The sequence below is a fragment of the Arachis hypogaea genome, chromosome 14, assembly GCF_003086295.3.
Source record: "Arachis hypogaea cultivar Tifrunner chromosome 14, arahy.Tifrunner.gnm2.J5K5, whole genome shotgun sequence".
Classification (NCBI taxonomy): domain Eukaryota; kingdom Viridiplantae; phylum Streptophyta; class Magnoliopsida; order Fabales; family Fabaceae; genus Arachis; species Arachis hypogaea.
In genome coordinates this window covers 116,359,734-116,431,822 of record NC_092049.1, presented here as the reverse complement: position 1 = coordinate 116,431,822, position 72,089 = coordinate 116,359,734, and the positions used below count along the sequence as shown (strand labels likewise).

Here is a 72,089-nt window from a genome sequence, read left to right as displayed (position 1 = left end):
ACTAGACATTACCATTCGAACTAATGTGTAATGCTAGTGACCATGCCATTGGTGCAGTATTGGGATAGAGGCATAGCAAGCTTCTGCATGTCATTTATTACACTAGCCGTGTTTTAAATGATGCACAGAAAAATTACACAACCACAGAAAAAGAGTTCTTGCAGTGGTTTATGCCATTGACAAGTTTAGATCATACTTAGTAGGATCAAAAGTGATTGTGTACACTGACCATGCTACTCTTAAATATCTACTTATAAAGCAGAATTCAAAACCCAGGCTCATAAGATGGGTGTTGCTTCTGCAAGAGTTTGATATAGAAATAAGAGAAAGAAAAGGGACAGAGAACCAAGTGGCTGATCATCTGTCCCGGATAGAACCAGTAGAAGGGGCGTCCTCCCCCTCTATTGAGATCTCTGAAACCTTTTAGGATGAGCAATTGTTTGCCATTCAGGAAACACCATGGTTTGTAGACATTGTAAACTATAAAGCTGTAAGATTCATACCCAAACAGTACAGCAGGCAGCAAATAAAGAAATTGATTTCTGATGCAAAGTACTACTTATGGGATGAACCATATCTCTTTAAGAGAGGTGCAGACGGAATAATTCGTAGATGTGTGCCCAAGGAAGAGGCACAGAAGATCTTGTGGTATTGCCATGGATCACAATATGGAGGCCATTTCGGGGGTGAGCGAACAGCCACCAAGGTTCTCCAATGTGGCTTCTACTGGCCTACTCTCTATAGAGACTCCCGAAAATTCGTACGTAACTGTGACAGTTGCCAGAGAGCTGATAATCTGCCTCATGGTTACGCCATGCCTCAACAAGGGATCTTGGAGGTTGAGTTGTTTGATGTATGGGGTATTGACTTCATGGGCCTTTTCCGCCATCATACTCAAACACGTATATTCTGGTGGCAGTAGACTATGTATCTAAATGGGTAGAGGCAATTGCAACACCCACTAATGATACTAAGACAGTGCTGAAGTTCCTCTAGAAATATATCTTCAGCAGGTTTGGTGTCCCTAGAGTACTAATCAGTGATGGGGGCACTCATTTTTGCAATAAACAGCTTTACTCTGCTATGGTCCGATATGGAATTAGCCACAAAGTAGCAACTCCATATCATCCACAGACAAATAGGTAGGCTGAAGTCTCTAATAGAGAACTAAAAAGAATCCTGGAATGGACTGTGATTGCCCGTAGAAGGGATTGGGCAAAAAGCTTGGATGATGCTCTGTGGGCATACAGAACAGCATTCAAGACTCCTATAGGAACCTCTCCATACCAGCTTGTGTATGGCAAGGCTTGTCATCTGTCTGTGGAACTGGAGCATAAGGCCTATTGAGCAACCAGATTCCTAAATTTTGATGCCAAATTAGCTGGAGAGAAAAGATTGCTCCAGCTGAATGAGCTAGAGGAATTCAGACTCAATGCTTTCGAAAATGCTAAGATTTACAAAGAGAAAGCAAAACGGTGGCATGATAAGAAACTGTCATCCAGAGTCTTTGAACCAGGACAAAAGGTTCTGCTGTTTAACTTTAGGCTCAGATTATTTCCCGGAAAACTGAAATCCCGGTGGAGAAGACCATATGTGATTACGAGTGTGTCACCATATGGCCATGTGGAGCTTCAAGACATCGATTCTAATAAGAAGTTCATTGTTAATGGACAGAGAGTCAAGCATTATCTTGAAGGCAATGTTGAGCAAGAATGCTCAAGGCTGAGACTAGATTAAAAGCTCAATAAGGTCCAGCTAAAGACAATAAAGAAGCGCTTGCTGGGAGGCAACCCAGCCATTAGCAAGGTTTATTTGTTATTCAAATAATAATTATATGAGTTTGATATAAATTATCTTCAAGATTAATTCTCAATTACAGGAGTTTACAGAGTTACAGAAGGACTCAGAGGATTCACAGAGAAAAGGAGCTCACTGGCACAAAAACGCCAGTAAAGATACCTTTCTAGGCGTTAAACGCCAGAATGGGTACCATTTTGGGCGTTTAACGCCAAAATTGCAGCATCCTGGGCGTTTAGAAAAACGCCCAGCGACAAAGGATCTATGGCATTTAACGCCAGCAAGAAGCAACAGCTGGGCGTTAAACGCCCAAAAGAAGTATCAGCTGGGCGTTAAACGCCCAAAACAAGCAGCAATTGGGCGTTTAACGCCAGGAATGTGGAGGGGAGTAAGTTTTGTTTCCAACTCATTTTTTTTCAAATTTTCATGACTTCATCCATAATTTCTTACGTAAACATGTTACAAATTTTCATTTTTCAACTACAATTTCAAAAAAAAAAAATAAATAATGATAATAAATTTTATATTAATACTAAAAGTTCTCCTTATTCTTTCTTTAATTTCTTCTCAAATCTTTTTTTCAACTCATATTATCTTTTCAAATTCAAATTTATCTTTTTCAAATCTCTCTCATATCTTTTCAATTTTAAAATTGCATCTTTTGAATATCATATTTATCTTTTACAACTCACATCTTCTATCATATCTTTTACAACTCATATCTTCTATCAAATCTTTTACAAATCATATCTTCTATCATATCTTTTTTAAAATTTTCGTGCCCACCCCCTCCCTTTTAAATTGCCATTCGGCCACCCCTTCTCCTCCACCATTCGAATTTGGCTCTCCTTCTATTCCTCTCCTTTTCTTTCTTTTGCTTGAGGACAAGCAAACCTCTAAGTTTGGTGTGTTTTTCCGTGATCACCAAGCCAAGACTCACTAAGATCATGGCCCCCAACGAAAAACAAACCACTTCATGAGGGAAGAAAGAGAATAATCCAAAACCACTTTGGAATCAAGAGAGGTTCTTAACAAAAGAACATGCAGACCATTACTACAAAATAATGGGTTTAAGATCAGTGATCCCGGAAGTTAAATTCGATCTGAAAGAAGACGAATATCCGGAGATCCAAGAGCAAATTCAAAAAAGGGACTGGGAAATCCTAGCTAATCCTGAGACAAAGGTGGGAAGAAACATGGTTCAGGAATTCTACTCAAATCTGTGGCAAACAGATAAGCAGAGAAGGACTGGAACCGCCTTCTACACCTTTCGAACCATGGTCAGAGGGAAGGCTATTTACTTCCACCTTGACAAAATAAGAGAGGTCTTCAAGCTGCAACAACTACAAGATGACCCGGACTCCTTTAATAGGAGAATGGTGAGATCAGATAAGCGCTTAGACCAAGTTCTAGAGGACATATGCATCCCTGGAACCAAGTGGACAACCAACACAAAGGGTGTCACAAATCAACTCAAGAGAGGAGATCTCAAACCAGTCGCTAGGGGCTGGCTGGACTTCATTGGGCGTTCCAAACTGCCCACCAGTAACCACTCTGAGGTCACACTCAAAAGATCAATAATGATCCATTGTATTATGCAGGGAAACGAAGTGGAGATTCATCATCTGATTTCTTTGGAGCTCTACACAATTGCAAACAAGAACTCCAAAGAAGCCAAATTGGCTTACCCAGGCTTAATTTCTCTACTATGTAAAGATGCTGGGGTGAAGATGGGAGTGGATGAGTATATCTCAATCAAGCACCCAATCACCAAAAAGTCAATGGAAGGACAACAAGTGCAAGATAACTCCATCAAAAGGATGGCACAGGAGTTCCTCCCAGAAATCCCTCAGATTGACTACTGGACCCGCCTAGAAGCATCTGTCACCAAGCTGCAAGAAGCTATGGATCAACTGAAAGAAGAACAGCAAGTTCAAAATTGCATGCTCTGCAAACTGCTGAAGGAACAAGAGAAGCAAGGGCATGAGCTACAGGAGCTGAAGCGCCAAAAGCTGTCTCTTGAAGGGCCAGACACCCTACAGATTAAAAGAGCATCCATCTCCTAAAATAAAGGTTGTTGAGTCCTAATCTTAACTCTGTGATAACTTTTGCTATTAGAGATCTACCTTAGGAGTCACATGAATAATAGTAATTAGTATCTTTATTTTTATTTTTATATTTTTTTATTGTCTCCAAGTAAGCTATAATTTATTTTTCTCATCATCATTAAACATGAATAAAATAGCAGATTTTTTAGAATAAGGAGGCAGTTTTATTTTCGAGTTCTTAATAAGAAAAATTCGCATTATTTATATGTGGTGGCAATACTTTTTGTCTTATGAATGAATGCTTGAACAGTGCATAATTTTTTATAGTGAAGTTTATGAATGTTAAATTTGTTGGCTCTTGAAAGAATAATAAAAAAGGAGAAATGTTATTGATAATCTGAAAAATCATAAAATTGATTCTTGAAGCAAGAAAAAGCAGTGAATACAAAGTATTAAAAAAAAGCAAGCAGAAAAAGCCAATAACCCTTTAAACCAAAAGGCAAGGGTTATAAGGATCCAAGGCTTTGAGCATCAGTGGATAGGAGGGCCCAAAGGAATAAAATCCTGGCCTAAGCGGCGAAACCAAGCTGTCCCTAACCATGTGCTTGTGGCGTGAAGGTGTCTTGAGAAAAACTTGAGACTGAGCGGTTAAAGTCGTGGTCCAAAGCAAAAAGAGTGTGCTTAATAACTCTGGACATCTCTAACTAGGGACTTTAGTAAAACTAAGTCACAATCTGAAAAGGTTCACCCAGTTATGTGTCTGTGGCATTTATGTATCCGGTGGTAATACTGGAAAACAAAGTGCTTAGGGCCACGGCCAAGACTCATAAAGTAGCTGTGTTCAAGAATCAACATACTAAACTAGGAGAATCAATAACACTATCTGAATTCTGAGTTCCTATAGATGGCAATCATCCTGAACTTCAAAGGATAAATTGAGGTGCCAAAACTGTTCAGAAGCAAAAAGCTACTATTCCCGCTCATCTAATGAGAATTTGAGCTTCATATAAAACTCTGAGATGTTATTGCCTCTTGATTTTCTTTCTATTCTGTTTTATTTGTCTAGTTGCTTGAGGACAAGCAACAGTTTAAGTTTGGTGTCGTGATGAGCGGATATTTTATACGTTTTTTGGGGGTATTTTCATATAATTTTTAGTAGGATTTAGCTACTTTTTAGTATATTTTTATTAGTTTTTATGCAAAAATCACATTTCTAGATTTTACTATGAGTTTGTATGTTTTTCTATGATTTCAGGTATTTTCTGGCTGAAATTGAGGGACCTGAGAAAAAATCTGATTCAGAGGCTGAAAAAGGACTGCAGATGCTGTTGAATTCTGACCTCCCTGCACTCGAAATAGCCTTTCTGGAGCTACAGAAATCCAATTGGCGCGCTCTTAATTGCGTTGGAAATTAGAAATCCAGGGCTTTCCAGCAATATATAATAGTTCATACTTTGCCTGAGTTTTAACGACGCAAACTGGCGTTTAAACGCCAACTTCTTGCCCTATTCTGAAGTTAAACGCCAGAAACAGGTTACAAACCAGAGCTAAACGCCACAAACAGGCTGCAACCTGGAGTTTAACTCCAAGAGAAGCCTCTACACGTGTAAAGCTTAATACTCAGCCCAAGCACACACCAAGTGGGCCCCGGAAGTGGATTTCTACACTATCTATCTTAGTTTACTCATTCTCTGTAAACCTAGGTCACTAGTTTAGTATAAAAACTACTTTTAGAGACTTACTATGTACCGGATGACATTTCACATCTGAATTTTGTATCTTCTACCGCATGAGTCTCTAAACTCCATGGTTGGGGGTGAGGAGCTCTGCTGTGTCTCGATGGATTAATGCAATTACTTCTGTTTTCTATTCAATCACGATTGTTTCTATTCTAGGATACTCGCTCGTACTTAACCGTGATGAATGTGATGATCCGTGACACTCATCACCATTCTCAACCTATGAACGCGTGCCTGACAACCACTTCCGTTCTACCTTAGATTGAGTGTGTATCTCTTTGGTTCCTGGTTCACGAGTTTGATTGCCTCTCCTGACAACAGAGCATTTAAATCTGTGGGATCAGAGTCTTTGTGGTATAGACTAGAATTATTGGCGGCCATTCCTGAGATCCGGAAAGTCTAAACCTTGTCTGTGATATTCCGAGTAGGATATGGGATGGGATGACTGTGACGAGCTTCAAACTCACAAGTCTTGGGCGTAGTGACAAACGCAAAAGGATCAATGGATCCTATTCCAACATGAGTGAGAACCGACAGATGATTAGCCGTGCGGTGACAGCGCATTTGGACCATTTTCACTGAGAGGACAGATGGTAGCCATTGACAACGGTGATCCACCAACGTACAGCTTGCCGTGGAAGGAGCCTTGCGTGCGTGAAGAAGAAGACAGTAGGAAAGTAGAGATTCAGAAGACAGAGCATATCCAAAACCTCAACTTGTTCTCCATTACTGCATAAGAAGTATTATTTATTTTATGTTATTTACTCTTCATAAACCCAATCATTTTTATTACTAATTTCCTGACTAAGAATTACAAAATAACCATAGCTTGCTTCAAGCCGACAATTCTGGGGATCGACCCTTACTCACGTAAGGTATTACTTGGACGACCCAGTGCACTTGCTGGTTAGTTGTGCAGAATTGCAAAAGTGTGATTGTGATTTTGTGCACCATATGCCTAATTATTGGTTATGGTATCCAAGGGGTGGGTTGGTAAAAGGTGCAAAGAAATAAATGGTAAGAAAATAAAGCAACAACTAAGGAAACAAATAATAAAGAGAGACATTCATGACAAAGATTGAGAATGTAGGCTTTCTATCCTAGTCATACAATGATTAACAAGAATTTAACCTATTTCGTCATCTTCAACATCGAGAGAACGTACAATGTTATCTCCTCATCGGAAGAAAGTCAAATAAGCCTAACTAATCTCAATCCAAAAGTTCTAATCAACTCACTAATTGAATTAGCAAGAGATTAGTGTCAATGGAAACAATATTAGCTAACAACCCTAGATCACCAACATGAGTTGGGTATTCATGACTCAAGATTGCCTAATTCGTCTTTCCAAGCCAAGAATACTAAAAAATCTACTCTAAAGCCCAACCAAACATTTTGTCAAACACTTGGTGGGTATAAAAGGAAAGCATGGTAAATTGCAAGGGAAGATAAAATCTACCAACTACTAATTGCAACGAAGCAACAAGAATAACTCAAATCAACAACAAAAGAACATCAATCATCAAATTGCATTAAATGAAGATCCAAATCCAACATGAGCATTCATAAAACTAAGAGAGGCATAAAAGCAAAATTAAAACTACAAAATAAGAGAATGAAAGTGTAGAAACAAGAAATCATAGAGGAAACAAGAAGAAAATAAGAAATCAAACCTAGATCTAAGATGCAAAATAGCCTAAGAACCCTAATTCTAGAGAGAATATGGAGCTTCTCTCTCAAGAAAACTAAACTACATGATGCTATCATACAACTAAGTGCTCCCCCCTTTGCTCAATCCTCAATTCTGCATGAAATAGCCTCAGAAACGAGTTGGATTTGGGCCTGGGAAGCTCAGAAATCGCCCCCAGCAAATTCATTTTAAGTGGGTCACGTGCTTGACGTCACGCGTGCGCGTGGGAGACGCGTGCGCATCGATGGCAAAAATCCCCCTCACGCGTGTGCGTGGATGATGCGTGCACGTGGCTTGCAAATCTCTTCTCACGCGTATGCGTGGATGACGCATGCGCGTGGCCCTTAATTCTCCAAATGCTCATTTCTTCATTCAATCTCCAATTTGAATGCTTTTCTCTTCACTCCTTCCATTCAATACTTGCCTTATGAATCTAAAATCACTCAACAAAACATATCAAGGCATCGAATGGAATTAAAGGTGAATTAAAATTAGCTATTTAAGGGCCTAAAAAGCATGTTTTCACTCAGGAGAATTACAAAATCATGCTATTTCATTGAATAAATGTGAGAAAAGGTGATCAAATCCCCCAAAATAAGCATAAGATAAACCACATTGGAGTTTATTAGGAGTGTGCCAACGGATCTTCGTGATTCAACCTAATCTTTCTTTTCTTTTGAAACCTGCATTGAAACTCTATCCGGAGTTCTTCTTAAATGACTTGATCATCTTTCCAGTTTTACTCCTTACGAACATGAATTTTGATTCTTCCAGGATGAGCTTGAGCTTGTCTTGGTATAAACACGTAATCCTTGAATCTTGAGAGCTCATTATGAACAGAGTTGCTATTATTCGCAAAATGTATTCTTCAAAGTCAGCTGAGATTTTCGTGAATCTGTACGCTCTGTTCTTTCTACCAAAAGTTCTTGATTTGAACTATTTTCTTGAGATGCACCTTAGTTCTTCTTGTGCATTCCATTATTTCAGTACAATTCTATTTGACCATATACAGGATTTTCTTTCTGATTTTTCACGAATGTCGTTCGTATTATTCATTCATCTTTTGAGCTTAATGTCTTTTTGAAAATCAACTTGAGCCTATATTAATACCGCGTAGGAATCCTAGCTGTAACCATCGAGACATTGATTCTTTAGAGCAAGGCTTTTGGACGCAGAAGGTGGAACATGTAAGTGTGCGCCATCAAGAGGAGTTTTGCAGCTTTAAATTCTTGCCGACCGTAATGCCTATGAGTAAGTTAACGCGCTAGAATGCACCGTCTGTATGGATTCCTGAATGAGAAGAGAGCTTTCGAATCTCGAGAGAAGAATTAACCTCAATGCCAGTAGTCATAATACCCGAACTTAATTAACTACTCTGAATCATTGTGATGCATTATCAAAGGGGTTTAAGATGTGCCCGAATACAACATCGTGAAGTGATGACAGACACCTGAGCAGAAAGTCTCTGAGTATTGCTTGGATGACCAAAGAGAAAGAACTGTTGAGTAAGTTAAGGTCTTGAATTGGGTGTTGAGAAACTGGATGGAGGTGTCAAATTGAACCAATTACAAATTACAAGATATCATAAGGTCGAGAACTTAAGGAGCTACTAAGGGTATTGAAGCCTATTGAATTAAGAAGATACCAAGAGAGAATTTTGTATCTAAATCGGAAGTTGAAACAAGAAACTATTGTCCAAAGCTCACAAGAGAGGGTTTTCGAAATTTTCCTGAGATTATTAAAATGTACCACAAATCAAAGAAGATATTTTTGAGTGGCCAGAAATGAAGAACGACGTGGTGATGCATGTGATTGCGTGTTTGACGCATGAGAAAGTAAAGAGTGACCACCAGAAGTCATCCGGGATGCTGCAACCATTGAACGTTCTACACCAAAAGTAAGAGTAGTTATCAATTTCGTAATGGATTGCCGAGGTCTAGGACAGAAGGTGAGGCTTCCCGCTGCACTAAATGCCTTTGTATTGTTCGGAAACTGGAGCATCAAACATCTTAGTATTAGTTCCTGAAATTGATAGCCGAGACAACGGAGAAAAGCTACGCAAAATCGAGTTAAGATTCTCACTACGAAAAGCTGACAGAAGAGTTATGCGGACCTGAAGAGAAATTTTTCAAGTTTAAAGAGGGAAGTCCTGTATTCGTGAAGTTCACTTCAACAAGCCGAAAACAAGGAGTAAATCAAGACTAAGGGGTTGAAGCCGAAGTGTTTTAGGACCGGAATTAATGGCAACGGCGAACTATTTCAAATTCTGAAGAGAATTAGGCCAGTGGCGTATCGGGTAACTCTATCTCCACATCTTTTGAACCAGTACGACGTATTTTACGTCTCAGTTTCAAAAGTACACTTCGGATGCCAATCACGTATTAGGACCTAAACCAGTACAACTGAGGGAGGATCTAACGCTTCAAGTAACCTCGGTTGGAATTTATAATATGATACCATTGCTAAGAAGCTACGCAGGGGACGAGTTATGTTAGCAGAAGATGCTGAGAGTGGAGTGGTGCACGAAACTGGCTCCGCACGTTTCACACAGATAGACCGGCAAGTATACTGGGTCGTCCAAATAATACCTCAGGTGAGTGAGGGTCGATCCCACAAGGATTGTTGGTTTGAGCAAGCAATGGTTACCTTGCAGGTCTTAGTTAGGCAGATAGAAAATATAGTTTGTCATGAAAAATGCATAAAAACAGATAAATAAATAAAAACATTACTAGATATGTGTGGAATCAATGGTATGAGAACGGTTGAGGCTTCGGAGATACTTTGTCTTTCTGGATTAACTTTTCTTATGGTCTACTTCAATAACTTTCTGATTCATTCAATGGCAGTCGTAAGTGATTAACTCATGTCCTCTCATCAAGTTAACCTCCTCCACTGTAGTAATCCACCATGTTGCAAGTGACTCATGTCCTCTCATCAAGCCACCTTTAGGTTTCTCACTGTAGTAGAAGATGAAGCTCTAAGCAATGCATTCCCCTTTGTGATCCTACTCAAGGTGCCATAAACAAGGCAGATCTTCTGGATTAGGGAACACTGCTTCTCAGACTCTAGCCTTAGCGCCACAGAGACCTCACTTACCCACGGTCAACGGGATTTCATGTCACAAATCCAAAGTTGCCCAGGTACTCTATTGGAATCTGCAATGCAATCTCTAGCTTTGGTTCAACGCTATCCGGGTCAGGACTCGCACGGAACCCATGTAGAACAAGGGTGATTGTCACGGGTCACCCTCAATTCATAAGATGAAGAACGAGGTTGCATATGAGAATAGAATCAGACATATTGAAATAGAACAGTAATATTATTAATCCATAAACTCAGCAGATCTCCTAACCTTAACCTTAGGAGGTTAGTGACTCCTACTGTACAAAGAACAATGTAATTAAAAAATAAGATATGCTGGAGAGATCCTAAACATGCTTGATCTTCTCCTATATATACTAATCTGCTAACTAGGAATTACAGAAATAAGATAACTAGACTTAGAGGTGCGAATATCCACTTTTCGGGCCCATTTGGTGAGTGTTTGGGCTGAGCTTGGGGTGTCTCCATGAACTAGTACCCTTTAGGGCATTGAACGCTAGCTTGGGACTCCCATTTAGGTGTTGGATGCCAGCTACCCCCTTTTGGGCGTTGGACGCCAGGAATGGGCTGGTGGCTGGCGTTGAACGCTAGTTTTGGGCCTTTATTTCTAAAGCAAAGTAGGGACTATCATATATTTCCTGAAAGCCTTGGATGTTAGCTTTCCATAGCCGTTAAGAGCACGCCATTTGGACTTCTTTATCTCTAGAAATGCTCCTTCGCGTGCATGGAGGTCAGAATCCAGCAACATCTGCAGTCCTTTCTCAGTCTCTGACTCAGACTTTGCTAAAACTCCTTAATTTCAGTCAAAAAATACCTGAAATCAACGTAAATTACACAAACTCAAAGTAGAAACAAAAAATGTGAATTTAGCACTAAAACCTATGAAAATAGAATAAAACTTAAATAAAACATAATAAAAACTATGTGAAAATGATGCCAAAAAGCGTATAAAATATCCGCTCATCAGAACACCAAACTTAAACTGTTGCTTGTTTCCAAGCAACCAAAAACAAAGTAGGATAAAAAGAAGAGAGAGATACAATAAATCTCAGAGTTCTCAATGAAGCTCAGTTTCAATTAGATGAGCGAGACTAGTAGCTTTTTGCTTCTGAATAGTTTTGGCATCTCACTATCCTTTGAAGCTCAGAATGATTGGCATCTTTAGGAACTCAGAATCCAGATGATACTATTGATTCTCCTAGTTTAGTTCTTTTTAATTCTTGAACACAGCTTCTTTAGAGTCTTGGCCGTGACCCTAAGCGCTTTGTTTTCCAGTATTACCACCGGATACATAAATGCTACAGACACTTAACTGGGTGAACCCAATTGGATTGTGATTTAGCTTTGCTAGAATCCCCAAGCACACTCTTTTGCTTTGGATCACGACTTTAATTGCTCAGTCTCAAGCTTTTCATTTGACACCTTCACACCACAAGCATATAGTTAGGTGAATTAGCTCTTTTGAACTTTTAGGCCAAGATTTTGTTTCTTTTAGGCCCTCCTAACCATTGATGCTCAAAGCCTTGGACCCTTGCTCTTGCCTTTTGGTTTAAAGAGCTATTGGCTTTTTTCTTTTTTTTTTTCTTTTGCTTTTTTTTCACATAAATTTTTTTTGCTTTTATTGCTTTTTGCTGCTTTTTCTTGCTTCAAGAATCAAATTTTGGATTTTTCAGATTATCAATAATACTTCACTTTTATCATCATTCTTTCAAGAGCCAACATTCTTAACTCCAACATCAAATATGCACCGTTTATTCATGCATTCAGAAAACAAAGCAATGCCACCATATCAAATAATTGAACTATTCTTAATATATAACTCGAAATTCAAGTATCTTACTTTTCTTTTTCAAGTAAAATTTCTTTTAAGCAAGGTGATAGATGTATGGAATATTTCATAGCTTTAAGACATAAAGATGATCATGCACTAGAAACAGACAATAAGATAAAATGCATGGAAAACAAAAAAAATAACATAGGCAATAGGGGATTAAAGGAACGAATCCACCTTAGTGATGGCAGCTACTACTCCTTCTGGAGGATCCAATGGAGTGCTTGATTTCTTCTATGTCACACCCCTACCTTTGTTGCTCTTCCCTCATGGCTCTTTGATATTATCTCATGGCCCTTTGGTCTTCTCTTATTTCATATAGGATGATGGAATGCTCTTGATGTCCCATCCTCAGTTGGTTCATGTTGGAGCTTAATTCTCCTAGAGAATTATGCAATTGTTCCCAGTAGCCTTGGGGAGAAAAATGCATCCCTTGAGGCATCTCAGGGATTTCTTGTTGAGGCAGCTTCACATACTCTTACTGTGGTCCATGTGCTGACTCTCTAGTTTGTTCCATCCTTCTTTTAGTGATAGGCTTGTCCTCCTCAATGGGGATGTATCTTTCTATGACAATTCTAGCTGAATTGCATAAATGACAGATAAGGTGGGGGAATGCCAACCTTGCTAAGGTGGAAGGCTTTTTAGCTTTCTTGTACAACTCTTGAGGTATTACCTCATGTACCTCGACCTCACTTCCAATCATGATGCAATAAATTATGATGGCTTTGTCAATGGTCACTTCTGACCAATTACTAGTAAGGATGATAGAGCGTTGGATGAATTCCAACCATTGTCTAGCTACGGGCTTGAGGTCAAGCCTTCTCAGTTGGATATGCTTGCTTTAAGCATCCCTCTTCCACTGAGCTCCTTTCACACAAATGTCCGAAAGGACTTGGTCCAGCCTCTAATCAAAGTTGATCCTCCTAGTGTAAGGATATTGGTCTCCTTGCATCACTAGGAAATGGAGCGCCAACCTTACACTTTCCGGGCTGAAATCCAAGAGTCGCCCTCGGACCATGGTGCTCCAATTTTTGGGATGTGGGTTCATACTAGTGTCATGGTTTTTAGTGACCCATGCATTTGCGTAGAACTCTTGCACTATCAAGATCCCAATTTCTGGGATAAGATTGTTTAGGACTTTCCAACCTCTCCTCTGGATTTCTCTTCGGATCTTTGGATACTCATTCTTTTTGAGCCTAAAGGGGACTTCAGGAATCACCATCTTCTTTTCCACTACTTCATAGAAGTGGTCTTGATGAGCTTTGGTGATGAATCTTTCCATCTCCCAAGATTTGGAGGTGGAAGCAACTGCTTTCCCTTTCCTCTTTCTAGAGGGTTCTCTGACTTTGGGTGCCATAAGTGTAAGGCTTTTGCAATACCAAACTTAAAAGCTTTGCTCATCCTCGAGCAAAATACAAAGAAAAGAGTAGAAGAAGAAAAGAATTGGTAGAGAGAGGAGGAGAGCAGGATTCGGCCTAATGGGGCTTTAGTGTATAAATGGTGTGTGTATGAAGGGTAGGAAGAAGGGGTATTTATAGGAGTGGGATAGGTTGGAGTTTGAATGAATGGGTGGGAATTGGGTGGGAAATTTTGAATTGGGTGGGGGTTGGTGGGAGTTATGATGGTTTTAGGAGGAGATATGGATGTGATTGGGTGAGGGTTTATGGGGAAGAGTGTGTGAGAAGAGTGAAAGTAAAAGAGAGAAGAAGGTGGGATAGTGGAGATTCTGTGGGACCTACTAATCTTGAGGAGCTAGGGAATTTGAGTCCCCTGCCCCCTTGTGGGCGTTCCTGCTCCTGGATGGCGTTCAACGCCAGCCTGATGCTCCTATTGGTCGTTGAACGCCCAATCTAGCCCCCTTGGCTGGCGTTCAATGCCAGCAAGGTCTCTGCTCCAAGGTGTTCTGTTTTCAGTTCTGGCTGTTTCTGTTTCTGTTCTAACTACTGCACATGATCACAAACTTAAATAAATATGAAAATTAAACTGATATAATTGAAATAAACTTAATGAAAAATAGAAATAACTTTAATTATGGTTGGGTTGCCTCCTAACAAGCACTTCTTTAACGTCACTAGCTTGACGATTAGTTCCTTACAGAGATGGATAGGGGCTTAGAATTTCGCCCCTTACAGTGAACTTCTTGCATGTGCTCTCATGGATAAGTTCCACATGTTCTAGACACAGGATCCTATTCACAGTGTGCAGAATGACTGAATTGTCAGTGAAGACAACTCTCATGCCAAGTGAGAGGCCTTCAGTGGGGATCTTTTTGTCCTTCCAACCCTTAGCTACTTTCTTCTTAGTACCAGTGTTTTTAGTGCTTGATAATGGCTGCCCAACACCAAACTTAGAGTTGGTGTCTGGGGGCTCTGTATAGCTCTGCACTGAGAGAAAGGGTTGGAACACTAAGTGTTGCACAACTGTCTCTTTTATCAGAGGGAGAGTTGGGGTTAGGCATCTTGAACAAGATGTGGTCCTCCCATAACTGTAAAATCAGTTCTGCCTTTGCTACATCATAATGGCATTGGCAGTGGCTAGGAAGGGTCTTCCAAGGATGATGGATTCATCCTCTTCCTCCACATTATCCAAGATTATAAAATCTACAGGGATGTAAAGGTTCTCAACCTTTACTAAGACATCCTCTACCAGACCATATGCCTTCTTCATTGACTTGTCTGCTATCTCTAGAGAGATTCTTGCTGCTTGTACCTCAAAGATTCCTAGCCTCTCTATTACAGAGAGAGGCATGAGGTTTATACTTGATCCTAGGTCACATAGAGCCTTCTCAAGGGTAATGGTGCCTATGGTGCAAGGAATCAGGAAGCGTTTGGGATCTAGCAGCTTCTGAGGCAGCTTCTACTGAACCAAGGCATTGAGTTCCTTGGTGAGCACTGGAAGTTCTTCCTCTAATAGTTCTGTGCCAAACAACTTGGCATTCAGTTTCATAAAGACTCCCAGGTACCGAGCAACTTGTTCTTCCCTAGTTTCCTTTTCCTCGTCATAGGAGGAGTGATCCTCATAATCCATGATTTCCAATAGGGCATTCAAGGGAACCTCTATGGTCTCCTCATGAGCCTTAGCTGCCTTCAATTCTTCAATAGGGAAGCCTTCAGAGGGCGTTGAATGCTCAGCTGCCCTATTACTGGCATTCAACGCCAGCTTTTGTACCGCTTTGGGCATTGAACGCCCAGTAAGGCCTTCTTTACTGGCGTTCAACACCAGTGATGGTGCTTCTGTGGGCATTGAACGCCTAGTACAGTCTTCCTTACTGGCGTTCAACTCCAATGCATCCCCTTCAGATTTGGCCTCAGCTTCTACAGTGATGGCCTTGCACTCTTCTCTTGTATTAACCTCAGTGTTACTTGGAAGAGTATTAGGAGGAGTCTCAAGGATCCTCTTGCTCAGCTGACCAACTTGTACCTCCAGATCTTTGATGGAGGACCTAGTTTCTGTTATGAAACTATGAGTGGTCTTAGAGAGTTCAGAGACTATGATTGCTAAGTCAGAAAGGCTCTACTTAGAAGTCTCCATGTTTTGCTGAGAAGGTGGGAATGGTGGTATATTGTTGAACGTTTTCTGTGTTCTTCCACCTTGGTTATTGTTGAAGTCTTGCTGAGGGTTCTATTGATCCTTCCATGAGAAATTAGGATGATTTCTTCATGAAGGATTGAAGGTGTTTCTATAGGGTTCTCCCATGAAATTTACCTCCTCCATTGAAGGTTCATCTGGATCATAAGCATCTCCTTCATAGGAGGTGTCTTGAGTGCTGCCAGCTGCAGCTTGCATTCCAGTCAAATGCTGAGAGATTATATTGACCTGTTGGGTTAAGATTTTGTTCTGAGCCAATATGGCATTTAGAGTGTCAACCTCTAGAACTCCTTTCTTTTGAACTACCCCATTGTTCACAGGGTTTCTCTCAGAAGTATACATGAATTGGTTGTTTACAACCATTTCAATGAGTTCCTGTGCCTCTGTAGGCGTTTTCTTCAGGTGGAGTGATCCACCAGTAGAATGGTCCAATGACATCTTGGACATCTCAGATAGACCATCATAGAAGATTCCTAGGATAGACCATTCTGAGAGCATGTCAGGAGGACACCTCCTGATCAATTGCTTGTATCTTTCTCAAGCTTCATAGAGGGATTCACCCTCTTTTTGTCTGAAGGTTTGAACTTCCACCCTGAGCTTGCTCATCTTTTGAGGTGGAAAGAACTTGGCCAAGAAAGCATTGACCAACTTTTTTCAAGATTCTAGGCTTTCCTTAGGTTGAGAATCCAACAATATCCTAGCTCTGTCTCTAACAGCAAAAGAAAAAAGCATAAGCCTGTAGACCTCAAGATCCACTCCATTAGTCTTAACAGTGTCACAAATTTGTAAGAATTTAGATAGGAACTGATGTGGATCTTCCAGTGGATGTCCATGGAACTTGCAATTCTGTTGCATTAGAGAGACTAACTGAGACTTTAGCTCAAAGTTATTTGCTCTAATGGCAGGTATGGAGATACTTCTTCCATAGAAGTCAGAAGTGGATGCAGTGAAGTCACCAAGAACCTTCCTTGCATCTCCTTCATTATTCTGTTCGACTGCAATATCTATATTTTCATCTTCTTGTTCGAATACCTCTGTGAGGTTTTCTCTGGAGTGTTGTGCTTTAGCTTGTTGTAAACGCTTCCTATGGGTCCTCTCAGGTTCAGGATCAAGATCAAAGAGAGATTCTTTATCCTTGTTCCTGCTCATAAACAAGAAGAAAGAATACAAGAAGAGAGAAAGAAAAGGATTCTCTATGTCAGAGTATAGAGGTCCTTTGTTAGAGAGAGAGATAGATCAAAAAGAAAAGAAAAAAAATATTTCCTTTAATAATGATAGTTTTTGAAAATTAATAGAGAGAGAAGTGAAGATATTTTCGAAAATAGAGAGGAAAAAGAAGAGAAAATTTTCGAAAAAGAAGAGAGAGAAAGTAGTTAGGAAATTTTGAAAAAGAAGAAAGAGAATGGAAAATAAAAAGAGAATAAGATAAAACATGTAACTAATTAAGAAAGATTTGAAAATAAAATAAGATAAAAGATTTGAAAAAGATTTGACTTTAAAATTTTAAAATTAAAATTGGAAAGAAAAAATCAACAAGATAATATAAGAATTGAAATTATTTGAAAAAGATTTGATTTTGAATTTTGAAAAAGATTTTATTTTAAATTTTGAATTTTGAAATTTAAAATTTGAAATTTTGAAATTGGGTTTTTAAAATTTGAATTTGAAATAAAATAAGATAGAATTTTTGAAATTTAAAGAAAGATAAAAAGATAAGATAAAGATTTCAAAAAATTTTGTATTTTAAAATATAAAAGAAAGATAAGATAGGAAAGAATGAAATTAAAAAAAAAGATATGATAAGATTTGAAAAGTTAAGATTTTGACTTTACTAACAAGAAAACACTAAACTTTAAAAATTTTTAAATTAAATAAGAAAAGAAAGTAAGATTTTCGAAATTTTTGAGTAAAGATAGAAAAGGTATTTATATTTTTTTATTTTTTGAATTAATGAAGAAAGAGAAAAACAACCAAAAGACACCAAACTTAAAATTTTTAGATCTAAAGACACTAATTTTCGAAAATTAAAGAGAAAAACACCAAAGGACACCAAACTTAAATCTTTTAAGATCAAAACAAGAAAAAAAACAAGAGCCACTTAAATACCAAAGAAGAACACTTAAGACAATTTCGAAAATTCTAAAGAAGAGATAAACACACAAGGGACACCAAACTTAAAAATTGACATACATTAGACTCAAACAAAAGACACTATTTTTGAAATTTTTTTGAAAAGGAAGCAAGAAACTTCGAAATTTTAACAAGAACAAGAACAAAAGACTCAAACAAAAGACAATGATTAATAAAGAAAAGAGAAGATTTTGAAAACCACTTGATTTTTTTTTTTGAAAAACAAAACAAAAGACTCAAACAAAATAGTAAAAAGTACCTAATCTAAGCAACAAGATAATTTGGTAGTTTGTCAAAACCAAACAATCCCTGGCAACGACGCCAAAAACTTGGTGCACAAAACTGGCTCTGCACGTTTTGCACAGATAGACCGGCAAGTATATCGGGTCATCTAAGTAATACCTCAGATGAGTGAGGATCGATCCCACGAGGATTGTTGGTTTGAGTAAGCAATGGTTACCTTGCAGATCTTAGTTAGGCGGATAGAAAATATAGTTTGTCACGAAGAACGCATAAAAATAGATAAATAAATAAAAAACATTACTAGATAGGTGTGGAATCAATGGTATGAGAACAGTTGAGGCTTCGGAGATACTTTATCTTTCCGGATTAACTTTTCTTACTATCTACTTCAATAACTTTCTGATTCATTCAATGGCAGTCGTAAGTGATTAACTCATGTCCTCTCATCAAGTTAACCTCCTCCACTGTAGCAATCCACCATGTTGCAAGTGACTCATGTCCTCTCATCAAGCCACCTTTAGGTTTCTCACTGTAGTAGAAGATAAAGCTCTAAGCAATGCATTCCCCTTTGTGATCCTACTCAAGGTGCCACAAACAAGGAAGATCTTCTGGATCAGGGAACACTGCTTCTCAGACTCTAGCCTTAGCGCCACAGAGACCTCACTTACCCACGGTCAACAGGATTTCATGTCACAGATCCAAAGTTGCCCAGGTACTCTATTGGAATCTGCAATGCAATCTCTAGCTTTGGTTCAACGCTATCCGGGTCAGAACTCGCACGGAACCCATGTAGAACAAGGGTGATTGTCACGGGTCACCCTCAATTCATAAGATGAAGAACGAGGTTGCATAAGAGAATAGAATCAGACATATTGAAATAGAATGGTAATATTATTAATCCATGGAACTCAGCAGAGCTCCTAACCGTAACCTTAGGAGGTTAGTGACTCCTATTGTACAAAAAACAATGTAATTCGAAAATAAGATATGCTGGAGAGATCCTAAACATGGTTGATCTTCTCCTATATATACTAATCTGCTAACTAAGAATTACAGAAGTAAGACAACTAGACTTAGAGGTGCGAAAATCCACTTTTCGGACCCACTTGGTGAGTGTTTGGGCTGAGCTTGGGGTGTCTCCATGAGCTAGTACATCTTACGGGCGTTGAACGCTGGCTTGGGACTCCCTTTTAGGCGTTGGACACCAGCTACCCCCTTTTAGGCATTGGACGCCAGGAATGGGGCTGGTGGCTGGTGTTGAATGCCAATTTTGGGCCTTCATTTCCAAAGCCAAGTATGGACTATTATATATTTCTAGAACGCCCTGAATGTTAGCTTAACATATCCATTAAGAGCACGCTACTCGGACTTCTGTAGCTCCAGAAATTCTCCTTCGAGTGCATAAAGGTCAGAATCTGGCAACATCTGCAGTCCTTTTTCTGTCTCTAAATCAAACTTTGCCAAAACTCCTTAATTTTAGTTAGAAAATACCTGAAATCATCATAAAACACACAAACTCAAAGTAGAAACAAAAAATGTGAATTTAACACTAAAACCTATGAAAATAGAATAAAACTTAAACAAAACATAATAAAAACTATATGAAAATGATGCCAAAAAGCGTATAAAATATCCGCTCATCATGGAGCTGGAATTGGGAAATATACTTGGGAACTCGAACCAGATATGTAGAAGGACTACTGACACCTCTTTTCAGATAACTAAATCTGAATTTTGAGGGCAAAATTCTTAATTAGGTGGGTAGGATGTAAATCCCGCAAAATTAGCAAATAATTAATCAATAAATTAAATTTTTAATAAAAGAAATTTGAAATATTAATTTTATAGTAAAATAAGATAGATCTAATTAAAACGAAAATTTTGACACTAAATTTAAAGAATTTAACCCAAGATTGGATTGAACAGGTCGAACTGTAGCCGAACCGGGCCCGTGGGCCCAACCAATTCACTTACTTAAGTGAGCTTCAGCCCACTTCTCTCCCTTCTTCATGTATAGGATGCTGAAGCTCAGCACAAGGGAGAATAAGGTAACAAAATTCACAAAACCCTTGATTTTCATTCAAATCTATGTAACTTTTGATCCAGAGCTTCGATCCCCGTGCCGTTTGCGGCCACGCAACCGCAACGTCGAGCTCTACAAAACCCAGTCACTAATTAAGTAAGAAAATCACTTATGTGTTCCAATTTCTTCCTTTCCAATTTCAAAAATTATGAGCAATTATGTTGAAAATTATTCAATTCCGGTGTTTAGGTTCGAATTAGCTTGAGGAGAATGTTTAATCTTGCTTATTTGGTGCTTGGGAAAGGTGAGAATCCCAGAACTCTAGCTAATTCTTTGAATTTGTGTTTTGGGTATTAAGCTTTGGATATATATGTATATATATGTGTGTGTGTGGTAATGTGAATTTTAGGTATATATAAATATTGGAGTTGATTTGTGGGCATTAGAGGCTTGGGAAGCTGGATTGTGGTGAGGAAGGCTTGTGAGTTTGCCTTGTGGGTTGCCTTGGGAAATACTTGAAAATCGGCCAAGGTATGGTTTAGGTTTCTGGTATTTAATATGTAAGGTTTTTTGAAAACTTGGGCTAGATGACCATAGGATAGGTTGGAACATATGAGTATGTTTAATGCATAGCGCCCTTGATGATGATTGTGACATGAACTGAATATTTGCTGCATGATTATTGTTTATGATGATGCTAGGTTGTTAGGTGATGAGTTGATGATGATGATATGAATAAATAGGAATGGATGGTGGTATATAGGTGATTTTGTTAACATTATTGCGAAATTTATACATATGGTTGTTTAAAATTGAAGAACGGTTGTATATGGTAATATGTGATGGATGTGATATGGTAGTTGATGTTGGGGTGCTAAACATATGTATAGTTAGGTTGGATTTGAGTTTGGTTTTTAATGGAAATTGAGGTTTGAGGTTTTTGTATAAAATGGGTTTTTGGCCAAACATCGATGAGCTATAACTTGGCTTCTAGACCCCCAAATTATTTCAAACTTATTTCAATTAAAAATTGGGTCCGTGAAATTTATTCCGTTCAAAGAACGGATGAAAAATATTTTAAAACAAAAATGTTATGCGCATCGGAAGTTCGGAGGGCGAAGCTGAAATTCTGCAGACTTAGCCATTTCTGGCCAAACTGCAGTGTATCGTATGGATACCCTTCATTCGCGAAGGGTCGATTCTGCCCCACGTACATGCGTACGCGGACAAGGCTATGCGTATGCGAAATGGGCTAAAATGCACTCCCACACGTACGCGTGACCCCTGTTTTCAGCAAATGAGATTTTATGTTTTAAAGCATAATTTTGGATCCTATAAACCTCTATTTTCATTTCTTTGACCCTAGATTTTGTTAGTAAGCCTAGTAATGAGATGAAGCTAGGAATAGGCAGTAACTTGGACATGAAGAAAGTTTTGTGAATTGATAATTTAGGTATGAGAAAGAAGGGCGCCTATGTATATGATATATATATATATATATATATATATATATATATATATATATATATATATATATATATATATATATTTTTGAATGATGAAACTGGCTAAAGAAAAGAATGAATGTTGCATCTGAGTACTCTTTCTCGAAAGTGCAACCCCAGAAGATGGTGAAAGGTGGGGATCCGCTTCTTTGTTCCTCATGGTATTGTAAAATCGTCCCCAACGAGATGGTCGGAGGTTAGGATCCCCTCCTTTATTCCTCATGGGCATATGAGAACGTACCTCCTGGGTAGCCGCAAGGGTTGTGGTTTCACCCCCACTTGCTCCAGTTTGGTTAGTATAAAGGCTCCCCGGGTAGCCGCAAGGGTTGTGGTTTCGCCTCACTTGCTCCGGGTTATAATGAGTTATGTATAAAAGTGCAATTATATGATGAGTAAGTAATGAATGATTATGAAATGTTAATGAATGAATATGGAATGATTATCTGAGATACGAGTTTTTCTGGGTAAAGTACCATGGCTTACCACCACGTGTTCCAGGTTGAGACTCGATACTCTATTGACCCTACGTTGTAAGGGTGACCGGGAACTTATAAATTCCTGGGAAGGTTAAACCCCCATTGAGTATGTTATATATATATATATGAATTATGAATGAGAAGAGAAAAAGCTATGCATAGTCTCATGAGGATGTGCGACAGGGGACAGTTCAGGGTTTAGCAGCCGGACTTGTTGGGTTTGCTTGATAACCGACAGATGAGACTCATAAGGCATAGGACAGGCATGCATCATATGCATATTGTTTGAATTTCTTGCTTGTGCATTGATTGGGATTGCCTAAGTGATTATAACATGCTATTGTTATATTTTCTATTTGCATTACTTGTATACTACCTGTATTTGCCATTGCCTACTTGTTTGTCTTTATAATTTCACTGGAGATGGAGGAACGGAAGAAAGGCAGAGAGATTCAGCATTCTAGTTCAGTTTTAGTTAGATTTAAGGAATTAGTTTAGTTTAGAAAGCCTTAGAGAACCACCCTGATTCATGGTTTCTGTTTTAGTTCTTTAAGGTTTATAATCTAAGTGTTGGCGTTCTAGGATTGCCTCTGGCATTTCCAGGACCTTATATCTTATGTGCGTGGTACCTTTACCATGTTGAGAACCCCTGGTTCTCATTCCATACAATGTGGTGTTTGTCAGATGCAGGTCGAGAGGCACCTCGCTAGGCGTCTGGAGTTCTCCAGCAGCGAAATGGGCTTTTTGGGATTATACTTTTGTTCCGCTTTGTTATATATATATGTATAGATTCTCTCTGTGTATATATGTTTTACTGTTGCACCTCATAAAGGTTTATGGAGAACTAGGGTTTCTTTTATGTATGTTGGGTTATGGATTATATATATATATATATATATATATGTATGTAACTATTCTCTGGCCAGCGTAGCTTCGTAGGTTGAGTTTTTTCTTACGCAAGTTACGTTATTTCTGATCGTTGCGCTTTTATATTTTGTGATTTTTGCTTTACCTTTTCTCCAAGGCTCCTAGTACACTACCTTCTTTCAATTATTATATGTATATATTTTATTATAGAGGTCGTAGCGCCTCGCCACCTCTGTTTTACATCCTTGGTGTAAAGCTCTGTGTGGTAAGGTGTTACATTCCACGCTTTTAAAGTATGCCAAAAAGTGGACATAACACCACACTTTCAGAAAAATGCCCATTGTTTTGGTTTTGGCTACGCTTCAAAAGAATGCCAATAGAAAAAGATATGGCTACACTTAATAAGCGTGGCTGTTGATAACTACAAGAAGATATGGCTGTGCTAGAAAAGTGTGCCAATAGAGTACATTGAGTTCTGTACAAATTATGCTGTATTATTGACTTACACAATAATTATATATCATATTTTAAAAATATTTTTGCTAAAACTTTATAGAATAAATGAAATTTACAATAATATTTAAGTAAAAATCTAATAATAATCTCTTAAAATTAAACTCAATATCTTACCAGTGCGCACCCTTCCTTATCCTACACCTCCACGGCATTTGTTAGCAGCGCGCACAACGCAACTCCACCTCCTCCAAAACGGTGTCGTCCGGCTCTAGCTCCCCTTGCAGCTCTGAAATTTCCACATCACCAGAAGGTTTGAGGTTTACAGCGACAAAAGAGAGCGTCGGCGAGGGAGCGTCGACGGAGGATTTGCAAGAGAGAGTGAGCGCCAAGGAGGGAGGCCTTGCCAGAGCGAATCACCACCGAAGGAGGATTAGGGTTTACAACGTTGGAGCACAAACGAAGGGAGCGCTGGAGGAGCGAGCGTCGACAGAGGCCTTGCTAGAGAGAGTCACAGCCGAAGGAAGGTTAAGGGTTTAATGCGTACAGAGGAGACTGATGAGTGAAAATTTTATACCCTTTTTAGCATTATTTCTTTAGTGTTTTTAGTATATTTTGTTAAGTTTTATTATGTTTTAGTAGGTTTTAGTGCGAAATTCACATTTGGGATGCTACTTTGAGTTTTTGTAGGTTTCTTATGATTTTAGGTGATTTTTGGGTGAATTTGGCAAGTTTTGGCAAAGTCTGATTCACAGGCGAAGAAAGGATAGCAGATGCTGTCAGATCCTGACCTCCATGCATTCATACAAGCATTTCTGGTGCTACAGAAGTCCAATTGACGCACTCTTAATGGCGTTGGAAAGCTAACTTTCAGAGCTTTCCAGAGTTTTGGAGAAGACTGCCCAAAACGGGCGTTGAACGCCCAACTTCACCCCTTTTGGCATTCAACGGCCCAAAAGGACTAAAACCAGCGTTGAACGCCCAAACCTGGTGTTCACCGCCACCAAGGGAGCACAACGGAGCGTGGACACCATCCTAATGGGCGTTCAACGCCCATTCCTCAATTTGGACGCCAAGCTCAGCCCAAAACACTCACCAAAGTGGGCCCAAAAGTGGATTTTTGCACCCTTAGCTCAGTTTATCATATTTTCGTAAATTTTAATTTTTAGATTAGTATATATAGAATAAGGATCAACCTTGTTCAGAGACTTTTGACAATTTACACGTTTTTCATATTATTTCTGTACATTATGAGCGGCTAAAACCTCCTAGATTAAGGATAGGAGCTCTGCTCATTCCTATGGATTAATATTATTACTTTTCTACTTTAATATATGTTTGATTCTATCCTATGATGCATTTTTGATCTTCATCCTTATGGATATGGGGTTTAACTGGCGTATGATCCCTCATTCTACATGAGTTCTTACGAGTCCTTGGCGGGATAGTATTGAGCTGCAACTTGAGAATGCATCACAGATTCCAATAGAGTATCTGGGCTAATTGGGATATGTGACATAAACTCTCGTTAGTCATGGGTAATTGAGGTTTCTGTGGCGCTAAGGCTAGAATCATAGAGCTTCATTCTTCGATCCGGAAGATCCGACCTTGTCTGTGGCGTTTTGAGTAGGATCATCAATTGGGGCAAGCAATAATGAGTCAATTAGCTTCCCGGCGCTCAAATATACAAGGATCAGCCACAGCTCCATGTGGACAGTCTAGTGAAGAGCGTAGCATGAAGGAGATACCAGAAGCCCCAGTGAACAAGACAGAGAATGAATTCGTACTAGAACAAGTAGAAGAAGCTGTCATTGTTCAAGAAGAAGAAGAAGAAGTGGTTGAAGACTTAGGAGATGCAGAACCTCCATGGGAAAGTCAAGACATCGAGCCTCCTTCAAAGAAAATTGAAATTGATGCTGAGGAGGGTGTACAACCTCCAAGGCATATCACAGTTGAAGACTTGGAAGAGGTTGATCAAGAGATAGAGATTCAAGAAGAAGAAGCACAACCTCCCATGCCCTTGGAAAGCAATGAAGAAGAGATTGAATTGGAAGAGAGCTACCAAGAGAAAGAGGTTGAAATTGAAGAAGCTTGCAAAGAGGTGGTAGTTATCCGAAAAGAGCACAAGGGAGTGGAACTTGCAATTTCATTAAAAATACCTCCCCTTAAGTTGCCATCATCCTTCACAACATTTAAGTGGGTAAAATTCATATCCCTTAGCTTTCTAATCCCACTTGAATATGGGCTACTGGAGACGGATGGTCAACTTAGAGCTCTTTGTGACATTAAGAGTAAGAGGAAGATGGCCAGTGGTAAGAATTGTCCTGCAAGGTTCATCATGGTTGGAAGCTTTGAGTTTAAGAGTAAAGGTTGGTATAGAGCTCAACTGAATGGGTCTAGGAAGTTGTTTGGCCGCTTACGTGAGAATTCAGACTGCTTGCCACCCGGATGGAACAATATTGCTCAACCAAAAGACGGGTGCAAAGGCAAGGTCTGGGACCCCGGAATCTATTCTACCAATCACCACTCTTAGGGCCTTGTCACTTGCTTCAACTTACTTGAAGGCTTTCTGCGCCTAGTTTGGGATCCCGGAGGACACTGGAATCACAAACATTGGTGGAGATTCCTGGATGAGTTCAAGCACAAGCCACCATAACAGGAAACTCACCAAATGTCCAACTTAAGGACTTTAACTAAAAGTGCTAGGTGGGAGACAACCCACCATGGTATGATCTTTCCTTTTTTCAATTATAATTTTATTTAGTTTTGTTTAATTTTGAATTTTATTTTATTTCATTGAACCTGGAGTTTTGCATAACATTCATATTAATATTGCACTCTGCATATTGTATAAAAAAAAAAAACAAAAACACGCATGCGACGCGGCAGCGTCGCTGACGCGTCCGCGTCACTAGTGCGTTGGGGAGAAAAGAATTGAAAAGAGAGTCACGGGAAAGCGTGGCTGGAGGCGCGCCTTTAGCATAATTTGACCCCACGCGACCGTGTCGCTCACGCGACCGCGTCATGTGGAACTTTGGCCTCCCACGCGACCGCGTCACCCACGCGGCCGCGTGCCCTGTAAATCGACGTAAAAAGGGTGTCTGGCCGAAAGTTGAGCTGGAATTGGGCTAGACTCGTGCTAGCAGCACAAGCCCACTCACGCGATCGTGTGCCCCACGCGTCCGCGTCATATTGGAAATCAGGCCATTCACGCGATCGCGTCACCCACGCGACCGTGTCACACTAAGATTTGGCAAAATGAGTTTTGAACAGAGAGTTGTGCGAGCGCGAGGCTGCCCTCGCACCAGTAGCACAAAACATGTCATGCGACCGCGTCGATTAACTTAAAAGCGCAAGTCATGCGGCCGCGTGCCCCACGCGTCCGCGTCGCTCGCGCCGCACAGCTTATCTTAATTTGCCAAATATTTTATCTTGTCTTCCCCCAATCCTAATTTTTCCCTCCCTCCTTTCTTACTCACTTCTTTCCCTTCTCATTCTTCTTATCTTTCATTTTATTTATTTGCATATTTCATTCATTACATTTTAATTTTGTGCATATTTTTATTTTCTTTTCTGAATTTTTTATTTTTTCCATTGGTGTTAAAAATTTTTCTTATTCAACTGTTGCTTCTTTTCTTGAATTTATTTTGATAACTTGTTTTACACTGTGGGATGATATTAGTTATCTGCCAATGCCAATTTTTTATGATACTTGCACTCTATTTGCATTGACATGAGCTTATACTGTCTTCCATTACCCACACTCTCCTCCCCTATGTTACAAATTTTGTACCACTGGCATGCCTTGGCTTCTATTGTTTTCTCACATACATGTTGAAGCTTCCATGTAAATGAGACCATTATCATTTGGCATTAACCCACCCATACTTCATTTATTTTCTTATCTTTATTTCTGGATTACCTTTTCTTCCCTTTTTCTTTCAGGATGGCCACCCGAAAGGGAACCGGAAGACGTTTACATGGGGAGACAGACAAGTCCATCTGCAAAATCTTGAAGAAAAGCAGCAGTTGTAACAACCCGTCTACCTGCACAGCTCAGCATGCACCGAGGACGGTGCAATCTTTAAGTGTGGGGAGGTCGATACCGATCTCCATGGGTTAGTACTTTCTTGTCTCAACGCCAATGTTTAATTTTCTTTGTAGATTAGTTGTTGCATTTGCATATTTGTTTGATTTTTGCATATTTTACCACTTGGTTAAAGTAATATTTTCTTTTTCAAGAAACCTTTTAGAGCATTTCACTAATTTGAATAAAATTTAATGTTACACTTGTTTGAAGAAATATTATTTTGGAACATGGTTTAGAGTTCGAACACACAAAACCTGTGAGATTTTGAGCCTATTTGAATTGGTTGCATTTTATCAACCAAAATTTTGTTTTAGTGTGTATTTTTCTCTCTAAAATTGTGATCTTTGTCTTGCTTAATTCTATATTTCCATTTATTTGATGTATGCATGCACTTACATGATTGAGACCATTGTTTGATTTTAACTCACTTATCCCAAAATTAACCTACCTTTTACATCACCCTTGTTAGCCCCCTTGAGCCTTTTAATCCCCTCTTGTTTTATAACCACATTACTAGCCTTAAGCAAAAAAACAAAATAAAAATCCCAAGTTGAATCCTTGGTTAGCTTAAGATAGATATTGTGTATAATTTAAGTGTGGGAAATTTTATGGGAACATGGAATGATATGAAAAAAAAAGTAGGGAATTAAATTGAATAAGTTATTTGAAAATTTGGGAAGCATGCTCATGTGAAATCAAAATAATTAAATTACCATGTGCATTGAAAAAAAAAATATATATATATATATATATATATTAAGTAATTAAATAAGGGGATACAAAAAAAAAAGAAGAAAAATAATATTACCCCAAATGCAAAATAAAAAGAATCAATGCACATGGGACAAAATTCAAAAATAAATTTGATACATGAGCATGTAATACAAAAAGTGGGAAAATTATGGGAAGCTAAGTATAATTTTAAAATTTTTATAGAGTATGTATATGTTAGGTGAGATCTTAGACTACTCAAGGATTCACTTTACTAGCTCACTTAGCCTTATATATACCCTTACCTTCACCTTAGCCCCATTACAACCCTTAAAAGACCTCTTGATATGTGTATCTGTGCATTAAATTTATGTTGATTGTTAGATGAAGAGCAAGCGTTAGAAAATAAGGTTAGCAGAGAATTGAGAGAATCGAACCTTAAACACATGAATGATTAGAGTGATATACACTACTAGTGAGGGTTCGATGCTTGATTCTTTGTTCCCAGCTTTCATGAGCTATTTTCTTCTACAAGTCTATTTGTACTTCATTTTTTATGATTTGAATTAGTGAAATCCAGTTCATATTTATTCTTGGAGATTTATTTACTTTTAACCAAGTAGGTAGAAACATTTCGCATGTAGTTGCATTCATAGGTTGCATTTCATGCATTCTACCATTCCTCTTCATTCCTTTATAGTTTCTCTTGAGCTTAGCATGAGGACATGCTATTGTTTAAGTGTGGGGAGGTTGATAAACCACTATTTTATGGTTTATCTTGTGCTCAATTGAGTGGATTTTATCAACTCTTTACCCACTTATTCATACTATTTGCATGTTTTACATTTTCCTTCCTAATTATGTGCTTTGATTGAAAACATGCTTCTTTGGACTTATATTTACTTATTATTAATCCTCTCTTATCACCATTAGATGCCTTGATATATGTGTTAAGTGTTTTCAGAGATTACAGGGCAGGAATGGCTCAGAGGATGGAAAGGAAGCATGCAAAAGTGGAAGGAATACAAGAAGTTGGAGAAACTGCTAAACTGTCCAGCCTGACCTCTTCGCACTCAAACGGCTATAACTTTAGCTACAGAGGTCCAAATGACGCGGTTCTAGTTGCGTTGGAAAGCTAACGTCCGGGGCTTCGATTTGATATATAATTTGCCATAGTTGCCTCGACGCCAGGCGACGCGAACGCGTGGGTCACGCGGACGCGTGACCTGGCAGGAACGCAACCCGCGTGGCCGCGTGAGCCATGCGGCCGCGTCACTTTTCCGCGACCTGTACGTACCAGAATATGCTGGGGGCAATTTCTGGGCTGTTTTTGACCTAGTTTGCGGCCCAGAAAATACAGATTAGAGGCTATAAAGTGGGGGAATACATCCATTCATCAGGAGGCTCTCATAATTCACTTTTCATGTTTTAGATGTAGTTTTAGAGAGAGAGGTTCTCTCCTCTCTTTCTCTTAGGATTAGGATTTAGGACTTCTCTTAGTTTTTAAGAGTGACTCTCGATCCAGGTTCAATGTTACTTTGATTTATGTTTTTCTTCCATTTGAGATACTCTAATGCTTTTATTTTATTACTTTAATTATTATTTATCTTTCTTTTATTTATGTTACTGTTGCTCCCATCTGAAGGTATTTTTATTCCAGTAGATTTACTTTTTTCCTTTTGGTTTTGGTTAAGAAATCAGTAACTCAGGAAGTTATCCAACTCAACAGCATAATTGTTAATTGTTATCTTGCCAATTGAATTGAACTTCAATAATCCCAATCTTTTCTTAGGAATTAACTCGGATTTGAAGATCAAACTAGTTAGTCACTTGACCTTCCTCTGCTTTAAGTAAGGGTTAACTAAGTGAAATTAAGATTTAATTTTTATTATCATTGATAAGGATAATTCGGTATGGACTTTCAATTTCTTATACCTTGCCAAGAGTTTATTTTATAATTATTTATTTATTTTATCCTTCTTATCATTCAACACACTGCTTCCTTACTTTCAAAAACCCCAAAACATACCTTTGCATAACCAATAATAAGAACACCTCCCTGCAATTCCTTGAGAAGACGACCCGAGGTTTAAATACTTGGTTATCAATTTAAAAGGGGTTTGTTACTTGTGACAACCAAAACGTTTGTATGAAAGGACTTTTGAAGGTTTAGAAACTATACTTGCAACGAGGATTTATCCGCAAATTTCTAGACCACGCAAAAGTTCTCTCATCAGCGTTTCTACAACAGCTAGTCTTTTCTATTCGCCTAACTAAGATCTGCAAGATAACCATTACTTGCTCAATCCAACAATCCTCGTGGGATCGACCCTCACTTACCTGAGGTATTACTTGGACGACCCGGTGCACTTGCCAGTTCAGCTGTGGGAAATTCAATTTTCTCGCACCAGAGACGGTGGGAGCGCCGGAAGAGGGAGCGCCGACGGAGCCATTGCGACAAAGGAGAAAGGGCGAGCACCGGTGATGTGAGTGTTTGTTAGGGTTCTTTGAAGATTTTCAGGCCATTGTTCCAAAGGAGAGTGTGTTTCAAAGAAAAGAAAGGGTAGGGCTCTTTGTTGTGTGTATGTAAGTCTGATCTCATCGTTTCAAATATTGGAAACCTATTTTTTTTTTGAAACCTTGTGGCCACGCTTTTGAAGCGTGCCGAAAGAGTTAAAGGAAACCAGCACGCTTCAAAAACGCCACGATAACAAAACTTTTTCATCACACTTCAAAAGTGTGTCTGTTGTTCTCTATTGCTATGCTTTTGAAGCGTAGCAAAAAAACCGTGGTCAAATCGTGAAGCAATTGCCACCCTCATAAAAGTATGGTCGTTGACTTTTTCGACCACGCTTTTAAAACGAACAAAAAAAATCTGTGATCAAATCTCTAAGCAATCACCACACTTATAAAAACGTGACTGTTGACTCCTACCGGCCACGCTTGGCAAGAAAAAAGCATGGCGAAATGGATTTTTTCTTATAGTGTTTATATAATATATTCACTTATTAATAAACATTGGCATACCTATTTGTTCATATTTTTATATGAATATAATAATCATATATAACCACAATAATAAGTAACAAAATATTTTATTTTATAAATTATATATAATAAAAAATATTTTTAAGAAAAAAAACGCTTTTTATTTTTGGTGCTATGATTCAAGTGGTGTTTTTTAATAATATGGATATTTAATGATTTTTTTGGTGTGGATACCACAAATTTGAGAGTCAAATTTATTGTTTTAATTTTTTTCTTTTAAAAAATATAAATTTAGAGTCAGATATGTGATTTATAATTTTTTTTCCACAAAATTTTTCTACCAATTTGTTTATCCTTTAAAAAAAAAATTCATCAGACACAAATTTAAAACTCAGATTTCTTTATTACTCCAAATTGAACCTTAAGTTTTGTTTCCAAAACAAAACTTAGCCTTCAATTTGTGAATTCCAATTAAAAAAATTTATCTCCATATTCATAAAAAATACATCATTTTTTTATAATTGAGTGTAATACATTCTAAATTTCCATAACTAAAAAAATTAGCCACACAATATACACAGCAAAACTATTAAACTACTCTCATATTTTATGGCCACTAAAGCTATCATTGACTCCATCAGTGTGTTACCATTGACTCTACCAATAAGTGTTCGTACGACGGGTAGGGTCTATTATACCCTAACTTCCATTCAGTTTCCTTGAATGTAACACTATTTTTGACTATTCTGTTTAACAAGTGATATTTAATGCGTGTTAGTAGAACTAACTGGTAAGAACATTGTACTCAAATCAAAAGGATTTTCGCAGTACTCATCATCACATTAATTCTTCCCTTTTGGTACAAAAATGGAAACTGGGATTATCTCAGTTATCAACACTAATTATTGCAAACCTCATCCTATTACTATAAAGATCGAAACTGACAAGGGGGTCGCATACATCAACAACGAAGTCATCTTTCGTATTAAGGAATCTTTCTCACTTAAGGGCCGTCGTGTCATATACGATGTTTCTGGAAACCATGTTTCGACTCTATCAAAAAAGGTTTCAAAATTTCTATACATCACGTAATCCTTTAATTCATCAGCTATATATATTTTCTATCTTTTAGAAATGTAATACTTACATTTTATTACTTCTAAAATAATATTTATTAGTTATTGAATATATTTGTGCAGATAATATCGATGCATGATCGATGGGAGGTTTTCAAAGGCCGTAGCATAGATTCCAGTGATTTGTTGTTTACAGTGAAGCGATCAACGTTTTTTATCCCAGAAAAGAAGAATATTGACTTCAATGTGTATCTGGCTAAAAATATCAAAGGTGTGTGGGACTTTAAGGTTTGCGCTGGTGCTGAGAAAAAGTCTTGTGATATTAGTGCTCATGGATCTTCTTCCCTTCTTGCCAAGGTTGGTGAATTCATTACCCAAAAATCGTTGAGAACTTATCAAAATATTTTTCTGGAAAATATCAATGAATAAAAAAATAACAGCCACGATTTTTTTATCAAAAATATTATTTATTCATTTCATTAATTGAAAAATGAATACATTGTGGTCCAAAATAGGACAAGTGGCGGATAAGAGGATGAGTTTCTTCCGTAATCCCAAAACATAGAACATAGGCTCAGTAATCACTATTTTAGTATTTTCATTTTATTTGGAGAAAGCATCAGGGCAGTTTTGTAATTTGTAGTTATTAATCAATTATTATTAATATTTTTATTGATGTAAAATTTTATTTATAATATGAGATTATTCGTTTTTTTCTTTTGCTATTTAAATATTGATCAAATTTTAATAAAAAAACTCACTCTAAATTTTTTCTTTTATTTATTCATACAACCTAATCACGGTAGCTATTATTTAACGTGGTTAGCAGAGAATTCGTCTCTCTCTCTCTATATATATATATATATAATTTTATATTTTAATAAAATCATTTATTATTATATTAATAAATATTTTATAATAAAATAATAAATTTTATTATAATAAAATAAATAATATAAAAAATTAATTTTTAATAATCAAGCATAGTCAATTATTTTTTAATGATAAAATTGTTTTTTAATTTTTTTAAAAAATTTATAATTTATAATTTATAATATAAAATAAAATTAATTTGAAAAAATTAATTAATACTAACTAAAAAATTATTCTCTATTCAAATTCAGTGACTAATTTTTTCTATTTATATATAAAGTTTTTTTAGTGAATATATATATATATATATATATATATATATATATAATTGTTGTTAATTCGGTGTTAGTTAAACTGATGTGATATAAATTTGTATCAAGAATAGAGAGAATTAGAAATAATCAGAGAGAATAGAAGAGAAATTCATAGAATTAGGACAAAAAAAAAAAGTAGAGTTTCTAATTATATCATACATATCTCACATTATTATATCATATTCCTATCTATAGTATAATTCTCAAATTAGATTATAGACCCAATACTAATCTTATTATTACCCTACCTTTCAAAACAACATTGTCTTCAAGGTTAGGAAAAATATAACTCCTAATTAAATATATAAAAATGTATTACAATTAATAATAAAAAAAATAATTAATTCTAAAATAATATTTTCTATTTTATTCTTATTCTACTGCAAAAAGAATAAAATAAAATAACCGCCAAGATCTCATTGAAAAACTTTTTGTTCAATCCAAAACCAACAAAATATAATTGCGTAGAAATCTAAAAATAGACCATAAGAACTGAAATTCTTATAATTGGACTTGAAGTCATTGTACCATTCATCACCTTCTGATTTTAGGCTTTAGAAGTTAAAATTTGGCCCAATGAAATACCAAAGCAAATTGCCCTAATTCCTTCTCCTTCCAGACTTTTCCTACATCTTCATTGACTCCCCTTCCTCCCATGGAAAAAAACCGCCGCTGCAGCTCCAACCAGCGTACCGCCAGCTGTCGCGAGCTCACATGGGGTAACCAGCGATCTGCGCCGCATTTGGTCCCCTCTGGCGCACTTGGCACTGCCTTACCCAGAGCTGCAGCCGCCGCCGCCACTGCGTCCAACCCGCAACCACCCCTCCATGGCGCACTTCGGTCGCCACTACTTCCGGCCATCCCTGCGCCTGAAACAACCCCATCACTTAGGTACTGCTTCTTCTCTGGTGCGATCCCATTCTCGCGCTCGCAAGGGAACACTGCCGCCATGAGTGGTGGTGGCGTCACCACGATTGGGCAGACGCGACGGCGATCTCTTCCACTCCGTCCCGACTCTCTGGAACCAGTCGCAAGGCCGCATCGTGAGAGACCGTTGACAAATCGCGCCCTGCATTCCTCGCATCTCCGTTGTAGAGGTACCGTGATGGTTGTTTAGATTGGTAACTTCGTCGTCATCCACCGTCGCTGCTCCGTCAACCCCGGCCTTCGTGAGTGTCCGCTCTCCCTTTGCAACGGCGCCGAGGCCTCGGAGTAAAAATGTAGCCTCGCCGGTGCTGGCTGTTGGTGCCAGGCCAACCGCTGCATCTGGAAACGCGTAAGGTGGCTTTGGTTGTGGTCGATTCACCCCCTCCACCTCTGTGTGATCTAGAATTAGAGGTATTTGAATTGAATTTGAAATTCTGCTTGATTTGAAATTACTGTTGATTCTTGTTCTTGTTCTGGTTGGAATTCAAATTTGAAATCTGATTGTTCTTCATTGGCCAAATCGGTTGCTTCTTCTTCTTTTTCTGCATCGATGATATTTGAATTAGGCAAGAATTTTGTTGTTGCTGAAATTGTGTTATTGCTTTGTAATTACAAATTGACAATGAGAACTGCTGAATTGTTGCTTGATTTAGATTTTCTGTTGATTTTGCTTGTTGTGGTTGAAATTTTGATTAATCTACAATATTTGTTGATTCTATTGGTTAAAAATTAAAATTGAAATCTGATTTTGCTGCCTCCTCTGTGTGTGCTGCATTGCTTTCGAACTCTGGAATTTTTATTCCTGCATTCTGGAAATCTGCATCTGGTTTGTCTAAAATTGTTAGATCTGGTGTGTCTATATAGCTGAATCTGGTTCTGGATAATCTGATTCTAGAGTCTGAAATTGCAGAACTAGAAGTGCTGAGATATTTGCCGCTGGATTTGTTGAATTCTTGTGGAGCAGGTGCAAATATATTATATATTTCTAATTATACCATCAAAATGTGTTACATGTCACTTTCTCATTGTAATTAGAATCAAATCTTTTCTTCCAAAATTAAGGAATTCTCCTCTCTTCCTTACTAATTTTACAACCAAAATGTGCCACATGTCAATCCCGCATTGTAATTAAAATTAAATCTTTTCTTCCAAAATTAAAGAATTATTCCCTCCTCTATACTAATTTTACAACCAAAATGTGCCACATGTCACTCCCTCATTGCATTTGAAATCAAATCTTTTCCTCCAAAATTAAAGAGTTCTCCCATTCTCCATCTTCCTTTCTCCATGTCTCTCGTTCATTCAACCACTTTATCTATTTTATATATCATTATTAATATCAATGACTAATTACTAATTTGACAATCAAAATGTATAACATCACATTCTTTAATTGCATTAAAATTAAAATTAAAATATTAAAATTAAAATATTAAAATTGAAATTAAAATATACCTATATTATGTATCATATATTACTATCTAATTTAATAATCAAATGTGTCACATGACACTTTCTTCTTAAAATTGAGCAAAAATATTTTTTTTTCCAAAATTAATAAACTCCCTTCCTAAATTCTCTCATCTACCTCCCTCTATTTTTCTATTTCTCTCTACCATTTTTACTCTATATATTATTTACATTTTATATTCGAAATTTGATAAATCAAAATATGTCATCCGGTATTTTTTTATTATAATTAAAATAAAAAAAATTTCTTCCAAAATTAACAAACTCTCACTCTCATTTTTCATCTTTACCTTTCTCTCTCTTTTCTCTCATTCTCTATTTTTTCACCTTTCTATTATATAGAAAACAAAATTGACAAAATAATATAATTCAAATAAAAAATATTATTATTATTATTATATACATATTTTTTTAATTTTTTATTTAGTTTTAAATTCTCAACACTTATCTTTTTAATCTATATTTTCATTTCTCTTCTTTCAAATATTTATTACATATAATTTAGAGAGAATACTAATATTATAATTAAAAGTTAGAATCAAGATCATATTGTTTTAAAAAAAATTAGTTTTGAGTTGAGTTTATAACTATCCATATAATTTTTTTATGCTAATATCTAATTATATTTATATATATATAGAGAGAGAGAAAATATTACTTTTAAATAATACAACAACAACAACAATAAAAGCCTTGTCCCACTAAGTGGGGTTGGCTACATGAATCAAACGACGCCATTGTGCTCTGTCATGTATCATGTCTACAGAGAGACCGTTTACATGTAGGTCTCGTTTGACCACCTCATGGATGGTCTTCTTAAGTCTTCCTCTGCCTTTCGCCCTTTGTTCCTCTGACTTATTATTACTTTTAAATAATAAGTATAAAAATTAATTATTTCTACTTGTGCAATAGACTTAATACCTAATTAAATGTAAAAGTATACATGTTAAATTGTTTCAAATTTTAGATAACAAGTATTGAAATTAATTATTAATAAAAAAAATAGACTTTTTCATATAAAAATAATAACAAAATTTTATTACTTGATTTTTTATCAATAGATACATTGGTCATCTTATTACTAAAAAATAGACTTAACACCTATGATTTTTTTTTTTGTAAAATTAGTTTGATTTTATAAATCTTTTGTGTCATGCATAATCTATACTGTCAGAACAAAGTGAACTGTAGTTTTAAAAAATGTATATTCCCGTAATGTTATTATGGGTAAAAATACTAGTGTGGTTCTAATTTGGCCTAAAATGTTGTACAAATTCTGGCACACGTTTCTTTAATTTCTTTAAGTATCTGATACAGAAAACCCAATGAATTGAAAAAAATGTAGTGTGGTATTAGTATATGGTATGTGTATCAGTAAGCCATTCACAATATAGAAGTATGAGTATGAAGAAATTCAGAAATAACTAGTACAGAATGAATAATGGGGCACAAGCAGAAACGAGATGGTGCAAAGCCTTAAGCCTTAGGAAGCAGCCATTATCCAGTAACCTGAGACAAGAATAACATGTGTGCGGAGAATTTGAGAAGAAATAACAAAGGGGAAGAATGGGAGAAAGAGAATATATAGTTCCCAAGAAGGGAGATTTCATACCACAATTCACTAATGATCACAATCCTCCAACGACTTGCTATTTGTTTTCTCCCTGGTGCTCTTTCTGCTGCCCGAAATAGGTGGACCAGCTGCCACCTGTCCATGGTTTGTTACAACCCTTCCTTCCAACACTACCTGACTTTTGTTTATGTACTCATCGCTTTTGTTTATGTACTCCTCGTTTGCTATATTCGTATCATTACCCTCTCCATCAACAACAATCTTGTCCTCAAGGTTGAATTCAAGAAACAACTTGTGAAAGTGATGAACATTTTCCTATGTTGTCTATGTCAAGCTGCCCTGTCCCCACTGCACCTGACATTGTGGCACTAGTCTGTCACCCCACATAATAGAATGTGTAGAAAGTATAATAGAAGGCTCTAACACTGGCTCCACATTAGTAGTAGTCAATGGAAGAGGAAAGTACTGGGAAGTACCCTCTCCCCGAAGTCGTTTGAGAGCTAAAACATGGAAGACATTATGGATACGCGCTTTCGGAGGTAACTCCACCCTATAGGCCACGTCACTGAGTTTCTTACTGATTGGAAAAGGACCAAAATAACGCAACCCCAGCTTCTGATGCTTATGTAGTCCCACGGAGTGCTGGCGATACGGCTGTAACTTCACTAGCACCAAATCGCCCTCTTGAAATTCAATTTGCCGGCGATGTTTATCAGTAACATGTTTCATATACTGCTGGGAGCATTCCAAAGTAAACTTTAGCTGATCGAGTAAGTGATCATGGTCCTGAAGCCACTCTTGCAAAGAAGAATTATCAGTACTAGAGAATTCATAACGAGCCAAAGTAGGAGGGTCTCTGCCATAAAGAGCTTTGAAGGGAGTCATCTTGATACTGCTATGCCACGAGGAATTATGCCAAAACTCATCCCACGGCAAAAACTCCAGCCAGCGCTTAGTGTTCTCGAAACAAAAACAACGTAAATACATCTCCAAGGTTCGATTACAAACTTCACTCTGGCCATCGGTTTGGGGATGATAAGCTGACCACAATGCTAATTTAGTACCTTGGATGCGAAAGAGGTGCTGCCAAAATTTGCTGATAAATACCGGATCCCTATCCGATACAATAGATTTTGGGAAACCATACAACTTAACTACATTGTTGATAAAAGTTTCTGCAATTGTCCTGTTATTAAAATCTTGTTTCAAGGGAAGAAAATGGGCGTACTTAGTCAAATGGTCGACAACCACCATGATAACTGAATAGCAGGATGAAACTAGCAGAGACACAATGAAATCCATTGCAATATCTTTCCATACCTGTGAAGGGATGGGTAATGGCTTGAGCAAACCAGCTGGTGCCTTGTTTTCTACCTTGACTTGTTGACAAATGTAGCAAGATAAGACATATTGCCTGATATCCTTTTGCATATGAGGCCAATAGAAAATAGAACAATTGTGTTCCACAGTCTTAGCGATTCCCGCATGACTACCAATCACACTATAGTGGTATTCATGGAGGATTTGCCTAATTAAACTACTTTTGGAAGGTACCACTAATCGGTTCTTCCACAACAAGAGGCCATTTTGACAAGAGTAATTCAAATCCTCAACCAAATTGGAGTTGCACTTTGCCAATAATACTCGGAGATCCTTATCCGCCACCAATTCTGCACGAAGTTAGTCTAGCCACTCTGCTCTTGGCGCAGACCAAGCTCTAAGAAGCTGCGAGAGAGTGCATCCACTGCAACATTTTCAGCCCCAACCTTGTAATGGATTTTGAAATCAAAACCGAGCAATTTATGAAGCCATTTATGTTGCTCTGGTGTATGAAGATCTTGTTCTAATAGCGCCTTCAAGCTTTGGTGATCAGTGCACAAAATAAATCTTTTGCCAAACAAGCAATGGCGAAACGCCTCAGTGATGGCGTAAAACTCTCTGATGTAAGCAGATTGCTTCTGCAAAGTAGGAGGTAGTTTCTTGGAAAAATAAGCATTGGGATGTTTTTGTTGAATCAAAGCAGCCCCAACACCAATACCTGAAGCTTCTGTCTCCACTTTAAAAGGAATATTAAAATTGGGCAGTGCTAAGACTGGTTTGGTGCATATAGCATGCTACAGCTGTCGAAAGGCTTGAGTAGCTTGCTCTGACCAATTAAACGAGTCTTTCTTAAGTAAATCAGTGAGAGGAGCTGCTAATGAGGCATACCCTTTAATAAATCGTCGATAATAACGAGTAAGGCCTAAAAACCCTCGAAGCTACTTTACACTTGTAGGTTGAGGCCATTCTAGAATTGCCTGAACCTTAGCCGTTTCCATGTGAACACCACCGCCCCTGATTGTATGTCCCAAATAGTCGACTTCTGGGGAGCCAAAAAGGCATTTGGAGAGTTTAGCAAATAGCGACTCGTGCTGCAGCAGTTTTAAGACTAGTTCCAAATGCTCTAAATGTAAGTCGAAGCCACTACTATAGACTAGTATATCATAAAAAAAAAAAAACTAGCACAAATTTGAGCAAGTAAGGCTTGAATATATCATTCATAAGGCTCTGAAAAGTAGCAGGGGCATTGGTGAGGCAGAAGGGCATCACTAACCATTCATACAGCCCTTGATACATGCGAAATGCTGTCCTAAAGCAATCCTCAGGTTTGACTAAGATTTGGTGGTAACCCGAGCGAAGATCCAGTTTCGAAAAAATAGTAGCCCCAAATAGTTCATCTAACAACTCATCCACGGTAGGAATAGGAAAGCAATCTTTGACTGTGATTGCATTTAGTACCCGATAATCAGTGCAAAAAGCCAAGTGCCATCCTTTTTCTTGACCAAAAGAATGGGAGAGGAACAAAGGCTTTTGCTGGGTTGAATCATCCCCTCTTGCATCATCTCAGACACCATTGTTTCAATTTGTGCTTTCAAGTTGTGAGGGTAACGATAAGGACGGAATTTAGCTGGTGCAGCCCCATCAATTAAATGGATGCCATGATCTTGGGAACATTGGGGAGGAAGACCCGAAGGCTGCTCAAAAACAACAGCATATTGCTGCATCAAATTAACCAAGGCAGAGTGAAGATATTCTGGTAACTGCAAGGGTGGCTTGACAATCCCATCCAAATGCTGAAGTTCAAGAGTAAACACTGCAGCTACTGCATCGGTGCTTACCAACCTTCGTATATGATGAAATTGAGCCTGAGATGAAGGTGGACTCTTATAACCCTGCACATTAACAAATTCCCCTTTATGCCAAAAGCGAAGAAATGAAGAATTATAGTCTCAATATGAGCCTTCAATGTTTGTAACCAAGTTGAACCAATCACCAACTCTCCCCCAGCCACATGGGGCACGTAAACCTCTGGAATGCTAACAAGGCAACCTGATAGATTAACATCCAAACTAGCAATGCGACCCTCTACCGGCAAGACTTCAAAACTGCCCACTATCACCTTAAATCCGGATGCGGGTTCAATAGGTAGATTAAAAATTTTGGCTATGCGAGGTTGAATAAAACTATCCGAACTGCCACCATCAATTAAGGCTTGGACCTCTAGCCCATTGATGATGGCGTTAACATGGATCGAAGCAGGACCACTTGTACCATGCATAGCATTATAAGATAAATGATGATCAACTACCTGAGACTCCAAGGCCTCTAAACTGGGCTCAAATTCCAATGACTCCTGCATCCCTGTGTCCCTTCCATCTGGATCATCTAACACTAGTTGCAGCTGCATATACTGGCAATTCGGGCAACGGTGAGCAGTTGAAAATTTCTCATCGCACCAGTAACATAATCTCTTTTCCCGTTTGCTCTGAATCTCTGCTAGGGACAGTTTCTGCACCGAGCTTTTCATTGGTGGTAAAGCAGGACGCTGGAATGGAGTCGGAAGCAACGGCGGCAGAGTATTCTACTGAATGGGCCTATTACTCAAAATTGCAGCTACAGGAGTCGGCTGAGGACGGGGAGAGGTCGGACCATTAGTGCTTCTTGATACTGAAGAAAACTTGTCCTCGTAAAGTCTAGCTAATGTGACCGTACGCATCAGGGAGGGAGGGCACTGTGCCTTCACCTCTCGTCTAATATCAGATTTTAACCCACTAATAAAACAATCCTTCAATGCATCTGGTGGATCAATCTGTGTGCGATTAGCTAAAGCAACAAATTCAGAGTAATAATCACTCACAGTACCCAATTGTTGCAATTTGAATAATAATTTCCGTTGCAATTCATACAGAGAAGGCCCGAATTCGATTTCAATGGCACGCTTCAACTGATTACATGAACGAAATTGAGCATAGCGTTGTGACATTCGGAACCAAGGAATCGTGGCACCGGTCATGTGAATAACCACGATGCTTATTTGCTCTTCGTCAGGCACACGGAAGTAGTCAAAATACTGATCCAGAGAAAAGATCCAACCTAACGAATCAGAACCGTTAAATTTGGGCAGATCGAAACCCACTCGACGCAATTACATAAAAGGACGTTGGTGGAATTCTGACCCTGAGCTCGAACCATGGGAGAGCTCATGCAACTCAGATCTGTGATGAGGCTAAGCATGGAGAAGCTGAGTAATAGACTGTTGTAGCGTGTTAATTTTCAGATTCGTCGCTTCTGACGATCACGCATGCTCAGCACGAGTCTCCTCCGAAATGGATTCAAACATCTGAAAGAGTTTCTTGATGTCAGCTTCCATGCCTTTCATGCAGGTATTGTCAGTTATAGTCATGGGATGAAAGCACCAAATGGTACAGAGAAGCCAATGAATTGAAGAAACTGTAGTGTGGTATTAGTATAAGGTATGTGTATCAATAAGTCATTCACAATATAGAAGTGTGAGTATGAAGGAATTAAGAAATAACTAGTACAGAATGAATAATGGGGCACAAGCAGAAACGAGATAGTGCAAGGCCCTAAGCCTTAAGAAGCAGCCATCATCCAGTAACCTGAGACAAGAATAAAAGGTGTGCTGAGAATTTGAGAAGAAATAGCAAAAGAGAAGAATGGGGAAAAGAGAATAGTTCCTTGGAAGGGAGATTTCATACCACAATTCACTAATGATCATAATCCTCCAACCACTTGCTATTTGTTTTCTTCCTGGTGCTCTTCCTAGTGCCCGAAATAGGTGGACCAGCTGCCACCTGTCTATGGTTTGTTCCATAGTTGTAAAAACCGGACCGGACCGGCCGGTTCGACCGGAAAATCGGTGAACTGGACCTTGTACCGGTCCGGTTCGGTATATTGACCGCTTAAGAAAATGAACCGGTCAAAACCGGTACGAACTGCTCAAACCGGTTCAAACTGGTCAAAACCGATACGGACCAGAACCGAACCGGTCAACCTGCGTACCGCTGACGTCACGCTGACATCAGCATGCGGGTTTGAAATTTGAAAAAATGCAATGCAGGGAGTAGGAGTCAAACTTGGATCTCCTGAATTGCAGACCAAGTTGGCAACCACTGCACTAATCCATTTCTTTATTATTGTTAATGCTTTTTATAATATATATTTCAATTCTTTATAACTAATACATATATATACATATACATGGAAATATTTATCTCAATATTTTTTAAATTAATTATTTTTTAATTGAAGTACAAATTAATTAATTTTAAAATAAAAAATAATAATGAATATAAAAATAAAATAAAATTACTTATTCTGAGAAAAAAAATAATTTATATGATTATTTAATTATACAAAAATATTTAGATCTTGAAATTATTCTTCGAATATAATTCATAGATTGTTATTCTTATTGTATCTAATTAAGATATTATATAGTAGTATGAACTAATTATATGTCTATTTTTGTATTAGTTATTTATAGAATTCGACTTAATTGTTCTTAGAATGTTAGTAAAAATATATATTTTTCAAAATTTAATTTTAGGTTTTTGACTATTTTTATTTTTTATTTGCATAGTATCGAGTCAACCGGTTCAACCAGTGACTCACCGGTTGAACCAATGACCCAGTGACCCAGTGACTTGACCGGTTCGATTACCGGTTCGGTTCTGACAACTATGGTTTGTTCCTTCCAACACTGTCTGGCTTTTGTTTATGTACTCCTCGCTTTTGTTTATGTACTCCTCATTTGCTATATTCGTATCAGTATCTTATGCTGATCTTGATAAGTTGAATTCAAGCGTTTTAAGTTATGTTGAATCGGATTCCAAATTGAATCCAGTGAATCACCATGAATATGTGGCATGGTGTTTAATGAAAGCACCATTTGATACGAATTTGTATCAAGAATAAAGAGAATTAGAGATAATCAGAGAAAATAGAAGAGAAATTCCTAGAATTAAAGTAAAAAAGGGAAAGTAAAATTTTCAATTATATCATGCATATCTTACATTATTACATCATATTCTTATTTATAGTATAATTCTTTAATTGAGTTATAAGTCCAATACTAATCCTATGATAATGATAAACTTAATTCACCTATATAAAATTAGAAGTCAAATTAATAATTCTCATCAACAAAGAGAACCACTAATTTTAACATCCATTGCATGAATAATTTTCTTAAAAAATTAAATGAATATATATAAAAAAAAGAGTTTGAGAATCAGTAATTTTAATTTATTATTTAACAGTTTAATATCTTTACTCCAACAGTTTAATATTATATTTTTAATTAATTTTTGTAAACATTATTAATTAGTTCTTAACTAACAATAATAAATTATACTAATGATGTGGCATTACTCTAAAATATGAGTTTATGTATATGTGTGTAGATGACGAATAAAGAGGGCTGCTTCGAGGTAGAGGTTCAACCAAACGTGGACTATGGCTTCGTAGTAGCACTTCTTACCATTGTTGATGAGATCAAATACATTGAGAAGAAGTCTACTAAGAAAGATGAAGTCAAGGGTGCGGATACAATCGCAGGAGCAGCTAGAATCGCAGGAGCAGCTCTAAAGCTTGGTGTGGTAAGTTTTTATTTTTCGACACTAATTTATGAAAATTGTCTTTTAAAGTTTAGTTTTTAAAAGCTGCACGTGCATTTGATAAAATCAATCTAAAAATTATTTTTAAAAATAAAAATAACCATAATAAACATGTATAATAAAAAATAATTATTTTTTTAAATTTTAAAATTTTATATATAATATAAATATTAAATTTTTATTTTATCATAATGGCATTACGAGAATACTAAATCAACTAAAACTAAATAAGTAATCTCAAAATTTAAAGAATGATAATAGACATAAATATAATAAAAATTATTTTTTAATTTTAAACTTAAAATCTTTATATAAATATCATAAATATCATCGCTAGAAATATTAAACCACCTAAATCTTTATATAGCCCAATTCTTTTCATTAATTAAATTTGATGCTATATTATTTCAAACTATTTCTATAGTTTTAAGAAACTCATCACCATCTTTTTAAAAATTATCTTCAACTTCACTTTGATCGGTATCTTCATCTTCTTCAAAGACAACGTATATCTATTTGGTCATATTTCTTAACCTTAGAATCACTTGTAAAATAATGTCTAATATAGTTATGCAGCAGCGTTATTGTTGCGATAACAATTTGAACTTGTTTTTTATAGTTAAAATTAAATATATCTCATAAAATCTTCTAATTTTTTTTTAAACTTTAAATGTACGTTCTATTAAACTTCTAAATGAAGAATAAACATAATTATATATTCTGTAGTATACTAAAAGGTCCATTAATACGATAAAATTTCGGCAGATGATATATCTCTTTTTTATATAATCTTAGATAATCTATCCTTTTTGGATAGCCTGCATACCAAATAAAAAAGAACAAATTGTACTTTATATAATAACTACTCTAGATGATGACAAATGGAGAAGTAATAATGCCATACATATATGAACACTTAGAGATGCCAACAAAAAATATATTGTGCAGATAATATTGAAATTGAACTATTTCTTTAATTTTCTCCTTATTAGTAATAATTTAATTATTTTGATGTAAGTCTTATGGTGAGTGAGGATGATGATGGAGGTTTAATCTGGATTCTGCAGAGTTTGAGCTCGTGATTGGTGAGCCTCTCCTGTTCCAGGGTTTGTGTTCTTCGAGTTAGGTGGTGCAGGTTTTGTGTTTTCTATATATTTTTAGATGTTTGTGTGCATGTATGTGTGTTTCTTTTACTAGATGTTTGTATTTGATAATACATAAAATTATATTTTTATTTTTAGTATTTTTAACTATTTTTAAAATTTTGTGAATAATAATTCAATCGCGAAATTTTTAAACTAACAAATATTAAAAATAAAAATATTTTTATATAAGGATGAAACAAGTACAGTATTAATGGTTCTCCGATTATTCGTTATTGGATATGGTTGTATTATATAATAGTCTTCAATAATGATGTTTGAATTATATGGTCAATCTTACTTAATCGGATAAAACTTGATTGTTGTTGCATGATGTTAATCTCTCCTAAGCACTTCCCCCAGTTCATGTTCCTCGGAACCAAAAAAGAAAAAATATTTATTCATTTTAGTCCTTAAAAAATTTTAAATCAGATACTTTAGTTTTTAATTAAAATTAATTATTCGATTGATCTTTAACAATTAACTCTGTTAGTCACTTAGATCCATGGCTCCATCAATTCTAACAAAAAATAAAATGGTCCCTGACAACTCTAACACGGGACAAATTATCCCTAACAACTATAACAGATAGGAGTGTTTAAAACCGATCTAAATAAAATAAAATCGACCAACTGAGCCGAAAAAACCAAAAACCAAAAAAATCAAAAAAATGATATTTTATAATTTTTGTGCTGTTCGGTTCGATTTTCAATTCTAATTCAAAAAATCCTAACCGAACCGAATCGGTTTATTAAAAAACCCTAAATAAAAGTATAAAACCAAACCCTCCCCTTTTCCACACACAGCCGCCACACTTGGGATTAGGAACCCAAACATACCTAACTCATTAACTCAATCCATTGTCCACTCTCCACTCTCCATTCCACAGCGTCGAAAACTCTTCCTCCCACCCTCCACAACGCCGTCGTCCTCTCAGCCCTAACGTCGCCGGATAGCACACTCGTGCCGGCCCTTCCTTGTCGCTCTTCCCTTTTCTCGACGCGCGCGGCCCTTTCTCTCCTTCCCTTCCTCGTCGGGCTTCCCTCTCCTCTGTGTTGCCCTTCCTTCACGAACAGCAGCCGCTTCTCCTGCATTCTGTCGTCCTCGAGAATGGATTGTAGCGTCTTTTCTGCAGTTTTGCTGGCGCTTCGCATCTGTGATTCATAGTTCTAAATTTTTTTATCTGACTATTCATTATTAGTTTTGTTTTTTGGTTTTGATATGATATTTGTTTATGTTCTGATTTGTTATTTTAATTTTTGGTTATGATTATTTGTTCTTGATAATGAGTTTTTGTTTAGGGTCTGGATCTTATTATTTCTTGATTTTAATTGTATGTTCTATTCTGAGTTTTTATTATAACTTTTTTATGATTATTTGTTTTGGATTTTTATTTTTGATTTAGGATTTTGATTCTGTTATGATTTTTTTTCTTCACATCATTTTATTGTTAATGGAGAAAGTGAAAAGAAGGATAATTTTCAACAGGGATTTCTGTATTTTGTTTTTAGGGAAATTTATTATAAAGGACCGTTACGAAGATTTAATTATTAAAAAAACTTTTAATATTAAAATTATATAGAAAGACTTATTTTATAATATTTAAAAAAAAAGACCAAATCTTTTTCGTGAAGAGACAAATATATTCTTAGATTATTTTCTTATTTATTTCTTTTCTTTATACATATTTTTTTTTCTAATTATCTATGATACTCAAATTCTTATTCTTTATCTATAACTCATAGAGACATTTGTTGCTACCAATCACAAAACATAAGACTTGGAGTACCTATGAGTATACTAATATTTTACTATTATCATATATAGAGTAGTCAATAATGAGCATCAAACAAATTATTCAAAACTTATGGAATTTGTCTAAAAAAATCTTTCTTCAATTATTCAAGGCTTAGTCCTTGAATCAAATGCAATAATCGGAGTTGATCTAATTGGTCTCTAGCGTGAAATATTTGTATACCTTTGTGATAGATATCGGCTCCTCCCAGGTAAGATGATTTTCCAATGCTGCATTTGGTATACCTTTGCAGAAACATTGCTATTGAGTAATATGTTTCTTTCAAACTCGTTTTTATATCTTAATGTCTCTTCCCTCTATTACCCCTCAGGACTTGCTTGCTTTCGAGGAATCTATAACATCTTACTATTTTGTTTTTTAGAGTAGTCAACAATTAGTAGTAAATATTAGTATTTCTTTTTTCTTGTAATCCATATTCTCATTATTGGTTATTTATTGTTTTATATTTTTGTATAGACATGGAATTTACTGTTCGTCGACAAATTTTTTGTTATTTTCACGTTGGAGGTAATATTGAAGTTGTACCAAATCAGAAAATTATTTATCATGGAGAAAAAATCATAGGAGAGCTAATTGAAGAAGGATGTACGATACAAATTTAATGCATAAGATATGGCTTCGAACCAAGGAAAATATGCAGAATAAACGCATTACCTACACAGTCAAGTTTAACCAATCTCAACTTATAGATCTCATTGATACTGATAGTGTTAACCAATTGATCACATTCAATGATGATACAACTCATGTATACATCATGGAGGTAGAAAAGACTAACCATGATAGTACACCTCATGAGGACAATGATGACAACGTTCATGACAGGTATGTATTCCAACTGTGTTATCTTTTTATAAATTTTTTTTATATTAGTGATTAGTGAATTGTTATGAAAGTAATTTAATTTTTTTTATGATTAGTACACTATCAAGTAATTCAACTCAAGGAGTCGACGTCGTTACTAATATTTATGGTCAAAATCCATTGACACCAATTCTATGTACAACGCAACTTGTCCCTACTACGCAACTTAAAGTAGTGAGATATAGAGATCATAATGTTATGGTTAGAGGGTCAAATGTTGATGTATGTGTGAATCTACTACACAAAGAATGTACATGTCTTGAATGGCAAATGACTGGAATTCCATGTCCAGATGCCTGTGCTGCAATTAAATTATTACATGGCAACATCTACACCTATGTAGAGGAGTGCTATCTAAAAAGTTCACAAGAAAAGATTTATGAGATCAGTATGATCCCAATTGAAACTCATGACATGTCTGATCTCAACAACCTGACCCTAACAGACTGGGAGAATAATATTTTTCTTATGCCACCTACAACAACTCGTCCTCCAGGAAGGCCGTACAAGAAGCGCCGAGAGTCACAATTTCAAGATATGCGTGTTTACAAATGTAGCCGATGTGATCAGAGTGGTCATAATCGTTCTAAATGTAGAAATCTTAATCCAGAAAGAATATGAATGTTTTTAGATAGTTCTAACTTTATAGATTGTCACATTTACAATTACAATATTGGTTTTTCTTAATTTATGCATATTAGGTGATTCTACTGAGTTTCTTAATTGTATTTGTGAAAGTTTGCACTTAAACTTTATAGTTTTACTTTGATTTTTAATTAAATTTGCGTAATCTTACACTTGAGTTTTGTAGTTTTACGTTGATTTTAATAGCGTTTGTGAAAATATACACTTAAATTATGCAACAGGTTTGGCTTTAGTTCTATTGTGCAATTCTACAATTAAATGACAAAATTCTATAATTCTGCATTAAAGTTGCTGCACTTAGTAAATAAAAATCTACAATTTAATTTTTTCTATGATTTTGCACTAATGTTCTGTAATTTTCTGCACAAACTCTGCAATTTTACACTAAAATTGTGTAACTCTACTCATAGTTAAACAAAAGAATCTTAGAAAAAGAAACACTTTCTATAAAATTTTCAATTGATATTTTCATTACAAGTCAAAGATCCAATGAATAATTTTGCTTCCATACCAGTCTTCCAATAAAATTAGATCACTCTAATGTTTTCATACCACTATTCCTTATGCTTCATTGATAGCCTTGATAGTTGCTAGTTACTAATAATCATGGACAATGATCATCACACTCATAAAAAAAGAAATTCATATTTCAAATCAATTCAGGTTCATAGACTCAATGAGGCTGTAGAGAAACATTTCAGCTTCTCTTTCAATTTGTTTTCAAACAAGAGATAGAATTCATGTTTGAAAGTAACCTGATTCTCCCTACAGCCATGTGTACTCAATGATGTTTCAATGTAGATAATACATTTCACTCTAATCAACTCTCTGAATTCTCAGATAGTCTCGAAGCTGAATCTCGAAGTCGGAACAGAACAGCCACTAACCATAACATAGAAGCCTACTTTGCACCTAAAAGTGACTTAATGATAGTATCACTCATACCATCAAGATAAGGGAACAAGTGACCAGATCCTTTGAGTTCATGATACTGAATCCAGGGAAGATTTTCGGCGATGTATCGTTGCACTATAACAGGCACCATCAAATCTTTCTCTCTATGCCAAAGAAGATGGACAAAAGCTTCATTATTTGGAAACATGTTTTCAAGATCCAAAGGACTAAATCCCATTTACCGAATCCAATATTTAAGTCACAGTGGAGAGTCTCGTATTCTCCTTGCTATCTTGCCTGAGCCTATAGAAACAAAGTACAAAGTGAAATCAAGAACTTTGGTTAATTCTCTAGCAAAACAATCACCATAAACTTTTATTATTATAACCAATATAAATTATTTTAGGTCACTAAATTGTAGCCACCTAAAGGCTAGTAGTGATACTTACTACATGACCCTTTTTATTAGACCAAATTGTTGAAGTAAGCTCTTTATATTTGAAATCCTGCATTTTTTTGTGTAAACATAATTAAGAGTCATGACATATAATTAGGTTCTTCTAATTAGAAAAATAGAAAGAAATGCTACAATCATAAGCAACGCCAAAGCATTGTGTTTAAAGTCCATGAAAAATTTTAGAACACAAGTTTAGAAACAAAAACTGATCCATCTTTATTTTCAGCCTCATACCAAACACACTTTGAACATAAACCCTTCAAATTCAGATTCATTCATTCATTAATGTATTTTTCAATATAGACAACAAGTGTTATTAGAGTTCTTACTGGGGCCAAAGATAACGCTCTTAACATCAATAATGCACTACTATATTCATTAAAAAAACTGTAACTTAGATTCTGTTTAATGCATATGCCCTTATGACTTGAAAGAAACAAAATTGGAAATCACGTAATCAGTAAAACGAAACAGTGACTAATAGCGTCATCAGGTTTGAATTAAGGCATTTTCATATCACATTAAAATCTTACTCATGAATTGAAAATGTTCAAACTTCATCATGTATTGCAGTTTTCACCTTAAAAGCTATACAATTTCTAATTTCAGGGATACTAATATAGCTCAACAGCTTAAGGCAGGGACTTGAACCTGAAAGAAGCGTGTGCTTTTGGGGAGCTTCAGGTGGGGCTTGCTGCTGCGAGCGACTGGAGGACTCAAAGGAGCGATGGCCGACGTGGGACGAATGAGTTTCACCATTGGCGGCGAGCTTCAGAAGATAATTCTGCCCGAAGATGACGATTTTGCCTATGACAACCTTGCTGGATGGTGATGAAGACGAATCTCCTTTGACGCGACGAAGACGACATCAATTTCGCCTCTGGTACGACGATTCTACCTTTGGCGAATCTTCTCAGGTGCGCGCCAACGACGTTTCCCTCAAGCTGGGTATGGAGTGAGTTTGAGAATCATGATTTTTCTGTGGGTGAAGAAAATGGGGAAAGAAAACAAGGGGAAGGAGAAGAAAGATTATTAGGATATTATTGTCTTTTCAATTTTTATTTTTTTATTTTTATTTTTAATAATATATAAATTATTCCTTTTTCATAATTTTAAAATTAACAATCTTTTTTATTAATTAAGTTTTATTAATGGTCTTTTATATTAATTTTTCCTTGTTTTTAGATGATGAACAACACTACAACTTAAAAAACTGAGATATATGAATAGTAACTACTGATAAATCATAAGTGCTACATTTGAACATATTATATTATATTTTATGTTACTATTTTCTTTGGAACTGAATTCCAATTTCAGTAAGTACATGAAATTAGGAATGTTTGAACAGACTAATGCTTCCTGCAATTTTTAGACTCTTTTTTTTCTGAAATTAATTGGAAAATCGAAAAAACTGAATGATTCGGATAGTCTCAATAAAAAAAACCGAACCAAATCGAACCGCATAATTAAGATAACATTAAATTGGTTGAGTTTTTGTCAAAAAACCGAACCAAACCGCAAACCGAACACCTCTACTAACACAGGACAAAATAATCCTTGACCCCGTTGTTCGAAAACGATACTTTTCTTTCCTAATTTTCATCATATCTCGCATAAACCTAACATTCATACTCTCCTTCTTCACCTTCACAGTCTTCTTTTCCATCTTTTTCTTTTTCCTCTTCAGCTCCAAGATTAAGCCATTGTATAAATGCCACGCATGTCGCACCTACCTCAACATGTCATGGACCACACACTTCCTAAATCTCTGTGACTGGTACACCCACCTCCTCGGCACTTCACCCACCAAAAACATCCACTTCTACGTCCATGATAACAACATCACCTCCAACCCTGACAATGTCCACCACATTCTCAAGACCAAGTTCCATAACTACTCCAAGGGCACACCTTTCTCCACTCTTCGACAAGTAATATAGATTGTTGGACATTAGGACATCATAAGAAGATATTCTTCTTCGACATCATATGCAAATTCTCTTTTGAAAAGGACCCCAAGTGCTTCATTCCTTCTTTCCTAGAGTCCAAGTTGACAGACTGCTTCGACCTCGCATCTAAACTATCAGTACAACGAGCAATGTCACCGTTGCCACTCATATGAAAACTGAAGTGATTACGGAACATTGGTTCGGAGAAGAAGCTGAATGAAGCAATCGGAGTGGCGGACAATGTAGTCATGGAGATGATAGGGAAGAAAAGGAGGGAGATGTCATGTAAATTGCATGTTTTAAGTTTCCTTCCTAATTTTGTGCTATGATTGAAAACATGCCTCCTAGGCCTTAAAATTGATAATTTTTAATTCTCTTTTATTACCATTCGATGCCGTGATGTGTTTGTTAAGTGTTTTCAGGTTTATAGGGCATGAATGACTTAAAGGATGAAGATGAAGCATGTTAAAGTGGAAGGAACACAAGAAATTAAAGACTTGAGAAGCGAGTAGCGACGCGCGTGCATGGCTGAGGCGTTCGCGTGATCGAGCCATCCTTCCAGCGACGCGCACGCATGGATGATGCATGCGCGTGACCAGGAGCATCGTTCAGTGACACGTACGCGTGACCAGCACAGAAGTTCAGACGACGCGTACACGTGGCTGACGCGTACGCATGACAGAGCGTCACGTGCTGCATTAAACAGAAGACGCTGGGGAAGATTTCTTGGCAATTTTTAGCCCAGTTTCAAGCCCGAAAACACAGACTAGATGCAGGGATGGAGCTGAGACTAGACGCACTTCACTTTACACTTAGCTTAGTTTTTGAGTTGGGAATTCTAGAGAGAGAAAACCACTACTTCTCCGAGGGTTTTGGCATTCTTATTTTTATTTTTTAATTGGATCTTGAGAGAGCGACTGCTACCTTCGTTCCTCGTCCATTTATTTCTAGTTCCTTCTTTAATTCCCTCAATACTCTTCTCCATTTGGTTATTGAATTTATGTTTGGATCTTGTTACTTTTGAATTTTAGTAATGCATTGAATTATTTTTATGTTTATTTTTATTACTTGTTTGATCATTGTTAATTATTGCTAGTGCTAATTTCGATTTAATTAATTTCTCATAATTATCATGTCTTCTATTTACACCCACCATGTGTTTGTGAAAATGGCATTCACGTTAATGGAGTAAATTTCCTAACTTGGTTGGGGGTTGAGTAATTGGAACCCTTTGAGTTGTTATACCCAAGTACTAATCTGTAATTGGAAATTGCTGCCTAACTCAAATCTCACCAACTCTAGTCCTTTTCCATGAAGTGACTAGGACTTGTGAGCTAGAGTTAGTGACGCCCACTTGACTTTCCTTCAATTGCTAGAGGATAACTAAGTGGGAGCGATGAACCTTTACTATTACACTTGAGAAAGACAACAAGGATAGAAATTCCAATTCTCTCCCCTAACCAAGGCCTTTTAATTTGATTAATTATCAACTCCTGCCAGTTATCCATTGCTTTAATTTCTAGCTATTTATTTTTCCGTTCTCGATTTCAAAAATATTCAGAAAAATCCTAACCAATAATTTGCGTCCTATGTCAACTCTTAGGGAAACGACCCGGGATTCTACTCTCGGTTATTTATTATTAATTGTGACACATTCAAAATTAATAGTGAAAATTTCATCGGTTAAGGCTGTACTTGCAACGCTGTTTTAGAAAATACTTTTCAATATTTTTTCTAGCTATTTAAAAAACTCGATGGAGGAAAAATGTCGGTAAAGATTTTCACAAAAATATCGCGTTGCAAGTATATTTCTAAACCAAAAATTAAACCTCAATCAATGTTTAGATTGTTTGTCACTTAAGCAAACCCAATAAAATTAACCAAAGTATTTAAACCCGGGTCGTCTCAAGGAATTGCAAAGAAGTATGGTTATTATTGGCTATGGAAAAGTATATTTTTGGGTTTTGTAATAGGAAACAAGAAAGTAAAATGGCAAGAAAATAAACTAATAACTAAGAAAGCTCTTAGCAAGAAAAGAGAATTAGAAGTCATATCCTCATTATCATCATCAGTTGTGATGGTAAATGTAAATTGCTTTCACTTAGTTATCCTCTAACAAATGAAGGAAAGTCAAGCGAGCAAAATCGACTTAAGTTCACAAGTCCTAATCAAAGGCTAGATTTAGTGAGGCTCAAGCCAACCAGCAACTTTCAACCACCAATTAACAAAAGAATTTTGATAACTCAAGAGTCTCTAATTAATCAATCTAAGTCAAAAATATAAAAATATAAATTAAAATCCACCCAAGTATTTTATCAAATACTTGGAAGGCATAAAATAAAAACATAAAAAATTGACAAGACATAGGAAATTCTAAGACTAACCAAAGCAAAGAAATAACCATAACAAAGTAATTGAACAATAAGAAACATGAAACATAAATTGCATTAATGAAAATTGAGAGTAACACATGAACTCATAAACTTAATTATCAAAATAAAGGAATCAATAAGGGAAGTAGATAACTAAAGTGCTAGAACAAATAAAAGTAAGAGAAAACTAAATTAAAATAAGACTGAAACCTAAACCTAAGGAGAAATTGGAAGAAGAAACCCTAAACCTAGAGAGAGAAAAGAGCCTATCTCTCTAGAATTCTACATCTAAAACCTAATGTGTAAATGAATGAAAAGTGAATGATTGATCTTCCATTCATCCCACTCTGCAGCCTCTAATCTTCATTTTTGGGCTTGAAAGTGGGCCAAAAGCAGCCCGAAGTCGCCCCCAGCGAATTCTGTTAATTGCAGCACGTGACGCTCGTCACGCGTACGCATCAGCCACGCGTACGCGTCGCTAGACTTTTCACTGGTCACGTATAGGCGTCAGCCATGCGTGCGCGTCATTTGTCTGCTGCACCAGTCACGCGTATACGTCGTCCATGCGTACGCGTCGCTACCAGATTCTAAAATCCTTAATTTCTTGTGTTCCTTCCACTTTTGCATGCTTCTTTTCCATTATCTAAGTCATTCCTGCCCTATAAACCCTGAAAATACTTAACAATCATATCACGGCATCGAATGGTAATAAGAGAGGATTAAAATTAGCAAATTTAAGGTCAAAGAAGCATGTTTTCAATCATAGCACAAAATTAGGAAGGAAACTTAAAAACATGCAATTTATATGGATAAGTGTGAGAATAGTTGCTAAAATCCACTCAATTCAATACAAAATAAACCGTAAAATAGTGGTTTATCAAGATGGCGAGGACGATGACGGGTTTTAACAAATCAAAGTTGTTGTCTAGATTCATGGGATTCATCGAAGACGACACGTATTTGAGAGACATAGTCATTAGTTTCCTGAGTATAAATTGGTTGAGAACAAGTTGAGGATTTTTTTTTTTTGTGAACATTGAAGTTCAGAGTGTGCATTGTGTAACTTGAAATTACAGTGTTAGATTGTTAGTGTTATGCGAGATATGGTGAAAATTGAGAGAGAACAATGTCGTTTTCGAATAGAGGAGTTCAGGGATCATTTTGTTCCATGTTAGAGTTGTCAAGGATTACTTTGTCTTCCGTTAGAGTTGATGGAGCAAAGGGCCTAAGTGACTGACAAAATTAATTGTTAAAAACCAATCGAATAATTAATTTTAGTTAAAAATTAAAGTGTCTAATCTAAAATTTTTTAAAGACTAAAATAGATAAATACTCCAAACAAAATTACTTTGCTTTGGATGTACTTGCCCCCCAAGTGAAACATTCCAGACTTCGAATTAGTACTTCCCGTTTCCGAACTATTTAAATATGTAGTTATTTTTCATACACTTTCTAATTTTGATATTGGATAAAAAAAAATATTTTATATGAAGGACATAAATTTGACATGTGTTTTAAGATTTGTTTGAAGATATCTCTTTATTATAGTTCCGTTGTAAGTGCATTACAATATACAACTTTCATTGTTTATTCTGTTTATAAAAAGTGTAAATATATAGTGTAAATATCTGGCTGGTTTTTCAAAATAAGGTCTTTCCTTTTCTCCTTAGACCGATTTTAGATTATTCGCCTTTTTAGATGGATTTAGCTGATTAAAAATCTCATACTAACTTTTATATTTATTTAAGAAGAATTTGATAACTAATTTTTATGTTTATAAATTATTTTATAATAAATTATGTTGTTTTTTTAATTCATAAACGGATAAGAGTGTAAATTTTTTCTGTCAAATTTGATTTTTAAATTTAACTGCTAGTTCAAATATTTTTTCATTTATATTTCTTAAGATATCACAAGAATAAAAATTTTTATTATTTCAATATATGATTGAATTGACAAATAATATATTATCATTTTAATAAAATAAATATAAAATAGTTATAAAATAAAAAAAAATAATTGACTTAAATATAAGTTTTGAAAAAAAATTTTATAACACTTAATACATGAGTGAATATAAATGCAAAATGAACTTTGATTTTTTTTTATCCAAGTTATGTTGTTGTTGTCTATCACAAAATAAAAAATAACACATAAATATATAGAATTAAAAAAAATAATATTCAATAAATGATATTCTAATCATTTTCGTCAAGCACAACTTTACGGATAATGAGTTGTCCAAATTTAAACCTATTCTCCTAAAATTTTTTAAATAATATTTCAGATTTACGACTTCCACCGTTTTAATCTCTTAAATAAAAAATTCGCTATATTAGTCTAAAAAATTTAACTATGGACACTATATTAGTCCTGGACTATTTCTAGTATTGAGTCAGCGAACGAAATGCTGAACTAATTCTGACTTACCACCCAAGATACAGGGATAAATGGCGTTGTTTCCTTTTGGTGCTTAAACAAAGCAAGACGAGAAGATGAAGAATACCTTATATGATTTGCAAATTGTTTTATCTTCTCATTATCTAAAATAATCTCGTTTTTGCCTTGTTTAAGCATCAAAATGAACAAACATCATTTAGCCTTGTGTCTAGCGTGGCAAATCAGAGATAGCTCGGCAAATCAGAGATAGCTCGGCATTCCGATTCGTTCGCTGACTCAATGTCGGAAAGGGTCCAAGAATCAATATGGTGCCTGAAATTAGATCTTAAGGACCAATATAGTGAATTTTAAATTTGAGGGACTAAAATAATAAAAATCATAAATCTCAGAGATCACTATAGAGATTCAGTCGTTCTCCTAAACCACTTGTTGATCATATCATTACAACCGTTTAATCTGAAAATCTTTATACCCTAAAGTTTTTATTTTGATTCAAATTACTATATAAATAAAGAATGAATTGATGAAACGATCAATTAATTGAAAAGTGAAGTCAAAATCTTTGTTGCCTTCATAACCCCATAGATCGTTACTGACCTAATTCCATTGATCTCTACTCATCTTCTCTGTACTGTAGTTTGCCCTGTCACAAAAGAGAGCAACACTCATACTTGAAGAAAATCTCATGCCCTAAGTTATTCAAGCTGTGATGTTGATAGTTTGATGAACCAGAAGGGATTGAGAAAAGGAGAAAAATAAGTTCTTCTCATTTTGAAAAGAATGGAAAATCCCTTAAAGAATATTTGTTGAGTTATTATACCTTATATACTATGTACTCTTTATGTACTCCCACTATAAAAAATTACAACAAGTAAACCTACATCTACTATTGATAAAAGAAATAATCTAGGTAACACCCTCCCGTAAGTTAGAATTGTATAAAGCTAACAATCCTAACTTGGAAACATTAGTAGAAAAGGGACCCGGTGGTAGAGCTTTGGTAAGAAAATCAGCAAGTTAGTCCTTGGACCGAACCGGCATAAGATGAATGAGACCAGACAAATATTTTTCATGAACAATGTGGTAGTCTACTTCAATGTATTTAGTTCTTTCATAAAAGATGGGATTGTTGGCAATATGAATAGCTGACTGGTTGTCACAGAATAGGGTGATAGATTTTTGAAGTGGCAAACTAATGAAATCCATTAAGAAAGATAACCAGCTAGCTTTACAAGTGACAGCTGCAAGAGATCTGTATTTAGCTTCTGCAAAGGACTTGGCAACAGTGGTTTGTTTCTTACTCTTCCAACTGACAAGAGAGCTTCCAAGCATGAAGCAATAACTGAAAACAGAGTGACGAGAATCGGCACAGCTAGCCCAGTCAGCGTCGACAAATCTGGTGATAAGCATATCAGAAGTAAAGGAGAAGAATAGATAGACCAGTTGCAGGTCTACCTTTTAAGTATCGGAGCACGCGGAAAGCAGCCTGCAGAGGGGAGGTGGTTGCATAGTACAAAAACTAACTCAAACGTCCCACAGCATAGGAGATATCGGGTCTAGTGTTTGTGAGGTAAAGGAGTCGGCTGATGAGTTGTCTGTAAGTAGTGTTGTTTGATAAAATTGTACCTGAATCTTTTGAGAGTTTCTGACTATAATCAAGTGGAGTGGAGAGAGGCTTGCAATCCAGATAACTAAAATCTTTGAGAAGGTTCATGGCGTACTTCCGTTGATAAATGTGAATTTCCGAATTGGAGCGTGCTACTTCCATTCCCAAGAAGTACTTGAGATCACCAAGATCTTTTATTTAAACTTGTCATCCAAAATCTGCTTGATGGAATTGATTTCACCAATGTTATCGCCGGTTAACACCAAATCATCCACATATACTAGGATGGCAGAGAAGCCTTCAGAAGTTTTCTTGATGAAAAGGGAGTGATCATCAAAAACTGCTTATAACCAACATCAACAAGAGTCTGAGTGAGCTTAATATTTCATTGCCTGCTTGCTTGCTTAAGTCCATATAGAGACTTTTGCAATTTACAGACCAAACCTGGTTGTGACACATCCGAACCGGGTGGTATCTGCATATAAGCTTCCTTGTCCAAATCTCCATGAAGAAAGGCAGTGTTGACTCTAGCTATTTCAAATGCCATTTTTTTTTCCGCTGCCAATGCCAACATTACTTGTAGAGTAGTCATTTTGACAATTAGACTAAATGTATCATCAAAATTCACTCCTTGCACTTGAGTGAATCCTTTTGCAACTAGCCTGACTTTGTGCCTTTCTATGGTGCCATCGGGATTGAATTATACCCAAAAAATTTATTTGCAACCCACAACTTTCTTGTCTTTTGGGAGTTCAGTGAGACACCAAGTTCTGTTCTGATCCAGAGCTGCCAATTCAGCTTGTATTGCCTTTCTCCAGCATTCATGTGCAGCCGCTTCCTCATAGGTGCTAGGTTCTGGATTCAATATGATGGCTAGAGAAGGAGACTTATATTATAGGTTTAGTTTATCATATGACAAGTGTTGTGAGATAGAATATAAAGTTCTAGAATTGGCAAAGTTACTAGGATGCGTTGTATGGATTATCATACAATGGTAGTCCTTCAAATAAGCAGGCTATCTCTTGATTCTTTCAGATTTGCTAGTGATGCAGTCATGCGGGATGCTATAGTTTTGTGATGCAGGTGCAGTGTTAGTGTACGAGGTGCTAGTGGGTGCAATGGTATGTGAGGAAATAGGTGAATGCATTGAGGTTGAGAGATGTTCACTTGAATCTGTGAGTGTGGTATGTGTAGGTGATGACAAATAATGTGTGGATGGTGTATTATATTGAAAAAGGTCAATGCATTGTGGAGTAAAAGTGGGTGTCGTAGTTTCAATGCTTGTGGAATGTAAAAATGGAAAATGACTTTCATAGAAAGTTATATTTTTAGATATGAAAATTTCTTTTGACTTTAAATCAATAAGTCCAAAACTCTTTGTTCTAAATTTGAACTGAGAAAGGCTACTTTTCTGGCTCTTGGGTCCAATTTCGTTCTTGAATTTGTTAATGTGGAGGCATATGTAAGAGAACCAAGTACTCTTAAATTTAAAAGGTTGGGTAATGTACCATACCAACTTATAAGGACTAAAATGACCCAATTTAGTGCTGGACAACCTATTAATTAGGTGAATAGCGTGAGCAACTGCGTATTACCAAAAACAAAGTGAAATTCCTGATTGAAATAACAGTGTTCTAACAACATCTAAAATGTGCCAATATTTTCTCTCTACAATTCCATTTTGCTCTGGTGTTTCTACACAAGAAGTTTGGTGTAGAATGCCAGTTGATGCAAAATAGGACTTTAGAGTGAATTCTGGTCCATTGTCAGTTCTTATACACTTGTTTTTTAAATTGTACTTTGATAAAATTTACAAAGTTAATAACCAATTGTGATGCCTCAGATTTTGTTTTCATAAAAAAAGTTCAAGTAAATCTACTCTTGTCATCCACTACAGTAAAAAAATATCTATGTCCTTCATTGGAAAGGACAGAAATAGGACCCCAGATATCCATATGAACTAAGTCAAAACAATCCTTTATTTCAGTTGTGCTAAGATCAAAAGATAGTTTCTTTTGTTTTGCAAAATGACATGAGTCACAAGGAAATGTTGAAGCAGTGCAATCTATAAAAGGATAATCTTTTTTCTTTAAAATCAATTTATGCATAGGTATATGTCCTAATCTAAGATGTCAAATCTTGTTATACTCAATGTGTGAAGGTGCAATGATATGAGTAGTGGTAGTAGCTGCTGCTAATGAAGCTTGCTTTATTGAAGGGGGTTGAAGCTGAAAGCATTCTGCTTTTCTACTCATTGTATATAGCCCACCTCCGCACTTACCAATGCCAATCATCTTCGATGTGGAATGATCCTGTATCTCACAACACTTATCATTGATTAATATTTGAAAATGTAAGTTTGAGGTTAATTTTGACACAAAAAATCAATTTGAAATCAAAAGAGGAAATGTACAAAACATTTTTGAGAAAAAAAAATTTAGAAAATATGATTGTGCCAATAATGGTGCTCACAGTTTTGGTCCCATTTGGCAATATCACATTTATTGGAGTAATATTTTGAAAACTTGCAAAATCTCTTAAGTCAAAAGTCACATGATCTGTCGCACTAGAGTCAATGACCCATAGTGTAGATTTTGGAGTTATAATACTCATAATTCTTGCATTAAATTGTAATACAATTATTTTACCTGGAGTAGAGGTCTGAATAGAATTAACCTGGTTTGAGTTATGAGGTTGTTACTGCATACTTTTACCTTTGATCAACTCCAACAAGACAAATCTTTGTTCTGGAGTGAATTCAAAACTTGAAATTCCAGTATTCTCTTGAAGGCAATTGAGCTGGGAGTGCTTGTCATTGAGTACATCAGCATGCTCCTCAGTGATCATTTGATTGATTGTGGTGTGATGTTGCTGTCGCTGCTGGAAATGGGAGGGGGTACTCATGTTTCTTATAGCACACATCTTCTATGTGGCCAAGCTTGTTGCAATAAGAGTATACCATCTTAGCTCCACGACCTCTACCACCTTGACTTGATCTACCTCGCCCTCTTCCTCTGCCTCTGTTAGATGAGGAATTGAGCACTTGTGATGCATTTCTATTTTGAGTATAATTGAACAAAATTTTATTGTTGTCCATGTTGGTCAGTTGTCTCTCTTGCTGTGTTAGCATAGAAAATACTGTGTTTAGGTCTGGTAGAGGTGACACGAGCATGATTTGTAATCTGACGATGGAGTATTATTTGTTCAACCCTCTCAAAAGTCTGACTACTTGATCTCCATCTCTGTATCCTCTTATTTTTGATAATCCGCAAGAGCATGACTCTGCACATCCAACACAGTTTGGAATGGATCTAAAATTGTTGAGCTCCTCCCATATCTGTTTGAGCGTTGTGTAATAATCAGTGATGGTCAGATCACCTTGCTTGATGGCAAAAAGTTCCTCCTAAAGTTCTGCAATTCTAAACATGTCCCTTGGTAGTACCTATGCTTAAGGTCTTCCCACAAATCAACAGCAACATTGTTCCACATAACACTATCACAAATTCCAAGACTTAATGAAAGATTGATCCAAGAAACAATCAAATTGTTGCATCTTTCCCATGCCTCAAATTCAACATTATTATTCTCAGGTTTTCTTATGGTTCCATCAATTAAATTCAATTTTTTCTTTGAACTTAGCGCTCTAATCATAGCATGACTCCAAGTCTCCAACTACCATAATTGTTAGGTGTTAACATGATTGAAACAATCGGTGTACCTGGATTTTCTCCCAAATAGATAAAATAAGGGCTTGATTGATCTTGAATTGGGCTTAAGTTGTTCTTCAAAATTTGAGACTTAAGAGTAGTGAGTTGATGGAGGAGATTAGCTAGTGCGTTTATGTCCATCTGTACTGCGTTGCTCTAGTTGTCATCCATTGTTGAAAAATCAATGAATCATAGAATAATGGAGATTTAGATCTTCTTCCTTCCAGCTCGTTGATCGGAATAGCTATATTCAACAAGAATAAATTTTGTGAAATAGCCTCTCATCAAACTCTATTGGATGATTTTGAAGGAAGAGGTAAGAAAATGGAAAAGAAAATATCGAAAAAAATTAGAAAAAAAAAAGAAAATGGCAAAATTGGCAACAAGATTCACAGCTTGATTGCTTTCTATGCTCACTGCACCATGAAGAAAATCTCAAGCTCGAAGCTATTCAAGCTGTGATATTGATAGTTTGATGGACGGTAACACTCAAATATGGTTCGAACCTCATCTTTGTTTCTCCGCTTGGTGACGACCTCATCCTGTGACAGAGGCGGAGGAGGAGGAGTAGGCGGATGAGCTAGAGTTTGAGGAGATTGTGGCAGCGAAGGCGGTGGTGGAACTTCTTCAGATGGTGCCAGCGGCGGTGGGGATTCCGGGAGAGTGTCGTAATGTTTTCGCTTCTTTAGTGGCTGCTCGGCGGATGCCATTGGTGAGTGGTTAGTGCCGCTGAATGAGCGATCGGTGCTGTCATTTTATAAAATCTCGAGGGGAGACACCGGGAAGGTAGAAAGAGTGAACACAGGAGAAGATGAAGAGGATGAGGACGGAGGCGACGAAGAGGATGTGATGAAGATGGTGGTGGGAAAATGCACATTAGGGTTCGAAAGGGAACCATGCGAGCAACACACAGAGAAGAGCCGGGAAAGGGTGTGACGGAGTTTCAGGGAGATGGAAGTTCAGTGCAATGGAGGTTCGGTGCGACGGCGGCGCAAGGTGCGATGGCGCCGCTGATAGAGCATTTAGAGGGGATGGGTGTGGAGGCGCGGGGAAGAGATATGTGAAATGAGGGGAGCTCGTACGGCCAAATCTTTATTTTAGTATTTCCTACGGAACATTTTAAATTATAGATAGATTTCTGTTTATAATAATTTAATAAAACACAATGTTTTTGTTCATTTAACTATAGATGGATTTTTTGTTGGTAACTATTTTTCATGAAAAAATTTAATTTTTCGATAAAATTATCGACGAATTTTCTTTTCCATCTGTAATTTATTTTAATTTATTTTCCTTTGTTTCCGACAAAAATTCTCTTGCAAAATCTGTCTGTATTTTCGTAGAATAAAATCTGTCGGAAATATTCTTCTGTAATAAGTAATTTTCTAGTAGTGGAACAATGCCGCCAAGAGACGTAATGGAACGGGAGGACGCCGTTCGAGTGGCAGACGCGGGGGGAAGGAGAGAACACAGGGGCGAGTGGTAGATGCGGTGGAAGGGGATGACACAGGGGCAAGAGATAGGAACTTGCGATGGAGGTCGCGGCTTCCAGGGGAGAGTGATTGGAGCGGGAGGTCATAGTAGGGGGTTGATGTTGGTGGCACATGTTTCTGAACCAAATTCTAATTTTTAGAATTTTAAAATTAGAATTTTTGAAAAGTTGTTAAAGTTGACTGCACGTAAAGTTGGTTGCGTAGACTTTCTCTTCAAGAAATTAGGTTTGCAATTAAAATACAAGCGCCTTCCCACTCCACTCCTCACTTCGCGACCTTCTTCTCCAACTTCTAACGCCACAACCGTGTTTCCTCTCTAACTCCTAATGTCACAACTGCCCTACTGCTCCGTGTCGCCAATCATCGTCGCCCAGCTCTCGTCCGCTACCGTTAGCCGCAACGTCTTCACTGCAAACACCGTTTACCACGCTCGCAATAGTAATAACAGAGATAAAAGCTACAACTCATGCCACTGCGTCGTGCACAAAACCAGCAGATGGTATGGGGATGATGATGTTAAAGGCCGTGGTGGTGTTCATGTGTGGATTTTTACCGAGAAGTTGCGACAGTTACTACTAGTCCAACGCTATGATGAAGATCATCACATCAAGGGCCTGGTTGTTGAAATAACATCTCCTTATTCACCCCGTTACAACTGCTTGGTATCTAATTCATTCCTTTCTCTTTGTGATGGAGTAGACACATCTCTTTTTTCTTTTTCTAGGTTTTGGAAGATTTTTTTAACTAGTTTTAGATGTTTCTTTCTTTTAGAATTTGGACATATTTTTTATATGTTTTAGATATTTTTTTCTTATATTTTGGATAGTTCTTTTTTTAGGTTTTGGATGATTTTAGATATTTCATTTCTTAATTTTTGGATATTCTTTTTCTAATATTTTTGGAAGTGTTGTTTTGTTAGGTTTTAGATTTTTTTAAATGATTTTCGATATCTCTTTTGTATTAGGTTTTGGATATTTCTTTTTGTTACGTTTTCGGATGATGCTTTTTATTAGGTTTTAAATATTCGTTTTACAATGATTTTGGATGTTTATTTTTTAGATTGTGGATGTTTCTTTTTATTTGGTTTTCGATATTTTTCATAATAATTTGAATTTATGTTTTCTTCAAAGAGAAAATTAAAAAAAAAGATCGAATTCCGGTTTTTTTTCTTAATGGACTTCTTTTTTTTAATAGTTGGTCGCACCCTTAATTAGTTATATAACAAAATTGTTATATATACATAGAGACAAACTTAGAAATATTATCATGGGAGCACAATAACATATATAATATTAAATAAAATTTATGCAAATAAATTATATAATGTAAGATACATTACAGAAATGCTTTGATAGGGAATATATTTTGAAGTATAAAAAATATGTGTGTACTTTTTACTAATGAATTGGTACACTTCGATTCTTCGTATCATAAAATACATCGATAATAGAACTTGTGTCAAATCTTTTAATAATCTTTTGTTTTTAAGTCTATTATTCATAATATTCATAACTGAAAAAGATCTATTAGTTATAACAGATATAACAGAAAGAATTAATACCAAGTGAATCAAACAATCAATCAAATAATACGTTAAAGATTTTCTTGTCTTCGTTAATCCTTGACATATAACTCAGAAATTGTGCAAAAATTATTATTTAATTTAACATGATTAAAAACATCAAATTTATAATATTGAGCTTCTATTCAAATGTAAATTTTGTTTTTGTCACTGAACTTATTAGATAAAAAAACACATTCTACTATTTCACTTACTTTTTAAATATTAAATATCATTAATATTTAGCCTGGACTTTTAATTATACTAAACTAAATACTAAATATATTTTTTAAACAAAAAATATAATAATTTTATATATTTCACGTCCGCGGTCCGTCCATATATTATGATCAAATTCATGTGAGAAATAAGAGGATTTAATTAGTCATTAGATCTAAATAAGTGGTTAGGATTAAACTATTAAAATTAAAGAGAAAATATTTGTAATTAATGTATTTAAAATTAGAGAGAGGGATTAATTAATATCTTTGAAATTAGAGAAAGAGAGAATAATTAATTTTAAAGTATATTTATAATTTTTAATATTTAATAATATTAAAAATATTTTTAAATAATTTTATAAATATTTTAAAATATTATATTTTTAAGTGATATAATTATTTAAAATATAATTAAAAAATATTTATAATATTATTATAAATATTTTTATAAATATTTAAAATTAATTATTCTCCTTTTTTCTAATTTCAAAAATATTAATTACTCCCTCATTCTACTTTTAAACATATTAATTACATATATTCTCTCTCTAATTTTTATAGTCTAATTCTAACTATTTATTTAGATCTAATGATTATATATATATATATATGAAGAATGGATCTCATGAGAATGAGATTTTTATATAAAAATGTGAAAATGTATTTATAGTTATTAGATTAATTTAAATGATTAATATTACACGTGCTTAATTAATGGTATGCAAATAATGCATTTATTATAGTCATTGTTTTTAATGTTTATTAAAATATACTTAATAATAAATTAAAATAATTATATTTCTGTATTCAAATAAAATTAAAAATATTTTTGATAACTGAATGTATTTTTTAAAAATTTATACAAATATAAAATAAAACTTCTTAAAAAATATATTTAAAAAAATAAAATATAAAAAATAATTCAATCGCGCTTGCAATGCCGTATTTCCGATCCCTTGTGTTTTGTTTTCGTTTTAAGTAACTTATTAATAATAAGTACAATTAAAAATGATTTTACCCAAATAACTTATTAATAATAACTTATTGATAATACGTTATCATTGAAACGAATTTTTTTTTTATGAATTGTAAGTGAAAAAATAATTTTACCCAAATAACTTATTCTTAGATTTACTATTAAAAAATTAATAAATATATAAATCTAATTGTTTAATTATCTAAAATTTTTTATTTTATTAATATATCAAAATTAATTTAAAAAAGCATAAAAAATGTTTTGCATTGTTTAATCTTTTGATAAAAAGTACTTTTTGAATTTATTAACGATAAAAATATTTTAGAAATGTTATAAAATATAATAAAATAATAAAAATAACTATATTTTTTGTAAATAGTAAATAACTTATGTAACTAACAAATCATTTGTGCGTTTAATCGAAAATTTTGTGAAATATTTAAATAATCATTCAAAAAATATATTAAAAAAGTAGGACCAAACGTGGATTTCTAGATTCTTTTTTATTTTTCAATTATTATTTAAAAAATAAAAAAATACTTCAAAAATTATATTTTTTAATTATTTTTTAAAATTACCTGAACAAGTAAATTTGATAATCATGTCTAATAAAAATAGTTCAATAAATTTTTTTAATAGTATTTTACATTAAATTTTAAATTATTTTTAATATTTTTTAACTTTTTTTATAGTTAGAAATAAATTATTTGATTTATCTACTAAAATCTAAAATTTATTTTTTTAATATTATATTTAAAACTAACTCCCATATAATACTGTAACTTCCTTTTATATTAAAAGATTTCTTAAAATAATTATTAAAAAAGAACTTTATTCCTCCCAATAAAGCTTAGATTACTAAATTGTTTTAAGAAGGTTTAATTACTCTGTTGGTCCTTATAGTTTTACGAAATTTTTAATTAGGTCCCTATACTTTTTTTTCTTTTAATTGAGTCCTTGCACCAAATTTTTTTTTAATTGGGTCCCTACACTTTTTTTTTTTTTTTATTTGAGTCCCTGTACCAATTTTTTTTTTTTAGTTAGGTCCCTATAAAATTAAGCCAATTATTGCTAAGAGGGACCTAATTGAAAAAAAAATTGGTGCAGAGACCCAATTTAAAGGAAAAAAAGTATAAAGACCTAATTAAAAATTTCGCAAAACTATAAGGACTAACAGAGTAATTAAACCTTTTAAGAATTATCAACAACTTAATATACGGTTACTTTGGATTAGTTTTAAGAAATATTTATTTTTACTTTTTTTTTAAATATTTTTTAAAAAGTTCTATTTTATATTTGTATAAATTTTTAAAAAATGCATTCTATTGAGTTTGGAAAACTTGAATCATATTTATTTGATGATCAAACATTATTAAAATATTAATTAAAAATTATTAATTTGATAATTGCTTCAAATTGTTTGGTTGATGGATTTTGTTTAGTGTGCAAGAAATAAAATGAGTTTTCTATTGGGCCAAAGTCACGTAAGCCCAAATTGATAAATGAATTAATTGGCTTTGTGCCAAAATAGATCACTCAAATTGCTGAGACTTGAATTGGAGATAAGCCCAAATCTCAATCCCATTTTGATAAAACAAAATGATGAAGAAAATGACCCAAGGAAGCCATACGGTGATCACAAAACAAAAGGGGTCCAATTTGATGATGCACTTTTCACTTTCTTTAGATAGTGGAATTCAAATTTCAATTCAATTGAATGCATGCATTGGTTAGTGGAACTCAAATTCTAATTTGGTTAATTACACACATAGGTAACCGAAACTCACAATTCAGTATCATTTAATTGTGCATTGAAAGCTTTGCCTCTTCTCTCTCATCTCTCTCTTTCCATTCGGTCACTTCAATCAGAAGAAGAAAAGAAAAACAAGTTATTAGAGAAAGTAAACAGTGAAGCTAATGGAAGAAGAAAAGGCTAAGATGATGATGGCCTTAGAAAAAGGAAGATTTGAAGCAAGGTGTGGCTAGATTATTGCCATTGAAGGCAAGATTTCAAGAAGAGCATCAAGATCTTCCATGCCTAGAAAAGAAAAGATCCGTCTCGGTTAGAGAAGAAGATCTCAGTTGCAAAAGCTCATTTCCATTTTTGTTATTCCAAGAAAGAAGGTAGCTACTGGAGCTACGAATGGGAAGAAGCAAATATAGAAAGGAAGGAGCTGTCAAAGATCAGAGGTTCATCAAGGGTCAGAGTTCTTTCTTGGAGCCAAAGTCAAGATCAAGGGCTCAGAATGAAGGAACTTGATGAGAAGGGTTGAGAGAGGTACATGCATGTTGATTTTGGTTTCGGTTTTCCCTCTCTCTTCTCTCTGTCCGAACCGCTGCTGTCTCTGGGTTGGAGAAGAAGTTGCTTGGTTGAACCAATTTCAACCTTGGAAGCTTCCCCTTCTATAATAAGGGTGAATGGCCAAGCGTTGAGACAAGGAGAGAAAGTGTAAAGCACAGAGTTCTCATAGCTACCCAAGCTTCCTGAGTTCTTCTCCTTCAAAGATGTTCATTTTGTTTTCTTTTTCTTAGTATTGTTTGTCCGATTCTCATGGTGAAAAAGGCAAACATGGTGAGATTTGTAAGAAAAAGCCAGTGAGAGGAAAAAGGCAGTGATCAATATTAGAGAAAAAGCCATAGATGTCTCAGAGTTTCTTTGTACATCTGTTTGTTATGTTTCATGATCCTGTGGAGATTCTCTTGCAAGTTAGGTTAGCACTTTACGGTTGAAAGCTTGGCAGGAGTCCAAGTCAAGTTCAGATTTGGGGATAAATCTGGATTTGTCCCAGATAGGATTGGATAGATCCTAGGGAAGAATTGGTATTTGTAATCTGATGATTATAGTGAAATTCTGTCACTGTTGTGATGGGGACTGGATGTAGGCTACATTGCACTTAGCAGCTGAACTAGGATACATCTGGGTGTGATTCTCTCTTTCTCTTCTACTCCTATTCTGTTTCTATTGCGTTGAAGACAAAAATGAAAAATATCTCCTAACCTGTTAGGAAACAAAAAGAAAATGTCTCTTGACTAGTTATGAGACAAAATCAGAAATATCTCCTGAAGTATCTTTGTAATACCCGGTCTAACCGAAATTAATTAAATAATAAGTTAAGTAGGAGCGAATATGGTTGGAAGATTTGGCAATTGGAATTTGATGGTTTAAATATGATATTTGGATTCAGTGAATTTTTCCGAGTCGGAAGACATAGTTTTCTGCGTAAAAGCGCGCAGTGAAATTTTGACCGGCAGTACCGGCTGAGACCTGTCTGGTACTGCAGTTGAGAAAATTGATTATGAGTAAATAGGATTAAGAAATGAGGAATTATAATTAGGGGAGGTAGAAATATTTGAAGTGCGATTTAGAGCGCTAATCTTAAAGGTTTTGGTCCAAAATTGGGCCAACGGACAAAAATAAGTGAACCGGGCCTAAGTGGGCCCAAGATCCAACATATATAAACATATATAAACATTAGTTATGAGTATTTCAGCTCATTTTACCCTAAAAGGAAGGGTTGGGGCGCTGAAATTGAGAAGAGAGAAGAGAAGAGAGAAAACCTAACTCTCTTTGATCTTCAAACCACCATAACTTGAGCTACGAAGCTCCGATTGATGAGCCGTTTGCAGCCACGCGTTGCTCTTCTCATCCTCTACAATTCTATCTAAGTTTTGTGGTGAGCATTCCATTCATCTCTGCTCATTTTCGAAATTCCCTACTGTTATACGTTTTTGGGTAGTTAGTGTTGAAATCTTGTGATTTTGGGTGTTTAGGGATACTCCAACATGGATTCCAAGTGGGTTCTATCCCTACTTCATATGGGCTGAGGTAAGAAGTGCTCAAACCCTTGTGATTTGTCATTTTTATGAGCCCTAGGTTGATGTATGTATGTGATATTGGTTATGTTAGTGCATTTGGTAATGTTGGTGCACAATTGGGAGATTGGTATTGCTTGAGGAGCTTTGGTGAGGCTTGGAGCTAAGGGTTGGTGGAGGCTTCCATAGAAGAGGCTCAATTGGCTTGGCTACAAGAGGTACAGTTTAAGTTTCATTTAAGTACCGTGTGGTGTGATGAGAATTCCTAGGCTAGATGCCCCTAGGATTAAGTTTGGATTGTGTAGATGGTTGGTGCTAATATGCATAGTTGGTATGTAATGTGAATTAATGATTGGGTTGAGAATTGTGTGGCCTTGTATGCTTGGTGTATTGAAAATTTGATGTATTGGGTAATGAGTATTGATTTGTGGTTTATGCATTTAAATTGTGAAATTGGGCCGGAGGCCGTAAATTTTGGGCCGAAGGCCGGAAAGAGGTAAGGAAGGTAAGTTGATGTGTGCATTGTATGATGACACAAGTGATTGGATGAATTTCAGATAATGAATATGTGAATGATTGGGTTGGTTATTGAATAATAAGGTTTGAGGAGTTGAAGTGTGGAATTTGGTAATTTTGGGTGAAATTATGTAGATGAGGTATGTTTGGTTTTGGTTGAGAAATATTATGTGGTCATATATGTGATTATGATTATTGATGTCTTGATGGTATGATAATGCATGAGAGATATGTATGTTGTGATATATGCTTGAGGAATGATTAAGGTTGATTTGTGGGTGAAACCACGTGATAGTGAGTATGACATTGATTATGTATAATGATGGTTGATTGAAAATAGTATTGTTGGAAATTGGGATGAGGAAGGATGTATAACATGTTGATGTGTTTGTAATTTAGCCATTTGTTTGAAATGGGTAAAAATGGTTATATGGCGGTTTTGTGAATCGTGGCAAAGTGTTAATGTATGAGTTGAGGAGGCTTGATGTTGATTTTGGTATATTTTTATTGATTTCAAAAAGGGTTGAAACTAGCATGTTTTGGTTGATTTTGAAAAGGGTTGAAAATGGCTTGTTTTGAAAAGGGCACCTTGTGGTTTTGTATGAAAACATGATTTTTGGGCATATTTTGATGGGACATAACTTAGACTCTGGATCCTCGTTTTGTGCCAAACTTGTTTAGAAGTGAAATTTGGATCCGGGATGTCCATGCCATTCGAAGAACAGGCGAAAAACGATTTAAAATGAGAAAGTTATGTCTGTCGGAAGATTGGGGGTTGAATCTGTGAATTCTGCAGTTTTTAACTTAGAAAATTTTTAGCAGAATGACCCTCCACGCGTAGGCGCACTTGGCGCGTACGCGTCGTTTTTCAAGAAGGCACCATCCACGCGTGCGCGTGGTGTGCACGTGCGCGTCGATGCGCTGCACCCAATGCCCAGCCATTTTCCCGAGAGTTGTGCCAGAGTTGTGCCAGTTTTGTGCTTGGGGCGCAAATGCACCCACGCGTACGCGTGGCTGACGCGTATGCATCGTCTGGCTGTGTTTCAATCCGCGCGTCCGCGTGTATGACGCATACGCGTCGATGAGCTTTGTGGCCATCCACGCGTGCGCGTGGAGTATGCGTACGCGTGGCCCTGTTTTCATCCCAAAGTTGATTTTTGAGTTTTAAAAACTAAATCTCA

At 35.9% G+C, this 72,089-nt stretch overlaps 2 protein-coding genes and 1 non-coding gene across 6 annotated transcripts; all 3 read left to right on the top strand.

Annotated features, from left to right (window-relative positions):
* Positions 1-16,291: 16,291 nt before the first annotated feature.
* LOC112746169 (small nucleolar RNA R71) lies at positions 16,292-16,395 on the top strand. Its single transcript, XR_003174065.1, has one exon. It is a non-coding gene; the product is annotated as a small nucleolar RNA R71 (small nucleolar RNA).
* A 15,435-nt stretch (positions 16,396-31,830) lies between these two features.
* Positions 31,831-45,735, top strand: LOC112743786 (protein LURP-one-related 10). Of its 4 annotated transcripts, XR_011871166.1 has the most exons (6): positions 31,831-32,346; positions 32,481-32,714; positions 34,164-34,882; positions 35,382-35,435; positions 44,261-44,455; positions 45,541-45,735. XR_011871166.1 is itself a non-coding variant. In XM_025793121.3 (4 exons), exons 1-4 carry the CDS (start codon positions 32,149-32,151, stop codon positions 45,553-45,555), a joined length of 642 nt encoding a protein of 213 aa, XP_025648906.1. In that variant the 5' UTR covers positions 31,831-32,148; the 3' UTR covers positions 45,556-45,735. The 4 variants fall into 4 exon arrangements, 3 of the variants coding, with proteins under 3 accessions (XP_025648906.1, XP_072070772.1, XP_025648905.1); XM_025793121.3 differs by lacking the exons at positions 34,164-34,882; positions 35,382-35,435; XM_072214671.1 differs by lacking the exons at positions 34,164-34,882; positions 35,382-35,435 and having other exon boundaries at positions 45,492-45,735.
* On the top strand, positions 45,724-49,097 carry LOC112743787 (uncharacterized). The gene is made up of 2 exons (XM_025793123.3): positions 45,724-48,256; positions 48,352-49,097. The coding sequence occupies exons 1-2, from the start codon at positions 48,015-48,017 to the stop codon at positions 48,914-48,916; spliced, it is 807 nt and encodes a 268-aa protein (XP_025648908.1). The 5' UTR covers positions 45,724-48,014; the 3' UTR covers positions 48,917-49,097.
* Positions 49,098-72,089: the final 22,992 nt, after the last annotated feature.

Bases quoted from the DNA above. Each gene is read 5' to 3' on its own strand.
- LOC112743786 (XM_025793120.3), top strand. From the start codon at position 32,149: ATGGAAACTGGGATTATCTCAGTTATCAACACTAATTATTGCAAACCT. The intron at 32,347-32,480 runs GTTTCAAAATTT...ATATTTGTGCAG, and splicing joins TTTCGACTCTATCAAAAAAG to ATAATATCGATGCATGATCG. The intron at 32,715-34,163 runs GTTGGTGAATTC...TTCTCCTTCCAG, and splicing joins CTTCTTCCCTTCTTGCCAAG to ACTTTTCCTACATCTTCATT.
- LOC112743787 (XM_025793123.3), top strand. From the start codon at position 48,015: ATGTACGATACAAATTTAATGCATAAGATATGGCTTCGAACCAAGGAA. The intron at 48,257-48,351 runs GTATGTATTCCA...TTTTATGATTAG, and splicing joins GATGACAACGTTCATGACAG to TACACTATCAAGTAATTCAA.